The sequence below is a fragment of the Oryx dammah genome, unplaced genomic scaffold, assembly GCF_014754425.2.
Source record: "Oryx dammah isolate SB20612 unplaced genomic scaffold, SCBI_Odam_1.1 HiC_scaffold_2, whole genome shotgun sequence".
NCBI classification, from domain to species: Eukaryota; Metazoa; Chordata; class Mammalia; order Artiodactyla; family Bovidae; genus Oryx; species Oryx dammah.
In genome coordinates, this window is record NW_024070186.1 from 60,605,889 (window position 1) to 60,677,977 (window position 72,089).

The following is a 72,089-nucleotide window of genomic DNA, read 5'->3' on the forward strand; positions in this document are numbered from 1 at the left end:
AGGAGCTCAATTAAATATTTACTAAATTGAAGTATTTCTATTTTCATCAAAGGGAGTCCTTCATTCCTCTTCAACTGTTCTTACCTAGCCTACCGGTTAGTTTTCCCTACTAAACTGATAATCAAAACAACTGCTTGATGGAAATAATATTTGGATTTAAAATTCAACTCACATATTATCTTTAGTATGAGAACAGGAAAAGCATTGTGAGAAGGAAATGATTATATATAGTAAACCAATACCAATTTTCTTAAATGTGGTTATTTTCTACATAAAATAAAGTAACACAATAACTAGAAATATATTTATTGACATAAAACTGCAGTGTATACACACTCTTTACTAAACCAGTGCATTTTCATGATTCTTTCTAACGTGTACCCAATCGGAAAGCAGTAAAAACAGCAGCAGATGGCTCAAGAGTGGTTGGCAATAAACCCTTTCTCCTCAGATCACTAATACACAACTGTAATGAGAAATTATATTTTTGCATACTTTACTCAGCACCTTTGCTTAGGACACTGTAAGCACAAGATAATGCCTAACATTGCTTTGCTATGTATACAATAATAAGCTAGCAAGAAATATTCATGTACACTAGTTTATACACTTTTGTAATTATTTTTATACCTTTTTAGGTAATCTAATATTTTAAATGTTTTTAATTTTATTTCCGTATTTATTTGACTATGCCAGATCTTCACTATAGCACACAAGATCTTCGATCTTCATTGTGGCACACAGAATCTTTTAGTTTCGGCATGTGGAATCTAGTTCCCCCACCAGGGTTGGAACCTAGGCCTCTGTACTGGGAGCACAGAGTCAGCCCCTGGACCACCAGAGAAGTCCTCATTTTTGCATCTTATCAAGAAGGCTTGGCCTTGTCCTGTGATTTAATCCTGTTGTTACATTTATATATGATACATAGCATTTTATTTTGTACTTAGCATTATCCAAAGAAATAATACTACATATAGACCTCTTAAAAATAACTTAGGCAGAAGCAAATTTAAAAAATACAAGAAAAACTCTTATACCCTACTTAGAAATATCAAGTATGGGTTTAAGTATTAGACAGCTTAATATTCCCTCTAATTCTTACAGTTCCCTTGTCATTGTGGGATTGTTGCTGGAAGTAAGAAAATATTATATTGCGTTTATAAAACATTTTTTTTTTCAAAAGAAAAAAATTGGAACTATCTTATATGTGATAGCTCTGTGTCCTAACAGTATTGTCATGAATACTAACTTTAGGTAACATTTATTGAGTGCCCTCTCTGTACCAGGCACTCTGCTTAGCACTTTATGTTTAATCTTCACAGCTCTCTGAGGTAGGTATATTACTGAGTGCATTTTATTTACAAAGTGCTCTACACTGAGGTGACGGAAGGCAAGAAATGCAGGTGATCTTCCTGAACTCCTCAATAGACTGAGCTCCTTGATGTGAGGCATTCTCTTACTGTGTCTCAGAGTGCATGACAGTGCTGATCCTGTAGAAGGGAGCGGGGAAGAGGAAGTGAGAGGAAATCCCTGCACTGGTGTCAGGACAGTGGACAATACTAGATGTAGCTGATGAACGACCGGATCATGCTCCGAGCAAGTTAAGAGAAGATCACATTTGTGAGGATGTTTGACTATGCAGAAATGATAGTGTATTATGAAAATTAACCACTCAAACTCACATCTAATTTCCCTGGGATTAAATCTAACTAATTAGTGTCAATCTTATTATATATTATGGTGAATATTGCTGAGAACCTAGGAGTTTTTATTACGTTAAGCTAGTTCCTTTCTGTTAGTATGAAGCTTTAACCGCTTATTTCATCTGAATGTTTCTTTTCAACTCACTAGTATCTTTCCAAGGAAAAAATTATGAAAGGGAAACAATACATGCTATTTACATTTCTCTGAGGCAGAAAACTTCAGGGTCTAAATTTTGAGAATTTGTGCTCAATCAGAAAAATTAATCAAAACTTAAAAGGGGTCTTGTGGGTTCTTTATTTAAACTCTTGTTGTTCAGTCACTAAGTCGTGTCTGACTCTTTGTGATCCCACGGACTATAGCCAACCAGTCACCTCTGTCCATGGGGTTCTCTAGGCAAGAATACTGGAGGGGTAGCTATTTCTTTCTCTAGGGGATCTTCCTGACTCAGGGATTGAACCAGCATCTCCTGCTTTGGCAGGCAGATTCTTTACCACTGAGTCATCGGGGAAGTCCTAAACACTTACTACTTTATTCTAAATGAGATCAGGAATAGTGATTTGAATAAATCACATTCATCACCTATAAATAGGTTAAATTTCTTTACTGGTGCAACTTCGGGCTTCTCAAAGGCCACCAGCATCCTGAAGAAGACAGGAGCCACAGGATGGACCATTTTCCTGCTTCTGCCCGACTCCACGTCCCTACTTTTCCTTTTTTTTTAAACTGAGTTCACAGTTTAGAAAAAAAGGTCTACCAAACTATTTAAGCTCACTTGGTGTCCTAGAACAGCTAAGGGAACATAGATAATCCCAAACTGGCCAAAAAAAAACAAAAATCAAAGTGAGAAAAAATAATTTCATGTTGCTTGGAATGTCAAATTATATAAAGGTAAACAACCTTGGTCAAAGAAAAAAAAAGAAAAAAAAACAAACCCCCTCAAGTGTTCAGTATTTTTTTCCCACTCTTAAAAAGAACTTTTAAAAAGAGACTCTTCCATACATTAAAGCAAATGTAAAAAGGATTGATTCAGTTCTCCACTTTGTGAGGAAAAGAGCCTGGAGATATTTCAGCTCCCTGCTAAGCCTTTGGTATCCTTCAGAACTCTATTTCCATAGTTGCAAAATTGACTGAGTGAAAGTCTGTTTAATCATCTGTGTATTTCCAATTTGTCTACATAGGTAAAAGCACTTAGTGCTTGGCACATAAGTAGTATACAGTAAATGTTAGCAATAGTAATAGAACAGCTTAGATAGCTCCATATACTGCCAAGGCAAAAAAGGAAACACCAAAAAGAATGATTGCTTTGTCTTTGGGAACTCAGTCTTTCCAGGAAAATTAAATAAGGATTTTGATCAAGGCTGAAATTCAATGTTTTTGAATTTTGGGGAAGTCACCCTCAGGATCTTCCAATCCTACCTTTTCAACCTATTTTAAAACATAATAGTTCAGAAAATATTTTTTAACAAACAGAGCAATCTTTTGCTTCTAATTTCTAGCATTAGACTGCTGTATTTTCACTGTTTGAGTGTATTTTATAAGACAACTCAGAAAACCAGGCTGTGGTCAATAAAAAAGCAAATCAAAATATAGCTCAAGGGATTGAGCCAGCAAGGAATTAGCACAAGTTTATGATAGTTGTTATTATTAACTGATAACCCATGCTAAATGACCAAGCCATTTAGTGTTTGATTTTATAAAAACCATTTGGTCATCAAAGTAACAAAAAAAAATTTTTTTTGGTACTAAATGTATTTGCCAGTTAGTGTAACAAAATGAGCTAGATTTTTTGGTTTTCTTATAGTCTTACCACCCAACATAGATTCTCTAAGTTAAAAGAAAAAATACTTTTTAGTAATATTTGATGATACTTCTGATCAGAGCCTATAAAGTCTCTATAAAAAATAAAACAATACTTCAAGATACAGATATAAAATTCTCAAAAAAGTGTCATTAAAAAAACACTGCTTTCCTCCTGTTATTGTTCATGTCAAAAAGCAGGTTATCTCTACACAGTTTCTGTAGGTCCAAGGAATTCCATTTCTACAGCAGCTTTTGGCGTTTCAGCTGAACCCCTCTTCTTTCGGAACTCTGCTGCAATTTCCTCAAAGGATTTTCCTTTGGTTTCTGGAACTTTAAAAAATGTGAATAGAGTAAAGGCCAAGACCACACCAGCAAAAAGGAAAAATACATAAGGTCCGCAGAAGTCCTGCAGAGAAGAAACAGAGTTCCAATTAGCAGCTGTTAAACCTTATCTTCTGTTCAGTAAGTTTGCACAGAACTAGGCTGCTTACCGCAATGTACTGGAAACACAGAGCTATAATGAAATTGCCTGTCCAGTTGCTGAATGCAGCTATTGCTAAAGCAGCAGGGCGTGGTCCTTGACTGAAAAACTCAGCCACCATGAACCAGGGGATGGGGCCTGGTCCAATTTCAAAAAAACAGACAAAGAGGAAGATGGATGTCATGCTCACGTAACTCATCCAAGGCAATTTATTCTGAGGAGAAAAATAATAATAATAATAATAAAAGTGGAACTGGGATCACTGACTGCTTCTTCCTGTAGCTAAGTCCTTGTTGAGTTCAGAGGGGACATAGCACTCTTCCTGATGTGCTTATGTTCAATTAAGTGTAAGTTATTCTAGTTGTTCAGTTCAGTCGCTCAGTCGCGTCCGACTCTTTGCGACCCCATGAATCGCAGCACGCCAGGCCTCCCTGTCCATCACCAACTCCCGGAGTTCACCCAAACTCATGTCCATCAAGTCAATGATGCCATCCAGCCATCTCATCCTCGGTCATCCCCTTCTCCTCCTGCCCCCAATCCCTCCCAGCATCAGGGTCTTTTCCAATGAGTCATAGATGAGTTGTTTTTTTTTTTTTCCCTTTTCCTAGTCTGAGTCATCCTTAAATCTTTTGAGCTATAAGAAATCCTCTGGATTTGGATTTTCTCTGCCTCCTAGTCACTCTTTTTCTGTGGAAGAAGCAAAGCAAGGATCCAGTGACCTCTGCTTCTAGTCATACCAAGGTCAGTAGACAGGATGCGCGACACCCTGTAAAGTGGTGGAACGGTCTAGGTACTTGTTCAAGGTCACACAAGCAGCCAAGTGGCAGAGCCAGGGTTGAAACCTGGTTATTATTATACACCCTTCCTCTCCCCGGTGACAAGCACCATTTACTTGCTGATGTTCAGTCTTTAAACCCTGAAGCTAATTCTCTTTTTCTTTACATTTCTCTTTTGCTTTATATGCTGTTTCTCTTGCTTTATTTTGTTAAGTAAGTCTCAGATGTTTAACTTGGGGCTCAGAAGTGCTATCATTGGGTAACCAAAAATCTGAGTGCAGGCACCAGACTCACCAGGAGCACAAGTCCCACCGACATGAAGATGGCACAAACAAACATTCCACTCATTCCAATTAGGAACAGAGAGCGTCGCCCTGCCTTCTCCACGAGGAACACCTAGGGAAGTTTCAAAACATAGTGGCTTTATACTTAAATAGTTTATACTGCCAGAGAGATCTTTTCAATTTATACAGCTGAGAAGAAGCCATTCTATTATCCCATTTTGCAGCTGTGGAATTAAGGAGGGGAGTGACTCTTGCCCAGAAAGGTAGAACTGGTCTCAGTGACCAGAGATGATTAACAGATGCTGTCTTCCTTTTGCCATGTTGATTTGAACAGGTCATCTAGAGAAAGAACCATAGCATTATCACCACCTGATGTTTATCACTTTGGGTGCAATAGTTAGAGACTGAACATCTTGGATGTCCAGTATTTCTTCTACCCTTAAAATATGAAAGTGAAAAGTGAAGTCACTCAGTCGTGTCCGACTCTTTGCGACCCGTGGACTGTAGCCCACCAAGCTCTTCGTCCATGGGATTCTCCAGGCAAGAATACTGGAGTGGGTTGCCATTGCCTTCTCTAAAAATAAAATATGAAGGGTCTACATAAACATGACATTAATTTCCCTTATGATAATTATCCTAAGTTATAATTAAAAGCGTTTGAGCACTGCAGACTTCTGAAACAGTGCAATTATTGACGTGTCAACTATCATCATCCAACTTCCTTACTGCAAACAAAGTCAAATTGTGACCGCTCAGGGGGAAAATACAGAACTTGATCATCTTACCAAAGAGTCAGGTCTGTATTTTTTTTGGTGAGCCTGAAAGTACTTGGTCTTGGTAATGAACTATCCACTTGAAAAGATAAGACTTTAAAGCAAAAGGTTAAAGTGCTTTTTTATCCTATTTTAGGAGACTTGGCATCAATTCCTTTGGGTCGGGATCTTTGCACTAATGTTTAAGATTTACAGTTAGCGAGGACCAGAGTTTGCTGAATAGACTCTGGCTTGATCCTTGGAATACTGCCAAGGTTGGTGAGTCAAACACACACAAAAATTACCTGTCATAATTTCTCACTTGGCTGTTCTCATAAATCTATCAGTAAATCAACAGCAATCCAATACTCTTAGTGCAGTGAGCTTTGGCTCTGAAAATATCTGAGAAACATTTCTTTTCACTTACAGTGAAAACCCCTTTTTCTCAGGCTTTCAGATCACTCCAGAGTGGTAAGCAAGGAACCCATATTTAATTGTTGAGAATGAAGTGGGAAAAACAAACCTTCCTCTAGTTCATAAAATTTCTCTCTATATTTTGACTGTTTCTATATTATGACTTTTAAAGTTGATTTGATGACACCATGTCAAACTGCCGAGGAAACTGGAGCATTTCTTCAGCAAAAGGGGCTTTTACTACATCTGTTTCTTCTATTTCTGAACAAGTATTACTGATAGGATTATAAATTCTAAAACTACATGCCTTGAAAATTGAGTCAGTCTCACTTGGGGCCAGGTGAGCACTGCCACAGGGTGAGACTTGGTCAGGTCGTAGAGACCTGGATGCCTGACCTTAACTTCCATTTTCCCCACAGACAGTGTGCAGCACTCAGATCCTCGATGCCTACTTGGAGGTGCTCTTTCTCCTCTAGACCCATGCTGTCTTTCAGTTTGCTTCATATTTCTTTCTGTTTTGTTTTCTCACTCAAGATTACAGGTTTCCATCTATTGGATCATTAGTGTAAAAGAAAATACAAAATATGGAACATCATTCAGCATCAAGTTTCGAAAGTCTCTCCAAATACTCATTCAGGGAAAAAAAAAAAAAGGATTATATTCCCTCCAGATTGTTGAAACATTACTATGTTATCAGTACATATTTCTATTTGCACATCTTTATTTGAATGGATACACGGAATTCGGAAACATTGGCTGGTTTTGGCAAGAGGTCTGGATGATTGAGAGGTTATCCTTTTGGTATTTCTTTGAACTTTAAAACTTTTCAAAAATAAATATAATTAAAAGTGTTAAATATTACTTGTAGTCCTGAAGGGTTCATTAGATGGCTGATTAGAGTTGACTTTTTAAAATTATGTCACTCCTGCAAAAATGTTCACCGAATAAAAGGATGAGTTCTCAAAAGGTATATTCAAAATAATCAGGACACTATTTTCAGAACAACTCCTCCCACTCCGTGGAGTTGGTGGGGTTGGATGGGTGAACAACAATGGAATTTTACAGTAGTTTTCTTTTTAGGCATTCTTAGAGTTTGGATTGCCCTGATCTTGGTAACTTGATTCTTCACATAGCAAATCCCGTTACACATAAAATATTTTAATCACAATCTCTATATGAGAAAAATATGTTGAAGTGAAATTTGCAAAAATATTATCTCAGGGGACAAAAGAATGCAAATAGTTGCTAGGATTCCATCCCAGTACCAATCCTTTATTGATTTTAGAGTGGCCTTTTGGATTGAACAAGCATTAACTCTAAGGGCATAAGCACTGGTGTTCCCTTATTATCTGTTCTTCCTTCTCTTTCCAAGGTCCAGTTCTGTTTACTGTGGTCTGGACAAACTTGCCTTTTGATCTAGGTAGCAAGGCTGTAATTATTGACCACTCTAGGTAATAGTTAAAAGTCCACGTGCAGAAAATGAAAAATAAGTGATCCCATGAACTGTAGCCTGCCAGGCTCTTCTATCCATGGGATTCTCCAGGCAAGAATACTAGAGCAGGTTGCCATTTCCTTCTCCAGGGAAACTTCCTGATCCAGGAATTGAACCCAGATCTCCTGCACTGCAGGCAGATGCTTTTCCAACTGAGCTACATGTGAAACCTCAGAGCTGCCTGGAAGTTCTGCCCAATGACCTAACATCATAAGAATCTGCTCAATCAGTTTAATTTTGCTAGAGGCTTAGCTATCTAATTGAGAGAACAATGTTTATTTTTAAAATATTTTTCCCCCCTAAGATATCAGGATAAAAAATTTCAACCATGGATAGGAATCAAGGTGGAAGACCCAGTACTGACTGAAATGACAAGCTGTTTGCTAATATCAGGGGCTTCCCAGGTGGTGCTTCCCAGGGTGTTTCTCTGCTTCCCTGGTGGCTCAGACAGTAAAGAATCTGCCCTGGATCCAGAAGACCCCCTAGAGAAGGGAATGGCAATTTGCTCCAGTATTCTTGCCTGGAGAATCCCATGGACAACAGTACATGGGGTCGCAAAGAGTCGGATATGACTGAATGACTAACAGTTTCACACTTTCTTTCCCAAGTGGTGCAGTGGTAAAGAATCTGCTGCCAATGCAGGAGATGCAAGAGGGTTCGATCCCTGAGTTGGGAAGATTCCCTGGAATAGGAAGTGGCAACCCACTCCAGTATTCATGCCTGGAAAATCCCAGAGGAGCCTGGTGGGCTACAGTCTATGGGGTTGCAAAGAGTCAGACACAACTGAGGATGCACACACACATTTGCTAATATTAAGGGACTTAAGTACAGAACAAAGGAGAAAAAGCCTAGGTATTTACACAAAAACACCAAGTGTCTTGTCCCCAGGTGAGTTCCTGATTCACAAGTGAGTGACAAATGACATCTTTGGGAGACAGGGATGCCTAATCAGTTATGCCTAATCTCACTACAATGGTTGGTTATTCACATCTGGGACTCTTCTTGTGACTCACATGGTTCTATCTACATATCCAGTACATGCGGACAATAAATCACAGGTTGCTTTTATGTTACAAGGGTTTTTTTCACTCCTATTTCTGGACTGAGGAACAAGCAGAATATTTATCTAGAGTATTTCACTTACAGAGACAGCAGTGAAAACTGTGTTGACAGCACCAACTCCAATGGTTGCATAAACAGGTTGGCTGATTCCAGCTGTTTGAAAAATGCTGGTTGAGTAGTAAAATATCTGAAAGATGAGAATAGTCTAGCTTTAATCAAGAAGCCTAGTGCTAAGGCGTTAATGCAAGAATTATTTCAGGTTGTTTATTTTCTGAGTGTTTCAGTGGAACCAGAGTTCTGAGGGATCCCAAAAGGTTTTATCATCTCTCTTCTTCCAGAAAAGGAGAAATCACAATCTTCCTTTAGTGTGCAAAACTTCCAATCATTGAAAATATCTTATATGCAGCTGAAAACTCTACATCTGCATCTAACTTTTTTCAGTTTTAAAACTTTTTCTTAAAGTTAAAATACATGCAAAAAGGTACATATATCCTTTAAGTGTACAGCTCAATTAATTTTCACAAACTAAACACACCTGTGTCAGTTCAGTTCAGTTCAGTCGCTCAGTTGTGTCCGACTCTTTGTAACCCCATGAACTGCAGCACGCCAGGCCTCCCTGTCCATCACCAACTCCTGCAGTCCACCCAAACCTATGTCCGTTGTGTCAGTGATGCCATCCAACCATCTCATCCTCTGTCGTCCCCTTCTCCTCCTGCCCCCAATCTTTCCCAGCATCAGGGCCTTTTCAAATGAGTCAGCTCTCCGCATCAGGTGGCCAAAGTATTGGAGTTCCAACATCAGTCCCTCCACACCTGGGATTGATCTCCTTTTGATGGCCTGGTTGGATCCTTGCAGTCCAAGGGACTCTCAAGAGTCTTCTCCAATACCCCTGTATAATCTAGGTAAAAAATAAATCATTTCCTGCCTTCTGGAAGCCCCCTAAATGTCACCTTTTTTTTCAAAGGAAACTCTTTCAACTTCAACCATTATAGATAAATTTTGCCTAGTCTTGTACTTGATATAAGTGGAATTGCTTGATGTATATTTTATATCTGGCATCAACATTACCTTTGTGAGAATCATCCACATTGTTGCGTTGGCAGGCTGTTTATTATCACTGCTATTTAGCGTATTATTGTAGTAATATACCGCAATTTAGTTACCCATTCTACTATTTAGTCACGCATTCTACTATTTAGTCACCCATTCTACTGTTGATGGTTATTTAGGCAGTTATCATTAGAGTGATTATGAATAGTGCTTCTATGAACATTCTATTCTAGTACAAGCCTTTTGGTAAAATATGTACACATTTACACCTAGGAATAGAATTGTTGGATCACGGTGTATGTGTGTTCTCAGCTTTGATTGATACTACCAAATAGTTTTCCAAAGAAGTTGTGTCAATTTGCACACTTACCAGTGAAAAGGCAGAGGAACGAGAGCTCAAGTCACCGAACATCCACTGGATCATCAAAAAAGCAAGAGAGCTCCAGAAAAAACATCTACTTCTGCTTTATTGACTATGCCAAAGCCTTTGACTGTGTGGATCACAATAAACTGTGGAAAATTCTTAAAGAGATGGGAATACCATATCACCTGACCTGCCTCCTGAGAAATGTTTAAGCAGGTCAAGAAGCAACAGTTAGAACTGGACATGGAACAACAGATTGGTTCCAAATTGGGAAAGGAGTACATCAAGCCTGTATATTGTCACCCTGCTTATTTAATTTATATGCAGAGCACACCATGAGAAATGCTTGGGTGGATAAATCACAAGCTGGAATCAAGGTTGCTGGGGGAAATATCAATAACCTCAGATATGCAGATGACACAACACTTATGGCAGAAAGTGAAGAAGAACTAAAGAGCCTCTTCACTAAATTGAAAGAAGAGAGTGAAAAAGTTGGCTTAAAACTCAACATTCAGAAAACAAAGATCATGGCATCTGGTCCCATCACTTCATGGGAAATAGATGGGGAAACAGTGACAGACTATTTTTTTGGGCTTCAAAATCATTGCAGATGGTGATTGCAGCCATGAAATTAAAAGACGGAAAGGACGGAAGGAAAGTTATGACCAACCTAGACAGCATATTAAAAAGCAGAGATGTTACTTTGCCAACAAAGGTCCGTCTAGTCAAAGGTATGGTTTTTCCAGTAGTCATGTATGGACGTGAGAGTTGGACTATAAAGAAAGCTGAGCCCAGAAGAATTGATGTTTTTGAACTGTGATGTTGGAGAAAACTCTTGAGAATCTCTTGGGCAGCAAGGAGATCCAACCAGTCCATCCTAAAGGAAATCAGTCCTGAATATTCATTGGAAGGACTGATGCTGAAGATGAAACTCCAATACTTTGGCCATCTGAAGAACCGACTCATTTGAAAAGACCCTGATGCTGGGAAAGATTGAAGGTGGGGAGGAGAAGGGGACAACAGAGGATGAGATGGTTGGATGGCATCACCGACTCAATGGACATGAGTTTGAGTAAGCTCTGGGAGTTGGTGATGAACAGGGAGGCCTGGTGTGTTGCAGTCCGTGAGGTCGCAAAGAGTCGGACACGACTGAGCAACTTTGAACTGAACTGAACCAGTGTGTATAAGAATTTTGGTTTCATTGCACTTAATCCAAAATTTTCCACTCATGTCAGTACAAATGGAGAAATCTGATTCACAGCCTCCTTAAAAGCCTTTATTATTAGTTACGTCTTTATGTATATAACAGTCATTTTCTTTGGTTGTGTCATCCTCTGTCATTCCTTTCCTACAGCCTCATCCTGCAGACAGGGCTGATGCAGAAGGACTGTTCAGACTGCATTCAGTGAGGAATGGATTACTCACTGCACACTATCCTACCCAAAAGCCTCTGGTTCAGCATTACCTGGATGCCTCTAAGCCAGGCACTGGGATGGAAGCTAAAGCAGGGGCACTCAGAGAGATTAAGTGTTGTGCTCTTGGATACACACGCAGAGCTGAGAGAGAGCTCAGAGAGATTTGGTCTCTGAGACCCAAAGTTATAAAGAATTAAGAGATTAAAAAATCAACATCAAGGACCCTTAAAGGAGGATAGAGGCCAGAGCAGAGCATTCAGCTTGTGAAATGAGGCTCAGGTCTCCTTTTGCTTCACCTCGGGGGAAATACTTTCTTTGCTTCCTGTAAGTCTCTGCCCATCCATCAGTCACCCCCACAGTGTCTGTGAATCTGGGGTTGACTCACTGTAGAAGCCCAAATCACATTTTTAACAGCATTGAATGGGGATAAGTGGTTTTTAAAATCTAGTTTCTTAACCAATGCTTAATTTTTTTCTTCTAGCAGCTAACTGTCAGTAAGACAATTTTAGTCTGCATAATACAAAGATTTCGAAACCTAAAAGCTAGCTAGTTTAGTATTCAGGATGTTCTTCAGTCATGTCTTTTCTATTACCCTCACTCACCAATGTCATATCAGTTCCTTCTGTTGTTTATTTTGTGTTCTGTCTCCCCAAACAGAGAAAATTTCTTGGATGACAGGACACTGTGCACTAGGCTATCTGCTACACTTTATTTAAATAGATACAGGAACCGTGAGTCCTTCTGCCTAGGTTATCTGAAATCCTAAATGTGATACTCAACTCTAGAAGCCCCTGGTAATTCAGTCTTCTTGGTATATTTATTCTCCTTTGCCCTCTTTTGTATTTATTATGACTTGCCTTTTAATCTTCATCTTAATTGACATGCAGACCACTGATCACTGACATCTTTTAAAAATTGTAAGGTAATTTTAGAAAGCAGACGAGGCAAGATAAAATTACTGCTCATTCAAGACATCTGTGATGTCAGCATTTTAACATGTCCTTTAGTTACTTAAACTCCTGTCCTCATCTGTCTTAATTCACTTTGCTCTTAAGACTGAGGGAGGGTGTTCTTAAACTTACCCCATTGATTCCAGAAAATTGCTGAGCCGCATGCAGCATCAATGCCACTAGAATAGGCTGTCGGTAGCTGGCATTGGTGAAGAGCTGAATTATGGAGACTTTCTTTTCATTTGATGCTTCTTCCCTCTCTTTTCTCATCTCAGTGATGTCTTTGGTGACATCATCACTTCCTCTGAGTCTTTTCAAGCCTGTCCCCCAAAATGATCAGGTTGACACAACTCAGGTCAAAACAAAAATAAATTTATTTTTGTTATGCTAATGAAAGAACTACAGTTCTGCATAGCCCATTCTATTACCTAATAGAATGGGTGTTGGAAATCCTTTCTTGTTAAATCCTGTCTTTGTATTTTTTAAGAAAGCAAAACATTTGGCTTCATCTTATTCCTCATTATCATAGATGTATAATGTAGGGAAGATCTGTTAGAAGTCTCTGAGTTCAATACACTGCATGTGGATTTTCTATTTGGGCTTGTGTGAACGTTTATGGTTGCAAAATGACATGTACCAGTCATATTAAGTGATCGTGCATATTCTTACATATAATCACTGACTTCATTTGAAAAGCATTGGTACCAATTTCATGAGTATCCATTCATGTGCAGTGTTTCTCATTAACTGATAATTCCAAAACAATAGGAAGAAAGGAAAACCACCATAGACTTACTTTTCTTTGCCTTGGCTTCCTCATCCAGCTTGATGTAAAGGTATCTGGGGCTTTCTGGACAGAAGAAGAGCAGCAGACATTGGAGAATGGCTGGCACAGCAGACAAACCAAGCAGGATGTGCCATAGCTCGTGATTGCCCAGGATAAAGTCAAGGCCGACGATCTGAAAAGGCAGGGAGGAAGCATATCAACTACACATCACTTTGGATCTGCCTTCTGAAAGAATTTGTTGAAAAAGCACATTGGCTACTTGATAGTAATTCCTGACAACTTTGATTCAAGTATGCACAAGTATGCTTAACTAGTATGTCTCTCCTTAACTGAATTAGGGACTCTGTTTTACAAAGAGTTCACCTAGATTTGTTTTCATTAACTCCTATGGGACATTTAGGATAGAAATTGACCAAACTTTTAAGCACACATTTGATATCTAAAACAACAGCAAAAATCATGCCTAACTTTGGACAATTACCCAGAACTTAAATAGAATGGGTTACATAGATAAAGCAATTACTCTGAGAGAACTAGTTTTGTGATCCCTATTGCAAAGTAGTTTATCCTCTGGATAGTCATAAAGTTTGAGGTTCTGAGGACTCCCTCTGAGAACACAGGAGAGAAGGAAAGAATAAGGTAACTGAACAAGAGCTGCTACTGCAATCCCTTGCATTTTAAATCTGAGCAGGAAAGATGCTCAGGAAAAAGGAAACCCAGGCAGCCAAAATTTTGAAATTTTTTCCCCTTGAAATCTAAATGGAATAATTTAATTCTGGAATAGCTCCAGTAGTTAAGACTTGGCTTACCAGGTCACCTTCAGTGCCAACTCCACCACAACTTCCAGAGGAAAAGTAAGGCATGGATTAGTAATATTTTAACTTTGAGCTAAAAAGCCTATGTCTCTGTACTGCCACCTCCAAGACCACTTGTGGAACTGTCTTTTCCTCTGTGTTGTTTTACAGTAAGAGTGGAGAGAGGGGGAGAGAAGCTGGGTAAAGTACAGGATGGGTGAGGGAGGGGATGGGAGTTTTTACCTGACTAATAAGAATGCCAGTGACAACGGCCAGCTGATGAAGAGCACCAATTGCACCCCTGAATGTGGTTGGAGCAATTTCACCAATGTACATTGGAACCAAGCCTGAAATTAGCCCTGAGTGAAACATGAACATACACGTCAAAGTGTAATCAGGATGACATCAACAACAGCAACCTTGTTTTAAGTACAGTCAGTATTCTTTCTGTGTTTATCGAAAGGAAGAGCCCTTGTCACCAACTGCAGACACGATTTATGCAAAGAATGTTTGTTGATGAGACTCCAAATGAAATTGTAGTTGGAGATATAAATAGAAGGAGATAGTTAGTCATTCATCTGGCAATTATTCATAGCATTGTCTTTATTTAGTTAAAAAATTCATGTTAATATTGAGTTTGTATCATGATGCTTTAGGTTATCTTCAGAAAAGAGATTGAAGAATGCTTTAACAATATTCTTAAAAATACAGTAATATTCTTACTCTAAAATCATGGGATTAAAGGAAATTAGAACAAATCTATGCCAACCTCTTTACTTGATAAAGGTGAGAAATGACTTACCCAAGATCACAGTGCAATAGAGTGTTAGCAGAAGAACTACAAGCCCTTCTTGAGTTTCCACAATGTGGAGGGTGTAAACTTAAGAGTTGAGGGGCGGGGTGTGTAGAGAGGTGTTAGGGGTTAAGGGACTCAGGGGCTCTTCCCCCAATTACTCCAACCAGAGCAACCTAGCTTCTTTATTCTCTCTAAATAATGGGCTTCAGAAAAGATTTTATTTGAATAAGGACTTCTGATTCTTGCGTGTGTGCTAAGTTGTTTCAGTTGCGTCTGACTCTTTGTGATCCTATGGACTGTAGCCTGCAAGGCTCCTCTGTCCATGGGATTCTCCAGGCAAGAATACTGGAGCAGGTTGCCATGTCCTCCTCCAGGGCATCTTCCCAACCCAGGGATTGAACCCACATTTCTTATGTCTCCTGCACTGACAAGTGGGTTCTTTACCACTAGGGCCACCTGGGAAGCCCTCTGATGCTTAAAAGAAAACAAAATTTTGAAAAGCTCTAGGCCATTTTGTCTTCTGTAGTTTTCCTAGATGCAGATGTAACCAGTCATGTTGAAAATGGTTGAGAATCTAGCCATTTGCTAAGAGCATAAAAAGGTCAGAGACTAGTCAATGAGCAAAACTGAATGCAATGTTTGGCATTTTCTGAAGATAAGATTTGTCAGAGCCTTCCTCTTAGATATACTGTGAGCCTATCAAATGGAAATGTATGGTCTTTGTATAAAAGATGCTTTTGATAATTGTTTCAATATTTTTTTAATGCTTCAAATTGTTCTTAATATCCCATGAACATTTGCATGGCTGATACAGCATCTAAATTTCTGCTTTTACATGCAACTCTACTGTGTGGTCTGTTGATCTTAAAGAAGCAGGGGGAAAAAAATAAAAAATAAACTTTGTTTGGTCCTATTCTGGGCTATAGTATTTTTGTTAAGGCCAAACGTACCTCAAGAACAAAAAATGCAGATAAGCTCACAGGTCTGAAGTCTTCAGTCTAACACTCTCTCCAACTGAGCTATTTTGGCCACCTGGTCTGAAGTCTTATGAACTCGAAATCAAATTGTATTTTCTATTAATTTTTATTAATTTATTTTAATTAATTTTTAGCTATTTGAATGTTCATAATAGGATCAGACATAATTTTAGAAGGTGCTTGGAGAGTACAAGTTACTTAGTTATGCTAGTAATAGGTTGCTACACACTGTATACAACATTTATTTTCAATTTTACTAAAAATCTTTTATAATTTTTTTTCTTATTGTATTTCAAAAAGTAGAGAGAAAATAAAGAAGAATCTTGATTTGGATCTCTTTGATGGTGTTATTAGTTGCATTTTACAGTCAAGTGAAACTGAATTTGAGTCGTCAAAACTGTAAGAAAACAAATTTGTGTTGTCTTAAGTCACTAAGTTTGAAGTAATTCATTAGAGCAGTAAGGGGGAACTAATACCGAGGAGGAAATTGAGCCTTCTATTCAATTACTAAGGCCAGACTAAGACAGTGCCAGAATTGATGCATTCTGAATCCAAAGCTCTTCCCATAAGTGAGTTGCCTCTTTACCTTGATCAAGCTATCATTTCAGTTATTTGTATTAACATTGAAAATAACAAAAAGAGCCATTTAATTAAATAATCTTAGATTTTTATTTTGAGCCTCCCTGGTAGTTCAGCTGGTAAAGAATCTGCCTGCAATACAGAAGACCAGACTTTTGATTCAACCAATCATTGAAGATGCACAGAATTGTAGTCTTTCCTCTTTTTCAGGTAAAAGTGTTAAAAATATTTCATACAGCATTTTGTGCCCTCACCTTCCCTCTCTCACCCGCAATGGTTATTATTAGTGGCTGTGATTTGGGACAATGGATATTACTGGGATTGAGGAGCAAAATATTTGACTATTTTAGAGAATGAACTATCCTCCCTTTCTTCAGGCCGCTGCTGCTAAATTGCTTCAGGAAGATTGAAGAACACTTTCTAAGAAATAGTGATTCAGATATTTAGATGGGAAAAGCAGCTTTCCTCCTTTCTGAACTCCTCTATCAGCTGCTTCTGCCTGGGCCTCTCTCCCTATGGCCACCTTCACTTTAACACATGGACCAGCCAAGTGTGAAAGCAGATAGGGTAAGGGAATGTGGCCTGAGAGATGGGCCAGAACATCAAGGTCTTTCCAGACAGGAGAGACAGAGACATCAGTAGCCAGGCAGGCCATAAGGGTAGAGTTAGGGGTTCTGGGCATAGCAGTCTTCCAGTGTCTACTGAACAACATAAGTAATAATAACATCTAGCTGTAGTCAGATTCTATGCTGAATATTTTACACATATTCTCACAAGCGCCCCCACGAGGTAGATATTATTATCCTTCTCATTTAATGGATAAGAAAACCAAGAGTTAACTAATTTGTCTTGGAGCATATGACTAGAAATGATGTCATTGCTTTGGATAAGAACATCTCATTACAACTCCACTTACTGGTCCCAAACCTCCCTGACTCAGAACTGAAACTTTGTGCTATTTGCCTTTCCTTTTTGTGATGTCACCGAATGCTCAAAAAATTCCCTACATGTAACCACATCTACCTTGAGAATAATTTTCAGATGTACTTATGTGTTTGTGTGGAAGGGTGTGTGTGTGTGTGTGCACGACTTACCACAGTAGAGTCCTGATATGCCTCTTCCTGAAATTATAAGAATGTGAGATGGTCCCAATTTCGAAAACCCCATCAAGAGAGCTCCAACTAATGAAAGAATGTTTGCTACCAACAGGGCTTTGATTCTGAAAATTTGAAAAGCAAGGATTATAAATTTAGCATTGAAACTTGATAAAAAGGATTTGCTTTCAGAGCATGCTGAGATTTTTACCAAAGAGTGATTATTTTAATTTTGTTGATAGAGCTAGTTGGGGAATCTTAAACCATGATTGCTACTTTGATTTGTCTATGTGTTAAAGCATTAACAACACATAATATTTATAATGAGAGAATTTGGGTTGCATGTACCTAATCTCCACATTTTGATAGAGATGATTCAAATGTGATGATGACTAGTTTGCTTTAAGATAACACTTCTGAGACCTTTTAAAATAGTTAACAATTAGTTTTCTACATGCTGACTGTTTTGAAGAATAAACGCCTGGTGATAGCTAAATTTAACTCTGTAGCTGTAACCTACGACACTGACATTTTTTTTTTTCTTTTAATGGTACAAGGTTTTAGCTGCTACAGATCATGAAAGAACTTTAAAAGTTAAGTTTTCTTTAGCATAAATTATTTGGAAGTAGATTAAAATCTGCTTTTACTTTAAGCCTTATCAGAGAACTATAATTATTCTTATTTTATCATTATATGCCAGCATATTTCCAGAGTCTATGAATCAATGTCAACCAATGCAAAATACATAGTAAAGATGATAATAGCAAAAAAAACACCATTTTCAAAATTGATCATACAAATATTGACGTTTGCAGGTATCTGATACTCTTCTTCCTGTTAAATGGGAAAGTGATGTACACAAAAACCTTCTTCAAATTTCAGTCAATGATGATAAGGCCAATAAAAGAACCTGAGTGAATAAATGTGAAAATTTGTCCCACAAAGAAATGTAAGTATCTTGTTACATTCTGTTTCAGTGTTTCAAACTTTAATAGGTGAGCTTTTCTTAAACAAGTATCTTAAACACCAAGCAGATTGTTTTTTTCTGGAAGAATAAAACTATATAATCTCATGCTCATTTTCCCAATAAACCATGTGATGAGCTGGATAATATCCCACAATAGCTAATATCTTAATCTTCAGATCCTGGGAATATATCACTTTATATGGTAAAGGGATTTTGCAGATATGATTAAGGATTAAATTGGATAATCTCTTCATCTCAAAATTGGGCCCAATGACTACCTATATTAAAAAGGCAGAAGAGAAGGTGATGAGATGGAAGAAATAAAGCTTTGTAATGATGTGCTTTGAACATGGAGGAAGAAGCCACAGACAAGGACAGAGCTGGCCACCAGAAGCTGGGGAAGGGTAAGGAAATGGACCCTTCCTTAGAACCTCCAGAAGGAAAGGCCCTGCTGACACCTTGACTTCTGCCAATGAAACTGAATTAGGTTCTCTAGAACTGTAAGGAAACAAACTTGTGTTGTTTTAAGCCACTAAGTTTGTAATAATTCATTAGGGCAGTAACGGGAAACCAGTATATGGAAATTATCAACACCCCAGAGGCAGACAAATAGAGTGATTTAGAGCTAACCAGCTTCAGAGCTGGAGAGTAGACAAACATAGGGGTGTTTCTCTGTGAAGTTTTTTCTCTACACAAGGACAGAGGGTAGGCAAATTCAGTAATTTATCTTAGGAAATTGTTACTAGCTAGCTGATAATATATTCTAGTAGAGGAAAAAAGAGAAAAAGTCATACCGGAGACAGATAGCCTGAAAGTATTTTTGATACCAGATTGCTCTCAAGTCCCTCTTCCTTAGCACCGGTGGTTGCTGGAGCATTCTATACAACTTAAAGGATTTTTACTTCTACTCAGATGTGAGACAGAGCCAAGAATAAATAATCTAAAAATACACGAAATGGTTGAATCAGGGAGAAAGAAATATAGGTCTGTTTCTTTAAATCGTGCTCTGAATGCTTCTGTTGGCACAAGTTTCTTCTTCACTATCATCTACATTTGCTCCCTGCTCACTTGGTGGCAGGCAGTGTACTAAACCTTTTATATTCATTTTCATTTAATCCTCACAATTATGCCACAAAAGGAGGTGTTTTTTTTCCCCCCACATAGCAGATGCAAGGAAATGTCTTAGAGAACCTAGGTAACTTGCTCATTAAGTTACAGAGCTGGGACTTGATCTCTGTGAAACCAAAGGTTAATGCTTTATTTTGGTCAGTTCCATTTTTGTTTCAAAGGGAAGAACACATTCAAAGGCAACAAGCTATGTATATCTTCCTTCACTCATGGTAATGTAGGTTGTCCAGATCATGGTCTCCCCCACCTTACCCTGGTCCTTAAATTTTAAGTAAAATTTGACCTTGAGAACCCAAATCTTTACCAAATTTGACCTTGAGAACCCAAATAGTGGCCACAGATACCTATTAACACAATTATAAGCAAAGGTTTGTTTAAAAGCAGTAATGGAATAGTACAGTTTTATTTGTTTACTTTTAATGAGTGGAGCAATGATCATGTCATTTCTCAGTGACTTTTCCTAGGAAAAATAGTTTTTTTATAGAGTCTCAACTGTTTTGTGTTAATTTTGAAGTTAAAATGATTAGTTTCAGGGCTGTTCTCAAGGAAGCGAACATTTTTCATTTTTCTACTGAAAGCTAGAAGAAACTTTGCTTTTAATCCACCATAAATAATTTAATAAATCATAATTTGACATTGTTTTGGGGTATGACTGTTGTCAACGCTAGATCCTAAGACTTGAGAAGACATGCATTCTGTTTTCATCAGCAGGACACTAAATGTAGAGTGAGTCACTGAATTGTTAGAATCTTATCTCTAAATGAGGGACAAGGGCTTACATTTTTTTTCTTCAGTGATGAGAAGTATAAAACATCAATAACTGCTAAAAGAACTGGTCTGTCCATGTTTAAAAATTTAATTTAGTTTTGTTTAATTTTATTTATTTTAGAGATAAGTAATCTAGAAACATTTCCAATTACTGCTTAAACTTGGTTCAAACTGAAATAATTTTAAAAAATTTAAAATAACTAAAGCCAGTTAATGACCTGCATAATTTATGAATACTGATTCAACTAAGGGGCTAAGTTCAGCTAAGGGGCTTCCCTGGTGGCTCAGTGGTAAAGAATCTGCTTGCCAGTGCAGGAGACATAGGTTCGATCCCTGGTCTGGGAGAATCCCACGTGCCTGGGAACATCTAAGCCCCTGAGCACAACTATTGATTCTGGGTTCTAGACCCCGGGAGCCACAACTGCTGAGTCCATGCACTGCAGTTACTGAAGCCCTCGCATCCTAGAGCCCATGCTCCACAAGAGGAGAAGCCACCGCGATAAGCAGCCCGCACACTGCAGCTACAGAGTAGCCCCTGCTCACCACAACTGAAAAACAGCCTTCACCACAGTGAAGACCTAGCATAGCCAACAATAGAGAAAATTATTTTAAAAAAACAGCTCAGCTAAACACCAGTAATTTGATAAAATTTGAAGAACTGACCATTTTCTTTTATGGTAGAGGGAAGTCCCTTTCAAATAAGAATAAGAATAAAACTTGTGTTTCCGTGCTACCTATTACTTTAGAAAAATTCTTACAGTCTTATTAAAAGCTCCAGTACAAAAGGAAGAAATTCCAAAGAATAGCAAGAAGAGATAAGAAAGCCTTCTTCAGGAATCAATGTAAAGAAATAGAGGAAAAGAACAGAATGGGAAAGACTAGAGATCTCTTCAAGAAAATCAGAGATACCAAGGGAACATTTCATGCAAAGATGGGCTCGATAAAGGACAGAAATGGCATGGAGCTAACAGAAGCAGAAGATATTAAGAAGAGGTGGCAAGAATACACAGAAGAACTGTACAAAAAAGCTCTTCACAACCGGATAATCACGATGGTGTGATCACTCATCTAGAGCCAGACATCCTGGAATGTGAAGTCAAGCTGGCCTTAGAAAGCATCACTACGAACAAAGCTAGTGGCTGCTGCTGCTGCTGAGTCGCTTCAGTTGTGTCCCACTCTGTGTGACCCCATAGACGGTAGCCCACCAGGCTCCCCTGTCCCTGGGATTCTCCAGGCAAGAACACTGGAGTGGGTTGCCATTTCCCTCTCCATTGCATGAAAGTGAAAATTGAAAGTGAAGTCGCTCAGTCGTGTCCAACTCTTAGCGACCCCATGGACTAGCCTATCAGGCTCCTCCGTCCACAGAATTTTCCAGGCAAAGGTACTGGAGTGGGTTGCCATTAGAGGTGATGGAATTCCAGTTGAGCTATTTCAAATCCTGAAAGATGATGCTGTGAAAGTGCTGCACTCAACATGCCAGCAAATTTGGAAAACTCAGCAGTGGCCACAGGACTGGAAAAGATCAGTTTGCATTCCAATCCCAAAGAAAGGCAATGCAAAAGAATGCTCAAACTACCGCACAATTGCACTCATCTCACATGCTAGTAAAGTCATGCTCAAAATTCTCCAAGCCAGGCTTCAGCAATATGTGAACCGTGAACTTCCAGATGTTCAAGCTGGTTTTAGAAAAGGCAGAGGAACCAGAGATCAAATTGCCAACATCCACTGGATCATGGAAAAAGCAAGAGAGTTCCAGAAAAACATCTACTTCTGCTTTATTGACTATGCCAAAGCCTTTGACTGTGTGGATCACAATAAACTGTGGAAAATTCTGAAAGAGATGGGAATACCAGACCACCTGACCTGCCTCTTGAGAAATCTGTATGCAGGTCAGGGAGCGACAGTTAGAACTGGACATGGAACAGACTGGTTCCAAATAGGAAAAGGAGTCCGTCAAGGCTGTCTATTGTCCCCCTGCTTATTTAACTTCTATGCAGAGTACATCATGAGAAACTCTGGGCTGAAAGAAGCACAAGCTGGAATCAAGATTGCCAGGAGAAATATCAATAACCTCAGATATGCAGATGACACCACCCTTATGGCAGAAAGTCAAGAGGAAAAAAAAGCCTCTTGATGAAAGTGAAAGAGGAGAGTGAAAAAGTTGGCTTAAAGCTCAACATTCAGAAAACGAATGCCATTCATGGCATCCGGTTGCATCACTTCATGGGAAATAGATGGGGAAACAGTGGAAACAGTGTCAGACTTTATTTTTTTGGGCTCCAAAATCACTGCAGATGGTGACTGCAGCCATGAAATCAAAAGACGCTTACTCCTTGGAAGAAAAGTTATGATCAACCTAGATAGCATATTCAAAAGCAGAGACATTACTTTGCCGACTAAGGTCTGTCTAGTCAAGGCTATGGTTTTTCCTGTGGTCATGTATGGATGTGAGAGTTGGACTGTGAATAAGGCTGAGCGCCGAAGAATTGATGCTTTTGAACTGTGGTGTTGGAGAAGACTCTTGAGAGTCCCTTGGACTGCAAGGAGATCCAACCAGTCCATTCTGAAGGAGATCAGCCTTGGGATTTCTTTGGAAGGACTGATGCTAAAGCTGAAACTCCAATACTTTGGCCACCTCATGCGAAGAGTTGACTCATTGGAAAAGACTCTGATGCTGGGAGGGATTGGGGGCAGGAGGAGAAGGGGACGATAGAGGATGAGATGGCTGCATGGCATCACTGACTCGATGGACATGAATCTGAGTGAACTCCGGGAGTTGGTGATGGACAGGGAGGCCTGGCCTGCTGCAATTCATGGGGTTGCAAAGAGTCAGACATGACTGAGTGACTGAACTGAACTGAACTGAATAACCAAAGAGGGAAAACTATAATTTAAAGTAGGAATTTTAATAATTGAATGAATTGTAACCCAGTACACCAATGCAGGAGAAGTAAGAGATGCGGGTTCAATCCCTGGGTTGGGAAAATCCTGGGGAGAAGGGCATGGCAACCCACTTCACTATTCTTGCCTGGCGAATCCCATGGACAGAGGAGCCTGGTGGGCTACAAGAGTAGAGTCATGAAGAGTTGGACACTACTGAGTACACACATTACTAAATCATTTAGATCTTTACAAGTTTTTGCATTTTCTAATTTTTCCATATTTGCATATTTTTATCATCAGAAAAAAGTGCTAAAGAAAAAAGTGGATGCAAAGACCAGAAAATAAATATAAAGTTGATTTTCTATTTTATTTCCTATCAATAACTTCAGATATGCAGATAACACCCTTACGGCAGAAAGTAAAGGGGAACTAGAGCCTCCTGATGAAAGTGAAAGAGGAGAGTGAAAAAACTGGCTTAAAACTCAGCATTCAAGAAACTAAGATCATGGCATTGGGTCCCATCACTTCATGGCAAATTGAATGGGTGGGGAAACAATGGAAACAGTGACAGACTTTATTTTCTTTGGCTTCTAAATCACTGCAGATGGTGACTACAGCCATGAAATTAAAAGACGCTTGCTCCTTGGAAGAAAAGCTATGACAAACCTAGACAGCATATTAAAAAGCAGAGATATTACTTTACCGACAAAGATCCATATAGTCAAAGCTATGGTTTTTCCAGTAGTCATGTATGGATGTGAGAGTTGGACCATAAAGAAGGCTGAGCACCCAAGAATTGATGCTTTTGCACTGTGGTGTTGGCGAAGACTCTTGAAAGTCCCTTGGGCTGCTAGAAGATCAAACCAGTGCATCCTAAAGGAAATCAGTTCTGAATATTCACTGAAAAGACTGATGCTGAAGTTGAGGCGCCAATACTTTGGCCACCTGATGTGAAGAATAGACTCATTGGAAAAGACCCTGATGCTGGGAAAGATTGAAGGCAGGAGAACAAATGGACAACAGAGGATGAGATGGTTGGATGGTATCACCAACTCAATGGACATGAATTTGAGCAAGCTCCGGGAACTGGTGATGGACAGGAAAGCCTGGTGTGCTGCAGTCCATGAGGTTGCAAACAGATGGACACAACTGAGCAACTGGACTGAGTTGATGGGGGTGGGGGAACTCTAAGAGCTTTAGTATTTCACATGACTAAATGAAATTTGGATGTAAAGGAGTTCTACTGATGTTTTTAATCCAAAATAGGAAGCTTCAATCCAAAACAGAAAGTTGAGGAATTTGCTTCATTTGTGGTTGGGTTTTGAGACAGCAGTAGCAGCAGCTAGAAACCCCCTATCAAGTACACTGGGCAACTGGGAGTTGGTGATATTGACTTAACCTTATGATTTGACTGATCCAGATGTCAAGTTCTAATCTGAAAAGGAAAAACTGGGTGTCTGAGAAATGGAGCAATTTGGTAAAGCCAACAATAGATTTAAAAATTCCACACCTGACTCTTCCCTTGAGTTCGTGACTAAACCACATGGGCTGTGGTTTCTTAATACATTTTATAAGTTATAAAGTCAGAGAATCAAAGTGATTATCTAGAAATACACACCAAATTCACTTTTTCTGTAAATATCTTCACAATCAAGTAGTTTACTGCAACAGCTTTCTCTATTATTTGGTCCAGAAAGTAAAAGTGTTAATCACTTGGTCGTGTCCAACTCTTTGTGACCCCATGGAGTGTAGCCCACCAGGCTCCTCTGTCCATGGAATTCTCCAGGAAAGAATACTGGAGTGGGTTGCTATTTCTTTTCCCAAGGGAACTTCCTGACCCAGGGATCAAACCTGGGTCTCCTGCATTGTATTCAGATTTTTTACCATCTAAGACACCAGGGAAGCCCTTATTTGGTCCAATACCAACCTAACTCATAAGGTCATGAGTTGAAAAAAACAACTCTAAAACTATCCCACAAAATGGAAGATTATTTCTTTCTAAACAAATTCTGAAACCCCAAATAGTGACTTTTCTGTGTGTATGCTTATTTATGAAATTTGCCTACCTTCCAAGCTTGTCCCCAAGCAACCCTCCAAAGAACGATGCAATCATTCCACCAACTGCAAAGCTGGACACAGACAGGGACCAGAACATGGTGATGAGGCTCGCTGATGTCATAGTCTCTTCCTCAGCCCAAGAGACTGGTGTTGGATCTCCTGGGCTTGTGGGCAATTCCTCTGTACTGTTGAGAGCATAGTTGTTGATAGCTATTCCGTCATCCAGTGAAACACCCAGAACATGTCTATAGTGGGTTATAATTACCTAAGGAGATAAAATAAACAGCTGAAATATTTCAAACATTCTATATATTTTTGGTTTGTTTTTCCTTGAAACTATTTGTTAGGTGTTCAAGCAGGATTATTTCAATGATGTGTGTTATGCACCATACTAATGCATATAGATTGCTTACAGTTGACCACGTCCGATAAAACAGAGGTCACAAATTCCATTGCCAACAGGAACCGGGCAGGAACAAACAAGTAAAGGAAGCAAGAAGAAGCTTGATAACTTGAGGGCTGAAATATAGTCTATACTATTGAGAATATGGGCTCCAGTGGTAAAGAATCTGCTTGCTAATGTAGGAGACATGGGTTCAATCCCTGAGTTAGGAAGATCCCTGGAGAAGGGAATGGCAACCCATGCCAGTATTCTTGCCTGGGAAATCCCATGGACAGAGGAGCCTGGTGGGCTACAGTCTATGGAGTCACAAAGAATCTGACATGACTCAGTGGCTAAACAACAACTATTGGGAATAGAATACTGAGTGGGCAGGATTTATTTGTCCCATCTGAAGGAGGAAGCTGCAATTTGAGACTAGCATTACATGGCCTTTAATTTTTAAAGAGAAGCCAGACGTGTATTTTTATGTAAAATTCTTCAAGTTTTAAAGATTGGCAACTGTCCATATTGAAACTATCCTGCAAGCTGAAAAGATAAATTTCCATGCCACTGTTAGCCCTGCATAGCAGGATTTAAATTGGCTACTGTAAATATTTTAACAGAAACAAAAAAGTGGATATAAGAAAAAAGTTTGAGAAAGTTGAGGCCAAAAATAAAGTTACAAAATTCAAACACCAGGTGCTCTATTCTTGCTTTAGGTGAGCTACAAATTTATTAATAAGTTTCCCAGCAGCTGGTGAAAAGAGAGGAAAACAATCATGTATATTGGTGAATTCTGAAGATCAAAACCAACTCAGAAGTCCCTGCGAAGGTATGGGGACCTAAAGGAAGGGTCTTGCATGGGTCCTCACTGAATGCAGTAGGTAACAGAGTAAACAGTGTTCAAAACTAGATTTCACATAGCCATACTTTATAATGTTTCAGTAGAGGCAAACTCAAACAAAAGTATAATTGAGAAAAGGCACATCCTTCCGGCTCTTCTTCCACGCCATTCCTCCGGATGATTTGGTCACCACTTGGCAGCAGTGGGCTGGGAGGACCTCTAACAGTGACCTGGAATGCAGCTGTCCTAGGCTGCCAGACCTGGGCAAAGTCCTATGTGGTAAAGTCAGCTGATGAAGGAGAGAACTTACATCCTCTTATGATAAAAGAACTCCAATCCAGACCTTTGCCTCATGGGAAGGTCACTCTATATGGATAATATACACAGAAGAAAGGCTGAAAGGAAATAGCCCAGATGTTTTCAGCAGTTTGTCCTACATGAATAATCATTAATGGTTTTCTTTCTGAAACTTTCTGCAACAGGTATACATAATATTCACAGTCATAAAAAGTGTGATTTTAAAAATACCCTAAAATAATCCCAAATGTCATTCTGCTAATAAAAAACAAATTCTTCTTACATAATGGTATTTGAACAGCTCTTTAAATACAGGTGGAAGGGGCTATAGAGGGGGCACTAATCCTGATGCTGGAGAGGGATGACCTCTGTTGTCAGGTCTGGCTCTAGGACTTGGATTAGAGGAGGGGAACCTTAGATTAATTTTTACGTCCAACACTGAAGAGGGTGGTTTAAATAAGGATTTGAAAAGTTCTCCAAGAAGAGAAAAGTTTCTACCAATGCCAAATTTCAGGAATCCTGCTACATTGGCACATGTTATCCACCACAGAAAAAAAGATATGACCCCCTAGAGTGATTCCTTAAATCTCTCAGCCTCGGCAAGACCTGCCACATTCATGATGCTATGTGGTGCCTAACCAGAGAGCATCTTTTGGTCCAAGGAGCAACCCTTTTCAACAGACGGACTTGGCAAGTACACATTTCACAATTCACACCCTGTAGTCTCTTACATCTTCCTTAGAGTCCACTATGTTAAGAGAAGCAGACGAAATATGATGGGTTCACAGAGAACACCCAACAGAAGCTTGTATTGTCACCTTATGCCATCCGTTTCCCCAGCTTCTCCTCTCTGTCTCTCTCCCTCTTCTTCATGCACTAAATGCTTTATGTTTATATCAATCACTGTGCTTGGCACTGGTGTTAAGAAGAGGAACACGATATCAATCCCACCCTAAATGACCTGATGGTCTGAGTTAGGGCAGAGGGAATGAAGTCCTGATTTCCCCCACTTACAGGCTGTGGGATCTGAGACAAATGACATCTCTCTCCTGTGTATTTCCTGGAAACCAGAGTAGGGATGCATATGGTAAAAGTGAAAAATGATAGAAAGTATCCAATATTAAAAATACCCAAAGAGTCAACGTGGAGAAAACCCAATCTTTGTTGGACTTCTTGACTTATTTAAAAGGTTTATATTATTTTACTTTGGATCATACATGGGAGACCAACGTAGAGGGAAGGACTAGAATCTTTCCAGTGTTAGGCTCCTACAGAGTTTCTCCTTTGCTTGTCTTTTTTTTCTTGTGATGAGAACTCTTAGGATTTACCTTCTTAACAACTTTCATATATAACACACAGCTGTATTAGTTATATTTAATTACATTTGTCATGTTGAACATCACATCCCTAGTACTTACTTATCTTATGGTTAAAAGTTTGTACCTTTTAACTACCTTTATCTGATTCCACCCCCTCCCCACCCAAGGCTCCAAAATGCTTTGATCTGGACAAAAAATGGGCATAACCAGGTTGTTGGGCGAATCAGCAGGGGAGAGCCTGTGTTGGTTCCTGACACACAGTGAGTTGGTGCTTAGTACATGTTTCTGCACTGAGAAAAACCTATACTTCCATTGTTTCTTCTTACACCCTGGCATTTCTATCCATTTTTGGATAAGAGCTCTGAATATTTGCTGCAATAAGCTGTTAAGCCTTTTTTTTTTTTTTTTAATCCTTTTGGCACGTGGTATTCTGGCTGAAGTTTTCTGTGAGCTCAGCGAACAGCAGAATCAGAGATCAAGAATTATTCATTACTCTTTCTTTTTCTATGAGGGTTATTAAGTGAGGAGTAAAGGTCAAGTTATCAGCATTGGAATCACACACGTGGTACCTGACAGAAGGCCCGATTACCACGTGTTCCCCACGTGGGCACACTTTATCTCTCTGGATGAGGAGCTGATATCTTACTGCCACTGACAGAAATTGCCAAAAAGAGAACTTGTATGTTTCACTTGCCTGTTGAGGTGCATTGATCACACCAATGTCATATCCAAACTGGAAGGAACTCAGCACAGCAGTGAAGACAGCCAAAACCAAGGTCCCGGTGACCTGCAGGGAACGAAACCCAGGGCTGGGAAACACCAGGCAATTTCAGTTACCCACCATCCATCAGTCTGCAGCATGGGCTTCTGACAGGTTCCATGGGCTGGTTCTTGCCACTTGATACTCATTCATCATATACCCCTATGTTCCTGGCAGGGCTCATTCATATGGGACTGTGGGTGTCTTTCATTTCTCCTATACTGCCAAAGCAGCAAAAAGTCTGGGACAGCTTCCTCCAGGGAAGGAACCAAACATCCTTCTCCACATGTGTATGTGCTAAGTCGCTTCAGTTGTGTCCGACTCTACAACCTCATGGACGATAGCCTGTCAGGCTCCATGGGATTCTCCAGGTAAGAATACTGGAGTGGGTTGCCATGCCCTTCTCCAGGGGATCTTCCCAACCTGCATTGCAGGCGAATTCTTTACTGTCTGAGTTACCTGGGAAGTTCAAGAATACTGAAGTGGGTAGCCAATGCCTTCTCCAGGCTTCTCCTGCATTGCAGCTGGATTCTTTACTGAGCTACAAGGGAATCTGAGTTCTTTATATGAATAGGCAGGGTTTTCAGAAAGGAGATAAGAGAGGTTCCTTGTGTCAGACTCGGCATGTACTGGGAAGCATGAAAATTTTTTTAGTTAACACAAAACCCTAAGTGATGGGATCGGGGCATATATGTTTAAAGAAGCACCCACAGGACACGATACTAAATTGTCTCCGAGAACTGCTTTACAAATGAAGTCACTTACTTTGCATCTTGACATGGAAGCATGATGCTGTATGTGCAGAGTTGTAAGTAGCACCTGGAAACTTGAACTTGAGAACCAAACCAGAAATGCAACCAAGAGGGCTGGGCATGGAGCTTACAGAACGCAGGAGAGCAGCAAGGCAGGAGGCACAGAAGCCGCTGGCTGGAGACCACCTCTCCCCGCAGCGCTCAGCTCTGCACTTGGCAGGCTGATGTTTTCTCCTGAAAGACTGTTGTGCACCTGCTCTCTGTCATACATGGTTCTACCTTCTCATCTTTGTCACTAAATCTCCTCTCCTATAAGATAAGGGGCTTCTTAGGTGGTGCTGGTGGTGGAGAGCCCGCCTGCCATTGCAGGAGACAGATGCAGGTTCGATCCCTGGGTCGGGAAGATCCCCTGGAGGAGGAAATGGCAACCCACTCCTGTATTCTTGCCTGGAGAATCCCTTGGACAGAGGAGCCTGGCGGGCTACAGACCATGGGGAAGGACAGTCAGACATGACTCAAGTGATTTAGTATCACTTCACACATACTTCGTGTGTGTGTGTGTAATAGTTTTCTCTTGTTGCTATTACAAAAAAATCAACAAACTAGTGGCTTAGGTAACACTAATGTATTACTTCACAGTTCTTGTAGGTCAGAAGTCTGATACTAGTCTCACTAGACTATAATTAAGGTGTTGGCAAGCTATGTTCCTCTCTGGAGGATGTAGGGGAAAATTTGAGTTGATAGAATTTTGCTCCTTCTTGTTGAAGGACCAGAGTCTGTGCTGGCTGTAAAGCAAGGGCCATTCCCAGCTCTGAAGGCCACAACATCCCTTGATTAGTTGTGCCCTTCCTTCATCTTCATAACAGAATCTCCCTATCTCAAGGTCCATAACAGTAAAGATGTTTGGAAAGCCCTTTTTTCTGTGTGAGGTAACAGATTCACGGGACAAAGGACACAACCAGGGACAGTTAAGGGTATCTTTTGAGGGCCCTTATTCTGCCAACAGCACGCCTCAAAACAGTACCATTAGCATCCCTATTTTACAGATAACTAGGCTAGGTTATGGCACTCCACTCCAGTACTCTTCCCTGGAAAATCCCATGGGCGGAGGAGCCTGGTAGGCTGTAGTCCATGGGGTTGCTAAGAGTCAGACACGACTGAGTGATTTCACTTTCACCTTTCACTTTCACGCATTGGAGAAGGAAATGGCAGCCCACTCCAGTGTTCTTGCCTGGAGAATCCCAGGGACGGAGGGGCCTGGTAGGCTGCCGTCTATGGGGTCGCACAGAGTCGGACACGACTGAAGCAACTTAGCAGCAGCAGCAGCAGACTAGGTTAAGTTCTTACAGCCAGTAAGTTGTAGAATATTGATTTGGATCTAGAACCTATGCTTTTAATTGCTTGGTTATTTTGAATTTCTCATGAATCAGAAACAGACATTCAAAAGCCAAACATATCTGAAAATCTAGGATCCTAATCTTCCTAAATTGGAAAAAATTTCCAAGAGTGCACATATTCATAAATTTGCCAATTTTGATCCTGAAGCCAAATGACCAAACACCCACAAATTCCAAGTGCATTTTCCTACCACTCACCACACAAATGCCTGCCATCCTCACACACCCACAGAAGGACTTTTGTGAAGTTTTTGGCAAAAATTGAAAAGACAAACAAAGGCTACTCAGCTGCTCCTCTGTAGCTCAGCTGAAGAACCTCAGGTTCTACCCAACACCAAGCCCAGGACCACAATATACTCTCCCAGTTTCCTCCCCACATCCCCTGTCCCTCCGGCGGCAGGGTTTCCCAGCACCCAGTGTCTTAGTGACGCCCCTCCCACCCCAGGCTTCTGCTCTCTGCTGGCTCTCTGGTTCCTTTCTTCTTATTTTGAGTACAACCAGGGACCATGGCAGTGGTGAGCAGGAATGGAAGTTGGGGGTGAAGGTAGTGGCTGCAGCAGGTTTGGTCTGCTGCACCCAGGTGGTGCAGTGGTAAAGAATCCACCTGCCAATGCAAGAGACCCAAGAGATGAGGGTTTGATCCCTGGGTCAAGAAGATTCCCTGCAGGAGGAAATGGCAACCTGCTCCAGTATTCTTGCCTCGAAAATTCCACAGACAGAGGAGTCTGGCAGGCTACAGTCTGTGCATGCTGCATTAGGAAGACCATAGTGTGTGTCTTATTCAGTCTTTATAATAAGTCTATGCATAACTGCTGCTGCTGCTGCTGAGTCGCTTCAGTCGTGTCCAACTCTTTGTGACCCTATGGACTGTAACCTGCCTGGCTCCTCCATCCATGGGGATTCTCCAGGTCAGAATACTGAAGCGGGTTTTCCCTTCTCCAGAGTCTCTCCCGACCCAGGGATTGAATCCGCGCCTCTTACGTCTCTTGCATCAGCAAGTGGGTTCTCTACACTAGCACCCTGGGAAGTCCAGAGGGTTTCAAAGAGTGAATACGACTGAGTGCATGTGCTTGCATATGCACAAACACACGAACACACACTCCATCAGCCTTCCTCTGACACTCCAGATGAGTCTCAGTCACAACAGTGTTAGCTGTTCCTACATTTCTTTGACAAAAATAAAAGTTAATTTTTAAAGATAGAACTTCCATTTCATTACCTCCCAATTGAATTATTCTAAGTCACTGCTGTAGGAATACTGGAGTTGCCCCTAAGATCACTTTCTTCCACTTAAAGATAACAAAAAATACCACTGAGAAGGAGACAGGAGGGAGAGGTCTTTAAATTTATTTTTTAATTGTAAGAGAATTGCTTTAAAATGTTGTTTTGGTTTCTGTCATACAACAACTTGAATAAGCCATAATTATATGTATGTATATATATGTATATATACATATATATATGTATCAACAAAGGTCCATCTAGTCAAAGCTTTGGTTTTTCCAGTTGCTGCTGCTGCTGCTGCTAAGTCACTTCAGTCGTGTCCGACTCATAGCGACCCCATGGACTGCAGCCTACCAGGCTTCTCCATCCATGGGATTTTCCAGTAGTCATGTATGGATGTGAGAGTTGGACTATAAAAAAAGCTGAGCCCAGAGGAATTGATGCTTTTGAACTGTGGTGTTGGAGAAGACTTGAGAGTCCCTTGGACAGCATGGAGATCCAACCAGTCCATCCTAAGGGAGATCAGTCCTGAATATTCATTGGAAGGACCTATGCTACAGATGAAACTCCAATACTTTGGCCACCTGATTCGAGGAACTAACTCATTTGGAAAGACCCTGATGCTGGGAATGATTGAAGGCGGGAGGAGAAGGGGACAACAGAGGATGAGATGGTTGGATGGCATCACTGACTCAATGGGCATAAGTTTGAGTAAACTCCAGGAGTTGGTGATGGACAGGGAAGCCTACCATCCTGTAGTCCATGGGGTCGCAAAGAGTCAGAAAGGAATGAACAACTGAACCGGAACTGGAACTGGAGCTCCTCCCTCCTGAGCCTCCATCCCCTCCTCCCTGCCCACCCCTCTAGGTCATCACAGAGCACCAGGCTGGGCTCCCTGTGTTGTATAGCAACTTCCCACCTGCCACCTATTTCACACATGATAGTGTATATATGTCGATGCTACTTTCTTCACTCGTCCCACTCAGGAGAGGTTTTAAATGTTTAGAAATCGTAGGATATTCTTAAAGTCTTTGTCCTCTGGTCTTCCTGGCTTCTTTTCTTTAGTGAAGGCTCTGGTCCTGCCACCCTATGGCCTGTAGTTCCCCACTTTAACTCCTCGAGAGAGAAATTTTTGGTCAGATAAGGAGCAATCTCATTTATTTTAAGCGGGTCATTTGAATTCCCAGCTGAAGCGATCATTCCAAGTATCGAAGTCTCTGGAACTGTTTGATTGCACTTTCTTTTTTTGTTTTGTATCTCTTACTTTCAGGCTTGATTTCCCTCTCTGAACTCCATTCTGAACTGGCTCTTTGCGTCCCACCTTTTTCTTTTCTATTGTCAAATAAAAAGAGGTAACATTTGTAGTCAACCCTCTATGTGGTTAGATTTGGTCAGAGAAAGTTCTGTTTATGAGAGGGAGAATTTCTGAAAACTACAACATTTGAATTATCCCATTAACCCTAATTCATTCAATCTATCATCCAAGAGATTGACCCACAAATAAGTACATAGGACCTAGTGAAAACTTAGCTGGGAGCTCACTCTGTCCAGGCTCTGTGATCTAACTGGTTTGCCTTTTCTCTCAATAACCTTGTAGGTTGGAATTCTACCATTTTACATATGGGAAAACTGATACAGCAAGGGTAAGGAACTTGTCTGAAGGCCTGTAACCACCAAGTGGTAGAAGATATTCAAGTCTTTTCTCAACCTTTTCATAGGCTGCTGCTGCTGCTAAGTCGCTTCAGTCATGTCCGACTCTGTGCAAACCCATAGACAGCAGCCCACCAGGCTCCCCCGTCCCTGGAATTCTCCAGGCAAGAACACTGGAGTGGGTTGCCGTTTCCTTCTCCAATGATGAAAGTGAAAAGTGAAAGCGAAGCCGCTCAGTCGTATCCGACTCGCAGCAACCCCAGGGACTGCAGCACCAGGCTCCTCCGTCCATGGGATTTTCCAGGCAAGAATACTGGAGTGGGGTGCCATTGCCTTCTTCGTTTTCATAGGCAGCAAAGTATTAAGTCTGCACTTTTTGAAAGACATTTGGAGCTTAATAATTTTAAGTTAAAGAAAGCTATGTTCTATATCCAATTTAAAATATGCTGCTGGATAAATGTAGAAGAAAAGAATGTGGGCAAATAGGGTAAACCTTAACACAGAACAAAATGTGGTGTTTATTTTGTGACTTAGAGGTCAGATGGAGTCCATCAGGAAAAACAAAACTTGGGAGTCAGAAAACCTATGAGTCCCATCCAGGCCCTTAACATCCCCAAGTGTCAGTTTCTTTGCCCCCAAAATGGGTATAATAGTTATGCATAGCGGAGAAGGCAATGGCACCCCACTCCAGTACTCTTGCCTGGAAAATCCCATGGATGGAGGAGCCTGGTGGGCTGCAGACCATGGGGTCACTAAGAGTTGGACACGACTGAGTGACTTCACTTTCGCTTTTCACTTTCATGCATTGGAGAGGGAAATGGCAACCCACTCCAGTGTTCTTGCCTGGAGAATCCCAGGGACAGAGGAGCCTGGTGGGAGGCCATCTGTGGGGCCGCAAAGAGTCGGACATGACTGAAGCGACTCAGCAGCAGCAGCAGCAGTTATGCATAGACTTATTATAAAGACTGAATAAGACACACACTATGGTCTTCCTATAAATAGTAAAAGGGCTATAAAACAACTGATTTTTAATCACATCATTATCAATCTTGTCCATCACTCTTGCCAAAAAAATCACCTGTCAGTTTTTCAAACATATAGTTTTCACAACACTACTATAAAATATCCCCATTTTGCAGGTGAGGAAACCAGGGCTCAGAGACTAAGTGGTATTCCCAACACACATAGCTGGTAAATAACAGATACTCTTTTATTGGAACCCAAAGCTCATCTTAAACTCCCACTGCTAAACAAAATGATTTTCAGATTTTCAGCAGCTATTGATTGACTAGGCCGGGAGGAGAAGCTTGTACTGTTTCCTCTACAAAATACCACAAACATCAAGTCAAAGGCGATCTTGCACTCAACTTTGGAAAAGTCCAGGAGTTTCTCAAGCTATAGAATTTTCAAGTTTCAAGGGACCTTTGAGAGCAATGGATTCTAGTCTAATCCTTCTTTTTTCAGTTGGAGAATCGAAGTCCTTTAAGTTATACAACGCATTACTGGCTATATCCAGAGTGAGAATCCAGGGCTCCTACCCCTCAGTCTCCTGCTTAGCTCCTTTCAACCTGGGTGAATTTACAAAGGTGACAGAGTGCTTTACATTAGTTCTCATTCTTTCTGGGTTCCCTTTTTAGCTAATTCTTTAATTCTCAAGAGAAGTGCTATAGCACAATTTCTAGGGCTCCTAAGGGAAGGTAATAATCACTTTAAATGAAACTTGAGTATCTTCTCTGTGCCAGGCACTGTGGAGAAGCACCTTCTGTTTTGCAGTATCTACCAAACTTCAGTTGTTTGAACACTACCTTCACGATTTTTTTTTTTGCCAAATCTACATATCATCTGTATAGTTATTAACTCAATATTTATCTTCATATTGCTTTTAAAGTTTTATCTACTTCAGCTGTATCCTGGGCTGTAATAGGAAATCATGAAATCCTAGTTAGTATTCTTTAAATATACATTATACAAACACACAGCTATTGATAGTAAACTGTTTGTCATCTGAGTTTCTCTAATATTATCTCATTTAATTACTCCCATACAGTAAAAAGAAAGAAAGAAAGAAAGTAAAGTCACTCAGTCTGACTCTTTGCGACCCCATGGACTGTAGCCTACTAGGCTCCTCCATCCGTGGGATTTTCTAGGCAAGGGTACTGGAGTGGGTTGCCATTTCCTTCTCCAGGGGATCTTCCCAATCCAGGTATCGAACCCAGGTGTCCCGCATTGTAGGCAGACACTTTACTGTCTGAGCTACTAGGGAAGCCCCACACAGTAAAGAACTATTATAATCCCTATCTCCCATACTATATCCTTATGTTCGATTCCAATGTGTTTTCAATTTGTTGCAAGACAGAAAAACCATTTGAGAAAACATTACACAGACTAGTCAGAAAACAGAGCAAATATTCTTAAAATCTCAATTGGTAGATAGGCCAATTAAAAAACTTAACCCTCATATCACAGCAGGTAGGCAACATTAGCACACTCCCAATCTAGGATCATGACCACAAAGCCTGTGCTCCTAGCCTTGTCACTTACTGACACGAAGGAAGGCTCGGCAGAGTAAGTTACACCAGATCAGAACTCAGAGGTCCCTCCTCGAACACCCATTTACCTACTTGTATGATTGTGATTTGGTTGGGGGACACTTATAAGGGAGCAATAGCACTATACCCTTTCTCTTTTCAAGTTTTTGTTTTGAAAAGTATTTTTCTACAGAGAAATTGAAAGAGTAGTGCAGTGAACACGCCATAACCGTCACCTGTGTTCACCAGTGGTTAGCCTTTACATTTGTTTCATTCTCATTGTGTGTGTTATTTTGGCAAATCATTCAAAAATAAGTATCAGATGTTTATGTCACTTTACTCTTAAATCCTTCAGCATGAACTCACTAAGAAAAAGACATTCTCCTACTCCTATTATAATTATAATACTATTATCATATCCAAGAATGTAGTAGTTATAAAATATTATCTAATATACCCACAATTTCTATCCCCATATTGTCTCTTGCAGCTGTTTTCTTCTTCCTTCCACAATCTAAGCTCACTGGTTACATTTGGCTGTCAGTTCTTCTTTGTCTCTTTTAATCTAGAATAGTCCTTTTTAGTCTTCTTTAATCTAGGACAGTCATTCTCATATATTGATATTTTTGAAGATTTCAGATCAGTTTCATGATTAGTTAGATTTGGGTTAAAGTGCCCTTTTTTGCACATTACTTCAGTAATATGGTTATGCCGTACCACTCGAGAAAACATTACACAGGCTAGTCAGAAAACAGAGCAAATATTCTTAAACTTCCAATTACTGAAAAAAAATATGATTTTTTAGCAGCTAAATTAACTATCAATTGGCCAAGAGAAGAAGGGTTCATCTGTAGTAGCTACACCCAACACTCCCCAAATCTTCAATATACTCCTACAGAATCCTCAATATGCTCACTGACTTGAACAGATTTCCCTATTCATGTCCTCAAATGGACATAATACAACCGTACCTTGTCTTCTGTCATTTTATGGGCCGGAGTCCTCCTCTTAATTCCAGGTCTAGAGTGGCAGATGCAGTGGCCAGCTTCTGACTGTCCTTCTCCAGCTTTCTGAGACTAGTTATACATTAGAATAGGAGGGGCCAGGCTAGGAGGCATGAGGCCAAGTCTAATCTTGGGCAGAGGTGAATATTGATGAGAATCTAATCAATAAATGCTTTGCCTCTGTTACCTGTGGCTTCAATGTCTTTGTTCCACCAGGAAAGAAAATGGGAGCAGGTTTCTTCTGTGTAAGTTACAAACCAGAGATGGTTGTGTTTTAAGGCACGTGCTAAGTGTGGCAGTAACCAGGGGCAAGTGAAAAAGAAAGCTTATAGAGTCTTTTATAGAAAATGAGATATGCTGGGCTGCCCTGTTCTGTTGTGGCGACAAGAAAGACAGGCACACAGGAGGCACATGCCCTGCAGAGAACCAGTGCTGGGGTGCTTCTGCTTCAGAGCCAGACTGTGTGGTCAGGGGTCACTGTAGGCTTGAGTGGCTACCTGAATGAACTTGGACAGTCATGAACTTGGGTTTGAATCTCACCATTTTTCTAGTGGTGTGACCTTAAGCATGAGACTTTTCTGTGCCTTAGTGTTTTCACATGACAAAAGAACAGAATATACACTTTTATTGATTGGGTTAAATGTGGTAATATATGAAAGAATAAGTGCTCAGCAAATGTTGGTTGCTGTTGTTTTTGCTATTACTGTTATTGGTTCAGTGTATGTCAGGAAGTACCTGTCAGGGGCAGTAGTGGAGAGGTCTCAAATAAACCTGCTCACAGGGCTTGGGCTTGTGCCCTTCTGTGTATCCTCTGTGAGGTCCAGTCCTTGTGGGGAGACAGGTGGGGGCCAGCGTGAGGAACTCCGCCCATGGCACAGGTGACATCTCATTTGGTTGAGCTTGAACTGTGTCTAGCAGAGAGTGTTACTGGTTCCACTGAGGCTCAACTGGAACCAGTGTCCAACAAAGAAAATGTAACAAACAGCCCCTAAATGAGGGGTGTTACAAAGAAACAGAGGGTGAGGATGTAAAGGAAACTCAGACTTCATTTGTCTTTTATTTCTCCCCCCTCTTTCCATTTCTGTCACTTCTACCAGATAATCCAAGTGAGTCAGTAATTCATTTCAACTCACAGTCCCAGGCTCTGAGATGCATGATATAAAAAGACACTTCAGAGCTCATAATACATAAGGAGAGATAAATGTAACTATAGACAACAATACAGTAATTTCTTGGTGGAAAGGCATGAACGAGTATTATTAGCAAAGATAGTTAATCTTTATGAGTTCTTGCTTGGTGCCAGGTGCTGGTCTCAGCACTTTACATGCATTAACCGGTTCAGTCACAACAGAAGTCACTCTCCGTTGCACAGCCATGCTTTAGGGAGCAGTTTTGAAATCAGACTTTGAAGACCCCAGGTAGCTACACGCCTCTTCGTGCATAGCCTGGCTCCTGGCTTTCTGCTCTAGTTTCAGCTGGTGATGCCTACAACCATTGTCAGAGCGTCTTAAATCAGGAGAGGACTCCCTAGCAATCATTTTCCAGTGACATGATATTCTGCTAGAAAGTCTTTGTGCTGCTGTCAAAAATAATAGTCCCCTCTGTTTACCAACCTTTGTTTTTGGAATTTACCTTTTAAGAGATGGCCTTGAGTGCGGCGTGAGGTCAGGAAACCTTTAACTTTTACTAGGTTGGAGCCACCCAGCGCACGCAGGGTAGCTGTTCTCTCCATTGGAAGTGTGCTCTGCTATTCGTTAACCCGGGATGCGGGACCTTAAGCCACCCAGACCAGTTTCCTCTGGTTTAGCCCAGACCTCTCCTGTTCTGCTCTTACTCAGAAATAAGTAATCTCTGCACCTTTTAGGGATGGGCTGGAACTTTATCTCCAGTTGTAGGGTGGAGGAATTGTTAACAGTGACTGCACTGGCATTTAGCTCTCGGAGAACTGATAATGTATTTCAGCCTCTCAGGAGAGTCTGCCTTAGCACCCACCCGAGGAGCGGCGGGTCCGGTTGCCTGGAGTTGTCTCCACGTTTCCCTGGTTGTGAGATAAAGTCAGCCTTTTCTCGCTTTGCTGGCGGGATGGGGGCTACCCAATGAGGTGCACCAGTGCCTAGAATCACCCAGAGATGCCCTGCGGGTGGTGTAAAACCAGCTCTGTGTGGTGGTTGTTTTTTTTTGGTTTTTTTTTTTTTTTAGGATTCACTTTTTAAACACTTCAAGTCATATTCTGATTACTTCTTGTTAATTTAATCTTCATAGTAGACACCAGCGGCTCTAACTGGAGAGAGTTTGTCAAGGATGGAAAAGAGCTTCCTCTCCTTTTTTCTGTATTATCTTTGCCTGCCCAGTTGCTCAGTCCTGTCCAACTCTTTGTGACCCCATGGACTGTAGCTTGCCAGGCTCCTCTGTCCATGGGGATTCTCCCGGCAAGAAGACTGGGGTGGGCTGCCATGCCCTTCTCCAGAGGCTCTTCCCCACCCAGGGATCAAATCCACTTCTGCTTCTTCCGCACTGGCAGGAGGGTTCTTTACAGGCTGAGCCACCTGGGAAACCCCATGATATCTTTACTTTGAGTGAAATGAGAGTTTATAGATGGAAAAAAGACAACTCACTCTCTTAGCATGCTGCGTCCCTCTCTGATAGGCTCAGGTATGGAGAAGTGCAAAGGCATCTCTGGGGAACCAAATAAAATGGGTTCAAACTGGGCCAGCCGAGGAGTGCGGGAAGAATATTGGGAGGTCCTGGATTCTGAAGAAAGCCAGTGTATTTTAAGATTTCTGAGTCAAGTTTGTCCTTATTGTAGCCTGCCTCTTCTCACCCTCTCCACAGAGCCCACTCTGATCCATCCCACCAGTATCTCTCCTGAATGTGACTGCCCAGCCTGGCTTCCCTGCCCCCAGTCTCATCCTACAGTCTCTTTTTGACAGATAAGCCAATGGTGATTTTAAAAGTAAACTAGACAGTAAGGCATGCATGCTAAGTCGCTTCAGTGGTATCTGACTCTTGGTGGCCCCATGGACTCCTCTGTCCATGGGATTCTCCAGGCAAGAATACTGGAGTGAGTTGCCATGCCCTTCTCCAGGGATCTCTTCCTGATCCAGGATCAAACCCACAGCTCTTATGGCTCATGCACCAGAAAGTAATACCCCTTGCTTAAAAGTCTCCAAAGACTTCCCTGTCACCCTTAGAAGGAAACCCACATTGGTCAGCACAGCCTGAGAGGCTGATTTGATATAACCTTCCCTGACACTGACCTAGCCTTTTACTGCTCTCCTTCTCTGGGCTTAGCCACACTGCCCTCAGACTTGATTAACATGTTCCAGTCTCAGCACCTTTGTACTTGATGTTGCTCTGCCTATAGCACTCCACCCCAGGCTTGTCTGAGGTTGGCTCCTTTACGTTCCCTTGAGGATTCAACAAGGGTCTCCAAGCAGGCTTCTTAAGGTGGGCACAACCTACCCCCCAACTCATTCTCAGGCCTGTTACTTCACTTTATTTTCTTCATAGATCTATGCTTGAAATCTGATTTACCATTATTTATTAAAAATTAAACATTTAATAAATTGAAATGTCTAGTCAAAATATCTGATTATTAAAATATCAAATATTGAAATTATTTTGTTATTTAAATTTATTATTTGTTCCTATTTTATTATTTGGACTTCCCTGGTGGCTCAGATGATTAAGCGTCTGCCTACAATGCAGGAGACCTGGGTTCAATCCCTGAGTCGGGAAAATCCTCCAGAGGAGGAAATGGCAACCCACTCCAGTACTCTTGCCTGGAAAATCCTATGGACAGAGGAGCATGATAGGCTACAGTCTATCATGGTCCACTTTCCTCACCACATTTAAGTTCCATGAATGTGGAGGAGATCTTGCCCTTCTTGTTATCTGCAGTGGCTTGAGAGTGCCTGGTACATAGTAGGCACTCAATATTTGTTTAACAAATGAAAGAAGTTCAAAAAGAGTTACTTTCTTGCAATAGTCTGAGGCTGGCATTGGGACATTTATTGATTTAACGTTCAATAAATGCAGTATTTACTGAACATCTTTGTAGGCACTAGTCACAACAATGAACAAAACAGAGTATCTGCTCATGTGGGGTTTACTTTCCATGAAAGAAACTAAACAGGTGCTTAGGAAGAGAAAGCAGGGACAGTCACTTTGAAAAGGAGTCGGACATGACTTTGCAACTAAAGACCAACAGTAATCTGTCAAAGAAGTTGAGAGAGTCACAGCCCCAGTGACCAGGGATACTTCCACTTCCCTGCACCTGGGGGCCACAGGTTTGCCTTTGGGAGGGGGTCAAGAGGTCCCCAGGGCCCTGTGTGCATTTGGGTTTATCATCTGAGAGTGTCTCAGTGTTGCTAGATGATCACTGAGCTAGCCAGAAGAATCTACTAATCCCTTTTTATGTGTGTTAGGCCCTTAGCTGTGTCTGACTCAGGGACCCCATGGACTGTAGCCCGCCAGATTCTTCTGTCCATGGCCTTCTCCAGGCATGAATACTAGAGTGGGTTGCCATTTCCTTCTCCAGGGAATCTTCCCGACTCAGGGATTGAACCCAGGCCTCCTGCATTGATTCTTTACCATCTGAGCCACCAGGCAAGCACCAGTTCCTCCTAACCCACCTAAAGATTAGTCATTGAATTCACTCAATAGTGGGCGAGCTTAAAAGAAAGAAAAGGAATGAAGGAAATAGGCTAATTTATTGGCTGCCACAGACAGAACTGGTACAAACAACATGCCCCATGTCCTTCCCTCTTAGCCTCAGCACAGGACAATCTTCTTAATGTCCTCAAAGGTTACATGCTGTGATGATTAATGTGATGTCTCAACTTGGTAGGCCACAGTGCCCAGACATTTGATTAAACAGTAATCTGGATATTTCTGTGACAGGTTTGGATGAGGTTTGTATTAAAATCAGTAGACACTAAATAAAGTGGGTTGCCTTCCAGAATGTGAGTGGGTCTCATCCAATCCGTTGAAAGTCTGATAGAACAAAAAGCTGATGTCTCCTGAGCAAGAGGGAATTCTCAGGCTTTGGACTCAAACTCTAACTCCTTCCTGACTTCCCAGCTTGCTGGCCTCCCTCATCATATTCTGGACTCACCAAGCATCCACAACCACGTGAGACAATTCCTCAAAATCTCTCTCTCTCTCTCCCTGGGGGACCTCTTGACCCCCCTCCCAAAGGAAAACCTATGGCCCCCAGGTGCAGGGAAGAGGAAATAGCCCTGGTCACTGGGGCTGTGACTATCTTGACTTCTTGGACAGATTGTTGTTGTTTAGTCACTAAGCTATGTCTGACTCTTTGCGACTCCACAGACTGTAGCCTGCCAGGCTTCTCTGTCCATGAGATTTCCCAGGCAAGAATACTGGAGTGGTTTGCCATTTCCTTCTCCAGAGGATCTTCCTGACCCAGGGATTAAAACTTATATCTCCTTATATCTCTCTTGTATTTCCTGCATTGGCAGGTGGGTTCTTTACTGCTGAGCCACCAGGGAAGCCCCTTTTGGACTGATATAGTGACCTTAATATCCGTTCAGTGACTCACACTGGGAGTCTCAGGTACCAGTTGAAAAGCTACCCAATAGCTGTACAAGTCTAGACACTGCCCTCACCTTTCATTTATTTGTTTTTCTCCTTTCAAAAATACTTACTTCATTTTAATAGCAAATTAAATATAAATACATGAGACTATTGTCACCGAGAACATTTTGTAGGCTACACAGAAAGCTGGAATGACCCTCTACCACCCCTTTCAGCCACAACAGTTGGTTAGCAATGTCTCTGTTTTCAGTTTAGTAGGTATCTTTCCAATTCACCAGCCCCTTTGAACCTCTTACTTTTGTTTCTATCACTTTGCCTCCTCTCCAGATTTGTCCTGTCTGCCATGTTAGGATGAGGTCTTAGTTTAACTCCTCCTCCTCGAGAAGCTTCCTCTTAGTTTGCTTTCCTAGCGTGGCTCAGAAGCTGTTCACAAGTGATGCCCAGTTCCTCAGGTGTCCCGATAGCCCTTTCCAGCACCCCAGGCCTCTGGTGGTCTGAGAGAGAACATGAGGAGAAGGAGAGCAGCTGTGTCTCTACTTCTGGCCAGTCCAGATGACACCTGGCTGACCCCTTTAGCCTACTGGCCATCAATTACTCTGGACATGATGGAAAGTTTCCCCTTCTTGGAATGGTTTTATGTCTCTTCTGAACTCAGTAAACCTTGTAAAATGAATTCTTGCCACCCTCTTACAAGGGTTTGGAGCCCTGGATCGGGGTCAAGAGATGTCCTTTGGGTTTGCCCTCCCCAAAGGGTTAGCTCTTTGACTATGGGCAAGTCTTGCTCAACTCCTCTAGGTTTCATCTGTAGAACAAACTGGATAATCTCTGTCTCGTCACATGAAAGATGAAGACTGGGTCAGTCTCTAGGGATTGTTGTGAGGGTTAAATAAGATAGTATGGTACAGTGCTTAGAATAAAGCCCAGAACGTCGTCAGCTCTCAGTACATGTCAGCTCTTAGTATTTTTCTGCTCTCAGTTTCCATGATTCTTTGTTCCTAACATCCTCTCCAAAAGTTAGTATAGAGTCCCATGACCCCCAAGGTTGACTAGCTACGTGAGTTCTGTTCCTTCTTTTAGCCTGGGGTTTGTGTTATTTGTCCTTGAGGTCATTGAAGGCTCATGAAAAGAACAAGGGGCCACCTAATGAGTGGATTTGTGTCATTTGTATCAGGGAGGTTTGACAATCTGTGACAAATTCCTTTGACAGATGTGCATCTATGGCAATTTATCAGTGAGCACTGTCTCAAATTAGTTAATCACTGGGCCATTCAGTCTAAATTGAATGGTGCTGCTGCATGCAGAAAGTTTTTGTTTGCAATTCTTGAGTCATCTCAGTTTAAATTAAGTCAATTAAAATTCCCTGTTCCTAACCATTTTTATATCAAGTGTGCCTAAATGCCCACAATACTCTGCAGGGCATCTTTCTATTTATGAGTTTGTGTCTCTTTAATGTCTGTGAGTTAATCATTTTCCGACACTGTGCTATTTTCTTTCACTGCCTTCTGTACCATTTGCTGCTAATTTTCAGGGTGCTAAGGGAGGTTGATATATAAATTGGGAGTGAAGATCATGAGGTCATCATTGAGGTTTAGCAAACAATGTTGCTCAGTGCTATTGACCAATAGGTCACCAGTAAAAGAAGCAGTGTCAGGGAGAAATGGTTCTCGTGACAGCTGTTTACCAGACAGAGAAGAGTTCCAGGAATGTACTGTAACAGGCAGATGGTGCAACTCAGTGGTGGGCGAGTTGTTGACCAGGTGCTTTTTTGTCTTGTAGAACTTGAAGAGACACACTCAGCTATATTTGTTAATCCCATTCTCCTCAGAAAGGGCTTCCCTGGTGGCTCAAACAGTAAAGAATTTGCCTGCAATGTGGAAGACCTGGGTTTGATCCCTGGATTGGGAAGATCCCTTGAAGGAGGGCATGGCAACCCACCCCAGTATTCTTGCCAGAATAACTCCATGGACAGAGGTGCCTGGCGGGCTACATTCCATGAGGTTGCAAAGAGTTGGACAGACTGAGCAAGTAACACTAACTCTCCTCAGAAAATCCTCACTGTTTACAAACAGCCAATGTGGGCTCTGGCATCTCTTCAGAGACTTGGAGCGTCAGTGGCAAGACAGGTAAAAATAAACCCAAATGGAATATCTCTCCCTTACATCTTGAAATCACCTTCCCTCTTTGAATAGGGCAAGTGGGTTTGGGGAAGCACTTTGTGGTGGTTGGTGGGAAGAGGAAGTGGTTTTCAAATGAATACATCAAAAATTGAAGCTCAAGGGTCTTCCTTGGTAGTCCAGCGGTTGAGAATCTGCCTTCTGGTGCAGGGGACACTGGTTCGATCTATGGTCGGTGAGCTAAGAGTCTACATGTCAAGGAGCAGCTAAGCCTGCGTACTACAACTAGAGAGGCATGTGCACTCTGGAGCCTTGGTGCCACAACCTGCTGAGCCCACTTGCTCTAGAACCAATGCTCTGCATCAAGAGAAGCCCTAGCTTGCCATGACCAAATAAAGTCCGAGCACCATAAGAAAGACCCAAGGCAGCCAAAAAAAACAGGAAAAAAATTTGTAAATGAAGCTCAGTGCCTCCGTGTCTCCACATCATAGATAGCACAGTGTCCACGGTCCTAGGAGCAACCCACTGGGCCTCTAGGGATGTCCGAGACTGCTGTAGGATGGAGCCTTCTTTGTGGTGGCCAGTCTCCTCTCATAAGAGGAGTCTTCCCTAAGGTTGTGCCCTGCCTGTCTTCTCGCTTCCAGTCACTCCTCTTTGTTCTCTTTCTAAGGTCTCCCCAGGTGGCCTATGCTGAGCTGAAGGCGGAAATTGCTCTGCTCTGCTACAGCAAGAACACAGGTCTACCCTGACAAATGTAAGACTGCAGGTCAAATGTGTATTGGTTTATCTAAAAAGGGAAAGAATAAGGTGCTGTGCTACTCTCGATACTCCAAATCATATCCTCCCCTTCTTTTCTTCTTTTTTATAAATCAGATTAGCTTTTATTGACTTTCTATTGTTTGATGCACATTTCCATCCAGAGCTCTTGGGTTTATAGTCCTATGCTATATGCCTGCTTCATTCCTCAAGTTCTGATGGATTTTTAAAAATGAATATAACACTACCTTAAAGAAAAATACATTTGGTCAACGTTGTAAGACCAAACGTTGTGGGTGGGCTCTGTTGCCTCTGTTTTGTCATTGATGGGTACGGGGTGAAGAGAGTCAGAAACGTGGGGAGGAAAGAATGTCGTCCTAGAAACCTTCTTGCTCCACTGCTGATGCAGGCTTCCAGGCCACCTTGAGTCACTCAGGGACTTGAGGGTCTCTGAGGGGAAGTTGTGAGTTCTAAGTGAAGAACTTCTAACTGAAGTTCTAAGTTCCTTGCAATTTTGTCCTTCCAAGACATGTAAGATCAGAGTAAGGCGTGTGAGATCACATGTAAGATCACAGTGAGGGATAGGTTTCTTGCCTATGGCTTCATACTAAAGGGCAAGAAGATGGTCAGGTGCTCCCACACGTAAGTGTCCTGAGTGACAATTCTATTCTAGTTCTTTTCTGGTGATTGTAGTACTGGCTGGGAGGTACCTCCAGGTCTAGAATGTTCCTGATCCATTGTCCTCATCAGTAACACCTGACCTAACTCATCCATTGCTCTTACTCCCACATTGCTCACCAGTGAGAATTCACTCAGCATTTTAATCCATTAATTTGCTGCTGCAGAGCCAGTTCTGCCTCGGAGATAACCACCCCAGATGCCAAGGCCCTGAAAGATTGTTGTCTGAAAAGTTTATTGGATAATGAAATTTAAAAATCGTCTCGAATACCAGATGTGCAAGGTAATGCTTGTTCTCACTGTTACTGTCAACTTCCACAAAGATTGTAGTGGGACGTTGGTGGGAATGTAGAAGCAAGAAATAGGTCAGGGAGGAAACCACAAGTTTGCTGCAGAAGTCATTGCTTGATTGGTAAGATCAAACTTGAGTCTAAAGACAGAGTTTCTTATAAAGTATTTTTCTTTAAGGTATTGTTATATTCATTTTTAAAAATCCATCAGAACTTGAGGAATGAAGCAGGCATATAACACAGGACTATAAACCCAAGAGCACTGGATGGAACTGTGCATCAAACAATAGAAAGTCAATAAAAGCTATTTTATAAATAGCTGATTTATAAAAAAAGAAAAAAGAAGGAGAGAATATGATTTGGAGTATTTAGAGTAGCACAACATCTTATTCTTTCCCTTTTTAGATAAACCGATATACATACCAATATTTAAAAAGTAAAAGTGGTGTTCTTTATAATATAGTTATTCCTCTAATATTTCTCTTGAATTTTATAGGCATTATAAGAACAACTAGGCACAAAGTTTACAAAGAACTTTTCTGTTGGTGCTCTGATCTGATCAACATAACAAAAATGTGAGTAGGCAGGAATAGCCAGATGATTCCATTTTAGGAACAAGAAAACAGAGGCTTGGAGTTGTGTGTTTGCTTAGAGTGTTTGCACATTGTGTTCTGACTTCACACCCTGTTTTTCTGTGTATTTTACAAATAAAGTCAATTCTTGGCTTTCCCTTTTTCACATTATTTCCACATGTTTTTTTAGTGAAAGGTCAAGAAAAACCTTCTCCCAGGGTGATCACTGACACTGAATCACAGTCTTGACTCTAAGTCTTGGAAACCTAATGCTCTTAAATGAGGTGCTACCCAGGCTTTCTTTATTTTATTGTATTTTATTTTCCTATTTTTTTGGCTGTGCCATAAGGCATGTGGGTTCCCTGACCAGGGATCGAACCCACCTCCTCCACCCCCGCCCTCGCCCTCCCTTCCCCCCTCCCCCCCTCCCCAACAGAGGAAGCACGATGTCTTAACACTGGACCTCCAAGGAAGTCCCTGGAATTCTTTATTTTAAAGAAAATGGGTACTCTTTGCACATGTGTGCATGCTAAGTTGCTTCAGTCATGTCTGACTCTTTGTGACCCATGGACTGTAGCCCACCAGGTTCCTCTGTCCATGGGATTCTCCAGGCAAGAACACTGGAGTGGGTTGCCGTTTCCTCCTTCAGGGAATCTTCCTGACTGAGGGGTTGAACAGAGTCTCCTGCACCTCCTGCTTTGCAAGCAGATTCTTTACGATCTGAGCCACCAGGTAGCCGTGCTCTTTGCACAGTCATTGTTATTGGAGTGGTTTGCTTGAAAAGCACCAGACTGGTCCCCAATAGAGCCAGCTTCTTATTTAGGTTCCATCATTGCCCATCTTAAGATCTTGAGCAAGTTTTTTCTAACTCTGCATCTCAGCAACACCATTCACAAAATGAGAGGATTAAGCATAAAACTCTAAATTAGAATTAGGGAAATTTTAAAAAAATATGATGGAAAAAATTAAAATGTATAAGGAAAAATAATTAGAACATATAAAAAATAGGCAAGACTAATGAAACAACCAAGAGACTAAGGAATTAAGAGTAAAGAAATTATAAGTGTAGATTAAAGCATAAAATGTAAATAAAAAGAGGGAAAGGGTTGAAAGCAAATAACACAAGGTAAATGGAGATATTTAAGCATAGAAATATTCAAAGAAGGAGAAAATCAAAGTTAAGAAGAATTTTAAGTTGCAAAGAAGCAGAGATCAAGACAGTTGCCAAATAAAAGGAAGAGGTTAAACAGAACAAAAAATATATATATAGCTAAGTAAGAGAAATTAGAAGTTGAGTATAAAAAGACAGGGCTTCCCTGGTGGCTCAATGGTAAAGAATCTGCTTGCCAGTGCAGGAAATGCGGGTTCCATCCTTGGGTAGGGAGATCCCTTGCAGAAGGAAATGGTTGCCTACTCCAATATTCTTGCCTGAAGAATCCCATGGACAGAGGAGGCTGGCAGTCTACAGTCCATGGGGTCTCAAAAAAGACAGGACTTAGCAACTAAACAACCATGACATAAAATGACAAGTATTAAGCAAGTAGCAATAAAAAATTTTAATCTCAACCTAATTATAAGAGACAATAAAAAGGATGTAAAAATAAATGGAGGTTTAAAATCTTGAGACAGAAAGAGGGTCAGCGTGAAAAAAGAAAGGAAGTTCAAAGTCATATAAATAAGAATAGCAAAGTACAGGCAAATAGGCGAAAGTAACTTCCCTGGTAGCTCAGAAGGTAAAGAATCTGCCTGGGTCAGGAAGATCCCCTGGAGGAGGGCATGACAACCCACTCCAATATTCTTGCCTGGAGAATCCCATGGACAGAGGAGCATGGCAAGCTACAGTCCATGGGATCATCAAAGAATTGGACAAGACTAAAGCAACATACACACACATCCACACACACATAAGCAATAGAATGTGCTTTTCAAAGGGTATATTTTAAAAGTAAAAGGTATTATTAAATTAACTTCAAGAAAACAAGGAGAAAATGTCCTGTGTAGGAGAGCAGGTAGGTGTCCGGTGTCTTCAGCAAAGCCTCTGAGCCGAGGCCACATGCTGCAATGTTGTGTCTCCAGGTAGGAGGCTCAGGCCCTGTGGGCAGCAAAGCTCCCGGCTGTTAGAAGAATGCCCCATTGATGAAGGGAAGCAGCAGAGAAGATGAGAAGGGTCGGTGGCCTAGGTGGCCTGACCCATTTGGCTGGTTATAGCAGCTTCTGGGTAAGTCTTCTCCAATCCCTACTTGGGAAATGGTACCAACATGCCTGCACAACATGAGAAAGGGTGGTTGTTTGGACATACTTTTGGTGTCTAGACACACTGGAAATATGCTGAATCATTGAAAGGGGAATAAAGGAAAACTCTAGAAGTGTAGCATTTCTCAAAGTATGAGTTGTTGTTTATAGTTGTTTAAGACCATGGCACCCAAATTACAGACTGCTGTTCACAGCTGGGTGGGGGTATTCCAGAAGCTTATCTTAGTAACAAGCACCTGGGTGATTCTTAGGATCAGGGGAGTTAGGGCAAGTAGGGCCCAGGACAGCTTCATGCTTCAAAGCTGGGGTTCAATAAAGAAATTTGGTGACTTGCTGCTAGAGACAGCAAATGAAAGAATGCTGGGAATAACATGCCCAAAATGCTCCATTCTCACGGGTTTCCACCACCAACACAGAGAATTAACCACGTTCCTTACTGATGGTATGATTCATTCAGCAGACATTGCCCATGGAGGCCAGGCAGACAGCTGAATCAGGATTTTGAACTCCTGGGGCCTATGTTAGAGTATGGAGTGTAAAGAATACGCTCACCATCTAAGTAGGCATGTGATTGATTTTCCTGCTCCATCAGCACTTTCTCTAGTCCTGCTGAATTCCTTGCCTGTTTCAGGGCCTACATACTCTTCATTCCTTTCTGCCTTTGTTCCAGCCGCTCCCACTCAATGGAATGTCTCTCTCCCTTTTTTTCCTGTCCCATAATCTGGTGAAGACCACCTCTTCTTGGAAGCCTTCCATAAACATTCCAGGCAGAGGGCCTTTCTCTTCAGTCCCAGAGCAGTCCCTGCCTTCCTCTGGCAAATGCTGGGCTCTCCTTTTGGTGTCATCTCTGTGCCTGTTGGTGTTCTTCCCTTGCCTTCCCCACCTGCCCTTTAGCAAAAGGAGACTGCAGCTCCTTGGAGGCAGGGATCATTTCTTCATCAGCTTTCTGCCTCAGCATCCAGTGTGAGGACTGCTATGTAATGTGTATGTATGCTAAGTTGCTTCAGTCATGTCCAACTCTGCAAAACCAAGGACTGTAGCCTGCCCAACTCTTCAGTCCATGGAATTCCCCAGGCAAGAATAATGGAGTGGGTAGCCATTCTGTTTTCCAGGGAATCTTCCCGACCCACAGACTGAACCTGTGTCTCTTCTGTCTCCTGCATTGCCAGGTGGGTTCTTTACCAGCAATGCCACCTAGGAAGCGCCCCTGCTACGTCATATGTGCCCTGTGTGCCAAGTTGCTTCAGTCGTGTCTGACTCTTTGTGACCCTGTGGACTATAGCCTGCCAGGCTTCTCTGTCCTAGGTAGCTGGTAAATAAATCATTGCTTGGTTTTTCTCTACATAGGTGGGTTTGTGTGTGGTTTGTCGAAAGTCAGATTGTGGCTATCTCCAACACTTCTAAAAGAAACAAGATGGCATATACTTCCCTGGTGCCTCAGTTGGTAAAGAATCCGCCTGCAATGTGGGACACCTGGCTTTGATCCCTAGGTTGAGAAGATCCCCTGGAGGAGGGCATGGCAACCCACTCCAGTATTCTTGCCTGGAGAATCCCTATGGACAGAGGAGCCTGGTGGGCTACAGTCCATGGGATTGCAAAGAGTCCAACATGACTGAGTGGCTAAGCACAGCACAGCACAGAAGCAGGCAAAAAATAAAAATACTTTTTTTTTTTTTTGAGCTCTCTGATACTTGAAGATGATAAGGCAGCTTTGTTAAGATGAACTGAACCAATGACCATTAATATATCCACATTAAAGGCTGCCATAAGACACAACAAATATACAAAAGAAGGTTCTGGGACTTCTCTGGTAGACCAGTAGTTAAGACTCCATGCTTTCAATGCAGTGGCAGGGTTTGATGCTGCATGCTGCAGAAGGCAGCCAGAAGCAAGCCAAACAAATAAAGGTCTTTAGGGAAGATGCAAACACTTACGAGTTCCAAATTATGGACCAAGGACTTCAGCAGGGCTGGGGGTATGGATCCATAACAAAGGGTCCAGTACCCAAGTATATACTGAGCATTGTTTGTAGACTAAATGACTCACACGTACAAGGAATTTTTTCAAATGATGTGGCTTATAAAATGCAGTTATATTTAGAAGCATTAGTGAACTTTTTGTGCTTTTTAGCTTCTTAGGTGATTATGGGAAATCATCATATTTTAAATGATTGGGAAACTCAGGCTTATAAGGTGACTGGGATCCAGTTAGCTGACGCAGTGGCTTCTGTCTTATGGCATGTCCACTCTGTGCTGGTACTTTGGCCTGTAGAAGTGCTTTGAATTCTGCCTAAGATTAACCACCAATTACCTGGGTAAAGCTAGCAACAGAAATCTAAATATGGACACCAAGTGGGCCATCTGCTTTGAGCCTGATGCTGGGTGATGCTCTCCCTCTTTCTTCCCCTTCTATATTTATCCCATCAATTTTTGAGATGGGCAATACATTCCTGTACTTAAAAAAAAAATGATCTGTACTTTCATAAGTTCTCTAGAGCAGTTATTGGGCTTCCCTGGTGGCTCAGTGGTAAAGAATTTGCCTGCCAAGCAGAAGATGCAGGTTCGATCCCTGGGTCAGGAAGATCCCCTGGAGGAAGGCACGACAACCCCCTCCAGTATTCTTGCCTGGGAAATCCTATGGACAGAGGAGCTTGGCAGGTTAGAGTCCATGGGGTCACAAAGAGTCAGACATGACTTAGTGACTAAACAACAACAATGAACAATTATTACCACATCAAAAAAATTTCCACTAAGCAGGGAAATTTCAAAAACAAAATGAAAGTGTTCCCTATGCTACCCCAAATCTTGTGGGGACCAACAAAAAGGCTGCCAATTAAATTTACCAAACTAGAACATTCAATGAAATGAATGTATACATATTATTATCAGACTCTTAAATACATCTTCTTCATTATATGAGAGCATGCCACCTGCAAAAAGACTGTCTTTAAATGAGCTTTATGGAAAAGTCACTCTGTTGTCCTTGGTCTTGGACCGGTGATAACTTTGGCCTGTCAGACTGATGGGCCTCCAATTATTAATGGCTGTCCTAGTGAGGAGGAAGGATGAGATGAGGGGAAAGCATCAGATTATCCTGAAGGCTATACTATTTCTTTCTGCTCCAGTGATGCCTCCTAGCCCTAAATTCCTCAATCTTAACTGGCATCTCTTTTACAAAATGAGCTTAGTAATACAGGATAACCTGAGATCCTGCAGCATGGGCATAGGGCTAGAACATTCTGTCAGACCATAATGCTGCTGGTCTGTGTCATCCTGACATTATCTGGTAAAGTAACTTTGAACTTTGGAATTTAAGATGACTATTTTTTGGCTGGAGGTGACGCTTTTAAAATTGTTGTTGTCATGGAACATGAACTTAGTTGCTTACAGAAATATATAAACACATATTCAAGCTGATGCTATTCAATTTTAAAAAAACCAACACTCTAAAATATTGTCACATAAATTATTGAGAACTTATTTTAGAATCATTTATGGTGTCTTTTACAACTGCAATTTGTGATGCTTAGATCATCTGCAATGACTGATACCTCAGGCATTACTTAGCACCTGTTTCACATTCTTCATCTATAACGGAAACCAATACTCTCTATCTTCTGTAAAGGACTCCAAGAATCTACAGCATTTTTGGAATCCAAAAATGACTTTGGTACTAGAAAAGGTTGATTAAGACCATCACCCTTGCTATTTAACATGAATTACACATTATCCTGCATCTCAACAGGTTTGTGAAAAGACATGAAAAGTAATAAGCAAAACAATTCTTTTACTGTTATATTGCTTTATATTATATCACTTCATTATTTTCTTCTTTTATTTATTTTTAATATTTCTTTTATTAAGTGAGCAGGAAAATACATGGTTGAACAAATTGAAACTACAAGTTGTGCCCTTTACAAGACTAAGTGAAACAAAGATTCATCAGAAGGCATGTGTCAATTTCCTACAACAAAACTTCATGCAACAACATTCAATGGAGCTGAATATATACAGATGTTACAGGCCACCCAGGGAAGCCTCATAACTATTGTCACTGGGAAGAATGATAAAACCAAAATGTCATTAGGCTTTCATTAGGCTTTCTTGAAGGTGCATTTGGCAGGAGATACCTTTAATGTTGTTTATTTCTTGTTTTAGAAAAAAAAAAAAAAAGAATTGTTGTTATCATGTTTAAACATTTAGACCAAAAAACAAAATTGAGAATCCTCTTCCCACTTCTAGCAACTCTGCACTTACTGCAATGCAGGTAGCTTAAAATGGATCATTATCTGTATAAATGTAAGAATCTTGAAATACTATTTTTCTCAAGGTTCTATATGGCAGCCTCTCTTCCAACCCTGCAGGGCTTCAACCCTTGACCTGTTAAGCTGATTCATGGAGCCAGAAAGTACAGCCAGGTGCTTTCCATCCACAGAAGCCTCCCAGGAAAGAAAATCCACTGAGGGTTTCATTTTCTACATGGAAGCAGACCTATGCTTTTATAATATAGAATTTGGACACAGCTTTTTGTTTTGACTGAAATGAAAATGGTCTTATAGGCTTATACCTTAATAAAAGAATTCCAAAACTCTGTTATTATTTCATTCATTTTTTTCATCCAATAAGTACTTACTGATTCCTATTTCCCAGGCATTCTTGTAAGTACAGGAGATAGGCCAGTGAACAAACTAGATGTTGATAAGCTCTATGAAAGGCAATAAAGTGGAGACTAAATGGGGAATTGGGAATTATCTTATATAGGTCTCTGATAGGATAGGAATATTTGTGCAGAGACCCAAAGGTGGGGGAGAGCACATTTTACAGACATCTGAATGGAGGGCTTTCTAGACAGAGGAGACAGCCAGGTCAAAGACCTCAGACAGGCGGATGCTTTGAGTGTTTCCTGGATAAAGCAAGGAGGGCAGTGTGGCTGAGCAAAGTGAACTAAGGAAAAAGTAGATGAAGTCAGAGAAGTGGTAGCGGTGGTTGGGGATGGAGCAAAACGTAGGTCAGATTTATGAGGGCCTTATAGGCCACTGTAAGGACACTGATGTTCTGAATAAGATGGGAAGACCTTGAGCACTTGAGCAGAAAAGTGGCATAACCTGTATATTAGTCGATGTTTTAAAAGTGTCATCTTGGACTTCCCTGGTGGTCCAATGGTTAAGAATCTGCCTGCCAATGCAGGGCACACAGGCTCCATCCCTGGTCTGGGAAGATCCCATGTGTCACGGAGCAACTAAGCCTGTGTGCCACAGCTACTGAGCTTGAGTGCTGGAACTACCGAGGCTGGCATATCTAGAGCCCATGCTCCACAACGGGAGAAGTCACCTCAATGAAGGAAGTAGCTCCCACTTGCCTCAACTAGAGAAAGCCCTTGGGCAGCAGCAAAGACCCAGCACAGCCAGAAAAAAAGGACACTAGAATATTTTCTGGTCTGGAGGAGAAAAATTGCCATTTACTGACAGAGAATACTGTAATGCTGGGGGAAGATCGAAGGCAGGAGGAGAAGGGGACAACAGAGGATGAGATGGCTGGATGGCATCACTGACTCAATAAACATGAGTCTGAGTGAACTCCGGGAGCTGGTGATGGACAGGGAGGCCTGGTGTGCTGCAGTCCATGGGGTTGCAAAGAGTCGGACATGACTGAACGACTGAACTGAACTGAACTGAATACTGTAATGGGAGTAGATTGGTAGGTGGAGTACAAATAAGTTTGGTTTTAAACATGTTGAATTTGAGATGTCAATTGCACATCCAATGAAGATGTCAAGTAAATAGTTAGATGTATAAATCTGGTTTTCAGAAAAGAGGTTAGGGCTGGCAATAAAAATACAAGTATTGTCTCTATATAGTTGGTTTTTCAAGTCCTAAGACTGGAAGGGATCACTTAAAAGAGAGGATATCCAGTGCTGGGCACTCTAAGAATTCAGCAAAGGAGACCCAGAAGGAATGGCCAGAGGGGTGAAAGAACATGAGGGGTGTCCCCAAACTGAGAAACTTCTTCAAGGAGGAAGGAGTTATTACCTGTGTTAAATCAAAAAGCATGAAGTCAGAGATCTGGCTACTGCATTTGACATCATGAGTGTAACTGGTGCCCTCAGCAACAGCTGCTTGTGGTGGGGATAAAAGCCTGATCTGAGGTTTTCTTGTGTGTGAAAGGGAGAAGATAAGATAGCAATTAAGGAGGATAATGGGGCTGAGAGTGTTTATAACACAAGAGATTGCAGCATGAACGTAATGAAACTCTCCAATAGAATGGGTAAAGCTGGTGATGCAGAAGAGGGCGGGGGAATTCTTGGGGTGATGACCTTTATTTGGTGATGATGGATAGACAGGTCCACCTAGAGCAAATGAAGATTGACTGCTACCAGCTTAGGAGGTGGTGAGGTAATCGGTAATCCTTAAACTGGTCAAGATCAGGAAACTGAGAAGCCAGGGTATTTAGAGGATTATCTAAGTGGTTACTGAGATCACAAGAACTAATCAAGGGTGGTGTTGGAGATAGTGAGAAGGAGCTAAGAGCCAAGATACTGAAACAATGCCGGGGAGTGGCTGAAGATAACTGGAGACTTCATAGGCATAGCTTCAAAGCATTCCAGTGTTTGGGAGGAAGAAGGGATAATAGTTTGGGTATGGACCTGAGAGAAGCAGAAGATATTAAGAAAAAGTGGCAAGAATACACAGAAGAACTGTACAAAAAAGATCTTCACAACCAAGATAATCACGATGGTGTGATCACTCAACTAGAGCCAGACATCCTGGAATGTGAAGTCAAGCGGGCCTTAGAAAGCATTACTACAAACAAAGCTAGTGGAGGTGATGGAATTCCAGTGGAGCTATTTCAAATCCTGAAAGATGATGCTGTGAAAGTGCTGCACTCAATATGCCAGCAAATTGGGAAAACTCAGCAGTGGCCACAGGACTGGAAAAGGTCAGTTTGCATTCCAATCCCAAAGAAAGGCAATGCCAAAGAATGCTCAAACTACTGCACAATTGCACTCATCTCACATGCTAGTAAAGTCATGCTCAAAATTCTCCAAGCCAGGCTTCAGCAATACATGAACTGTGAACTTCCAGATGTTCAAGCTGGTTTTAGAAAAGGCAGAGGAACCAGAGATCAAATTGCCAACATCCGCTGGATCATGGAGAAAGCAAGATCTATTTCCGCTTTATTGACTATGCCAAAGCCGTTGACTGTGTGGATCACAATAAACTGTGGAAAATTCTGAAAGAGATGGGACTACCAGGTCACCTGACCTGCCTCTTGAGAAGCCTATATGCAGGTCAGGAAGCAACAGTTTGAACTGGACATGGAACAACAGACTGGTTCCAAATAGGAAAAGGAGTACGTTAAGGCTGTATACTGTCACCCTGCTTATTTAACTTCTATGCAGAGTACATCAGGAGAAATGCTGGACTGGAAGAAGCACAAGCTGGAATCAAGCTTGCCGGGAGAAATATCAATAACCTCAGATATGCAGATGACACCACCCTTATGTCAGAAAGTGAAGAGGAACTCAAAAGCCTCTTGATGAAAGTGAAAGAGGAGAGTGAAAAAGTTGGCTTAAAGCTCAACATTCAGAAAATGAAGATCATGGCATCTGGTCCCATCACTTCATGGGAAATAGATGGGGAAATAGTGGCAACAGTATCAGACTTTATTTTGAGGGACTCCAAAATCACTGCAGATGGTGATTGCAGCCATGAAATTAAAAGACACTTAATCCTTGGAAGAAAAGTTATGACCAACCTAGATAGCATATTCAAAAGCAGAGACATTACTTTGCCAACAAAGGTCTGTCTAGTCAAGGCTATGGTTTTTCCAGTGGTCATGTATGGATGTGAGAGTTGGACTGTGAAGAAAACTGAGCACCAAACAATTGATGCTTTTGAACTGTGGTGTTGGAGAAGACTCTTGAGAGTCCCTTGGACTGCAAGGAGATCCAACCAGTCCATTCTGAACGAGATCAGCCCTGGGTGTTCTTTGGAAGGACTGATGCTAAAGCTGAAGCTCCAGTACTTTGGCCACCTCATGCGAAGAGCTGACTCATTGGAAAAGACTCTGATGCTGGGAGGGATTGGGGGCAGGAGGAGAAGGGGACAACCGAGGATGAGATGGCTGGATGGCATCACGGACTCGATGGACATGAGTCTGAGTGAAGTCTGGGAGTTGGTGATGGACAGGGAGGCCTGGCGTGCTGCGATTCGTGGGGTCACAGAGAGTCGGACACGACTGAGTGACTGAACTGGACTGAATGAGAACAAGCAGGCGTCTCACTACTATCGATATTTTATTATTCACATTTTGATAGAGAAAACATAAAATAGTATATTCCATAGTACGGCAGTCACAGTCAAGGAAAACCTTGGCTTAGAACCTACCAAATCATTTCTAACTACTGCTTGAACAACCTTAGACAACAACTGAAGGCTTTGTGAATGCAGGGAAAAAATACCTGAAAGTAACCAAAAGGTTCAGACTAGAAAATATGCCAAGATTTTCTTTCTTTATACCACTACACAGGTGAGAATGATCCAGTTTCAGCATATTTTTGACAGTTTAGAACACTTTAGAAAACTGGAGATTTAAACAGCATAAACACTCTTAGGCATAGCAAAATGATAGTTTTCCCTTCCAATATTATAAATTTGGCATTTCTACAGTTACGTTAACATTGTTAAAAAACAAAAAAAAAAGACAGCTAAATGCACAAAGACAGTTTCACAACATCCAATTTGAAACTTCACCTAAGCTGTCATCCTTTTTTTCCCCCCTGCTACAGATTTATTTCTTGCTGTCACCTAACATTTGAAATTCTGATTCAGGTGATGTCTGAGGTTTTTAAATAAACCATAATACAAAATTACTATTTCTTAACACTAACCCCAGAGGGAGAAATACGAGGAAGAGACAACTGGGGCATGGATGTTTGCTAGGGATGAGCAATGATCCATTGCTGGAAATGAAAACTTACCTTTCCTCCAGCCCCAACTGTGCAGTGCAACTTGTTGTGATAAAAACCAACTATCAAAACCAAACCCTATCACGCAAGGAATTGAGTTTGTTTGAAGATATCTACACAAACCCCCCAAATCTGGAAACTTTAGGACATTTCTATTTTAAACTGTATTTTCTAGTCTTTCTCCAAATGTTTGGCATCATGGACACAGAGTCCAAGATTTTGATGTGAATTTAGAATATCTCAAAACTTATTCCGAGATTTTTGTTTTAAAAATGCTTTTATGAAGATTTTTATTTTGGTGCATTCTGGCATTTTCTGGGATGACAGCCTTAGAAGAATAATTTTCAAAGCAGAGAGTTATGGTCTCATACTGTTTAATGTTATGCAAAATTTTGAATATCCTAAGTATCTACAGAAAATCCCCCAAATCCCAATGACAGTTTGTAAATCAAGAAATACTAGAAAATGTTTGGTAGACATATGTAAATGGTCAGTTTTTTTCCAGCTGTGCCATGCAGGGTAAGGGATCTTCGTTCTCTGACCAGAGATGGAACCGGTACCCCCTGCAGTGGAACCGCAGAGTCTCAACAACTAGACCACCAGGTAAGTCCCTCAATGGTCAGTTTTAAACTTGCAAATTCTCAAGAGGTTTTCTTTTTAGCTGGGGCTTCTGAAAGAAGATCAGTTTATATCCATTTTGAGACCCATACAAGGACAGAACATTTTAAGATTCTTGATATTGTGACCCTGATCAAGGCCAAAATGTAATGGTATTTATGAGGAATATTGACAGGCAAATGAAATCAAATTTAGATTTTTGGATTTTATGTTGTAACTATATAGTCTCAGTTAAGTCAGTTTTGGGTTTGTTATTTTTTTGATTTGTTTAGATTTAAGGTTAAGAGGAATGAACGAAAAAGTGACTAATAATTCACCGAAACTGTTGAGATGGTTAGAGCAGAGAATCATGGGAGCACGACAGAGTCATTCAGAATTGCCACCAGCATGTTGCGGATATCCTATTTTCCTCCAGAAGTTTAAAAAATTTTGACCAATAACGGCATGTTCTTTCTTAAAAATGTGGCACATCTTGTATCTTAAAGCAATCAGCATGAATGAAAGTGATGCCTGTTCAAGCAGACTTTCAAAGACGACACACACTATTAACACAAAGAGCTCTTCAACATTTCAAGAATACAGTGACAGGAATTAGGACACATACTAGTAGGGAAAACTTTTTTTTTTTTTTAGCTTATGGAATGTGAGGTTAGACTTCAGCTGCTTCCTTGTCTGGGCAACGGACAAAACCCAAATGGCTCCAGCCTGAATTTTTCACATCTTTCTAATCTACTGCACAGGAGGGACCAGAGACACCACTTACCAATAAGTCACAAGAGCAGACAGAAAACTGTTAGTAGGTCTTGACAACCAGGAATTAACAGGCTTTAAAAAAACGTGTACTTGATGTGATGTACGTAAGAAGTATGTCTTAGAAACCAATGTTAAAGTGTGAGAAAAATGGAATACCTGTTTGAGTGGCCTCGTGGGATGTCATCTGTATCTTAATCTACACTGTTGAAATAGCCCTTGGTCTTCTTGAGGCTCTGTTAGAAAGTCTTCAAGAAAAATGAGCTCTATTTAAATAGTCATTAGATTTTGGGTGGCACATAGTGCAAGATATCTTCCCTTAGCTTGTGTGCAAGGACAACGATCTGAATGCAACTGGCATGGGGAGAACTCTCCTCATCTTAAAGTACCTTGTAGGTCATCTGCTCCCACCATGCACTGCGTGGAGGAATCCTCGCTAATGTCCCAGACCTGCACCCAGCAATGACAGCCACCTGCCAGACCCTGGCCCGCGACCGTGGTGTAGGCAGCCACAGTGGATTCCATTGCATGAGCATCAATATTGAGTAGCAGGGAATGAAACGATCTAGTGGAACTAGAAAATGGCACCCCACTCCAGCACTCTTGCCTGGAAAATCCCATGGACAGAGGAGCCTGGGAGGCTGCAGTCCATGAGGTCGCTAAGAGTCAGACATGACTGAGCAACTTCACTTTCATTTTTCACTTTCACGCACTGGAGAAGGAAATGGCAACCCACTCCAGTGTTCTTGCCTGGAGAGTCCCAGGGACTGGGGAGCCTGGGAGGAGGCCGTCTATGGGGTCACACACAGACACAACTGAAGCGACTTAGCAGCACCAGCAGCAGTGAAACTCTGGGGGAGGGAGGGTTCCACTTCTCTTTGTATACAAATCTTGATAAAAACTTTTTTAAGCTTTGAAACTAGTTTCAGTTTTACTTTTCTCACAGGTGAATTTTTTATCTCTAAAACTGGCTCATTTTAAAGATGATATTAAGAGGGATGAAAAGCACAACCACCCCTTTGCTTCTGCCAAAAAAAAAAAAAAGATTTAAGGCAAACTGAAATGTTGGTAATTGTTATGAGCCACAAGAACAGTTATTCTGAAATATTCTGCATGACCTAGGCCTCCAGTATTTCAGGGCTAGGGCCTGTCCTTATGGAGGAAAATGTATTTTTGGAAATAAAAGCTTAAGAATTCTTTAGAAATCTTTCAAGGAGCACAGATTTGTGGGGGGCTGTTTTAAATTTCATTTTGCTTTGTACTCTGTGTAAAATATTTGTACAAAAATATAAAAAGCATGGCTTGATGGTTAACGTTTGTGTTTTATTTTTCTTGGCACCAGAAAAGCTCATGGTCTATGTCATGTCAGTGTACATACTGTAAACAAGACTGTAATATTGTTTTCTTATGATTTTTTGTTTCAATGAATCTAGATTTTAAAAAATACATTCACAAACTACCTTATGTTTAAACACAATGATTCCCTTTTATTTCTTTACTGTACCCCAAATCCCACAATAAAAAAAATCAGTTAAAGCTGTGTGATCCGAACTTATCACTTAGAAATCAAAACGGAACAAAACATAAAACAAAGATCAGTTTGCAACATAATTTAAAGAAGCTTCTGGTTCAAAATACCACAGCAGCAATATAAAGAGCTGGTGGCAATCACATGCGGAGATGAGACCCAAATCAATGTGTCTTGTCCATGTCAGCATTCAATGACAGTAGTTGCTATTCAATCCCAAACATTGCTGAATTTGTGGCATGGAATTTGCGAAGATCCTATTGTTCAGCAGCAGAACCTTAGCAGTAAAAATGAGAACGGGAGGATTTCATTGCTTTTGAGTGCTAAAGGGACCACAATGAGGACATCTTGGTGATCGCCTGAAGATATTCCTCAATTCCATTTGTGTGTTACCTGCTTTAAATAAATGCAAATGACAACCACCTTTACAGGAGGGAGGGGCAGAATCAGCCACTTCAAAAACTAGAGTAGTTCCCCTTCCGTGTACCCCCCTTGCCCAAGCCACCAGATTGAAATGGCGCTGTTTTCCTAATGTGTATTTCGTTCTCATTAATAGTACATCAGCTGCTCATGTATTTAGGCAAAATCAGTAGGCTCATATTTTTGGTTTTGGATCTGTTTACAATAATTGTTTTCTCCAGAAACGAGCCACATTAGTTTTGTTGCTGTTGGATTTTTTTTTTTTCCAATTTTTCAAGAACAATTTGGTCAACTACTGTTTTGCTTTTTTTTTTAAATGTGAAATACACCTGAGATTGCCAGTTGAGCTCTCTATATGTCTCCTGGAGATAACACTGCTGTGATGAACAGTGAAACGAAACAAACGAAACGAGGTAGGTTAAAACAGGAAGCGCAACACAGATACTGTTTTGCAACACCTTGATACCACAGGCGGCCATGCTCGGAGCTTTGGGAAAAAAAATCCCAGACAGTCACGCAAAAGTTCAGATCACTCGTGGAAGAGTTTATAAGGGCACAAGTCAACCTGAACGAAATACATACATATCTCTGCACAAACGTTGTTTACCGGATGTTGGGTAATTTGGAGGAAGGTAAAATGATTAGGGTCTCAGAATTTTGGCCAAAGCCTTGCTTTCAAGTTCTATAAAATCTGAACCAATGATGCCTGCTGGGTCCCAGGCAGGCTTAGTAGTCTAGTCCCTTCTCTCACCAACCCAGAGAGAACACAGGCAGCTCAGAAACATTTATTATTATTATTTTTTCAGTCACAGTTTTCATCTTGAGACAGTGGCACCTCAGGAGGAAGCTGGGAGTAACTAGAGCCTGGATGTCATCGATTCTCCAATTCCCAGAAAGAACAAGGTCTTAACTCCTAACGAAGCCCAAACAAGAGTGACTTCCTAGCTGGGAAGTTTTGTGCATTTGAAAAAAAAATGTGTGTGTGTATATATATACATTTTTAGCTTGTTTCCAGAAGCTCTTTCCATCTGACCCCCTCTGTCATCCCATCTTTTGCCCTGATCTGCTGCAGTAATCATTGAGGCAACGTTGTATATAGAGTCCCTCATTCACCAGAGCCAGCTTAACTCAATGGCACTACTATCCCATGAGACACACTCTGTTCTGTACAGGGCCCTATAAAATAGGGCCTGCCAGACTCACAAAAATGGTAGTTGATTTTATTAGTCTAAGGCTAGTAGTTTAGCCATTTAAAATCTATTTCCCAAAAGAGGGGAATACTAGTATTTTTCTTCTCTTTTAAAAATTCATTAGCAGTTGCTATCAAAAAGCAACCTCTTGGGTTGGTGAAGGCAAAAGAGTTCTAAAATTACCTCACTGTGTAGTTATGGCCTTCAGTGTAAAGAGATAAGGTACATTTATTGTGCTGTCTCTCACCATTTGAAGTTGGAGATCTTAACATATCATATACTTAAAGCTAGCAGGCAGACAGAATTAAAAACAGATACTTTCTCAGTATGCATTCTCTCCCCATTCTTACAAAGTAAGGGGGTAAAGAAAAAAAAAGGTAAAAAACAAAACAAAACTCAAAAATCCACCGTAACACAGCTTAATCATAAAAGCACACAATATTTGTTTCTATCCCTAACTCCGAAGGGCACATGGTCCATCTCTGTCCATAGACAACGCAGCATTCTTGGGGATCTCCTGGAAATTCCTGCCACCTTTTTCTCTCCTTCTCAACCAGGCTGCAACATTGAAAGATGGACTGTGTCGGGACGGGTGGAGGGAGAGGAAAAGGGGAAAGCAGTATGTTCAACCAAGCCTTCTGATTCTGCCTCTAGACTGGCATTAAGTCCACATGAGTTATGTTCTTTTAAATTAGAAATAACGCCATGAAGATAAGTGCCAAGTGCTCTTCTGTTACCAGTTCATCATGGAATTTCTGTTGAGGGTCATGAAAAACACTTGGCTACTTCCTCCAGATCGCACGGATGCAAAAAATACCTGTTTGAAATTAAAAAGAAGTTAGTTCAACTGCATGGTTTCTCTCCCTCTTTTCTTCAACCGTCCATCCACTTTCCTCTCACATGTCCTATGCTTGCCATGTGTCAGCTCTTAAGACTCAATGGCTGGTGTTTTTAAAGCATCTTTTAACACACCGCATCCTCTGCAGGCATTCCTGCCTTTATTCCTGTAAGGTTACTATTACTTATCATGGTATTGGCCTTCAGGGACCCAGAAGGGACTACATCTTGATTTGCAACAACCCTTTGGGTGCTCACTTTTTACAAGGGAGTTTCATGCTAGGATAATATGCTGGATTTCTGGTCAAGAACACAACAGGTCCTTTGTTAATTTCTGGAAAGTCACAAGGGCTCCCCTCATCTGTCTCCTAATGACAAGAGGGCAGACTTTGGGAATGAAAGTCAAGAGAGAATCTGAGGCCTACTGCCTACTATAGAGCTTCATTTTTCAATTAAAAAACCAAACAAACAAGTGGCTCTAGTTGGATAGGATAAGGTGTTTAATGCCTATTCACTTTGGCATTTCAAGAGTTAACACTTGGCTTCTCTGCTGATGTGATGATGAAGGCATATCCTAGGCTGAAGGGGATCATGGCATTCATAAGGAGAACCACAGTCCATTAGGTCTGGGTCTGCTAAATCATTTTATCCAACAACTGAGAGAAGGGAGCAAGATTTGGGGTACTGCTTGCCTGAGCCGAACATCCATGAACCGCTGCCTAGGAAAATAATATTATGTGCTTTGGCCGAGTCCTTTAAGAATCAGCCGACACCACACTTTGGTCCAAGGCGTTTACTTTGTCACTAGTATAAAGTCTCTGCTACTTCATTTCCACAACTTCTTTAGAACATTGCTGTCTCTCCCAACAGCTTCTTAGGAAGCTCTGTGGAAACGTGTGTCATTCAGCTAATGCTACATATGTTAGTAAAGCTACTGTGGGGTTAGTGATCACGGGGGGAAGCACAGAGGACCTGTGGAAACACAACAAGGGGAGGAAAGGGTTGCTGTTCTCCAGGTTCTGTGTGCCCTGGCTCTCAGCCTCAGCGCCCTGACAGTGGTGTGGTCTCAGCCTGTTCCTGAGGGTGTGGACAGGGCTTGCAGCAAGGGCTTCTAGAGTTTGGGGGTCCATGCCTAGATCAGTCCTGGCCTTAGGATCCCCGGAGACTAGGTGGGGGCTGGAATTTTACTTGAGGTCAGGTCTGTTTTCTGGCATATTCTGATGAGGCCTTGGAAACCATTCTTGCCCCTCCCAACTGTTGTCCACCCAGACCACACCACGTCAGATTAACTGGCTGCTCCAGGGTCATACTAAGACCAGCCTGGCTTCTAGGGAATGGGAGAGAGCCAAGAGACGTAGGTCTGTTCAACCCATCACACTCTTTTCTATAAATGTTTACGTTGGCTGATTTGGGGGACAGCATTTCTAAATTGACCATAGTCACAAAGGATGAATTCACAAATACAGTATAGCTTAGCTACTGAGAACTCTGGGTGAGTCTACAGGGAGGGCAAGGGGAAGAATACCCTTCTGGGCGACTGTTCATGCCAGACGAACACCGCCAATTTCACTGGAAAACAGTCCCCCTATGACACTTCAGAAGAAACACGGCTGGAATGACACAGGACATGGCACTAGTTGAGTTTGTGACTGTGCATTCCTCAAGGAATGGGTGGCACTTCTCAAAATCTTTATATTTCTACATGTCACAGGTTTTACATTTGAAGCTGAATATAATGTGATGGGTTATGCCCCAGTAGTGATTCTGTGAAAAGTCTAAACGTGGAGTATAAGGTTGACCCTCTGTGAAATGAGTAATGATGGGCCAACTCTACTAAGTGTTTAGGAGAATTTGGGGTATTTGCTGAGTCATCTTAAGGCCTGCAGGCCATACGAGTTACTAAGAGTTTACAAGAAACTTTTAGATGTTTTCATGTCTTTTTTTGATGTGTGAATAGTATATTTTGAGGGTTCACATGAGTCAAACCAAATAATGCCATTTCAAGATAATATTGATTGTTTAACACAGATGTGATTCAAATCAGTATAAAGGAAAATGAAGATTTCACAGGTACCTGGTGGTCTCTTAAAATGCAAACACTAATGCAAATGTTGAAACGGATTTACCTTATCATTTCTTTCACATAGAAACTTTAACCTTTGAGCTCGCTTATGCATAAATACTCCATCCAAATGTCCTGTTTCCACTGACCGGATCTCAATAGCTTTCTCGCCCCAGCCCATTATCTGATTGGAATGAATGTAGGCTGTCAAAAGGAATTTCCAAAACTGCATTAAAAACATTAGATGGGCAATAACTCACAGCATCTGTTCACATCTTAACCACAAAAATGACAAACGACTTGAGATAAACAGACAAAGCAAGTCTTACAAGTTATTCACAGACTTTTTTTTTTTTTTTTTGGTGAAATCAAATGGTTGTTTCACATTTCTTGACTTTCGTTTCATTTGGGGGGTGTAACTGCTGAAGGAGATAAGGAATGGTTAACCTACCCACAGACGTGGGCATTTCTCCCCATTGGAGCACCACATCCTTAGTTATCCGGCCGTAGGTGTTTACATACACCCCCTCATCCTCATAGCAAACAAGCATTTCCATTCCATCTGTCTTAGGCAAGATGACAATGGCATGAGGAGTGATATTGCCCTGAATCTAGAAGACAAAGAAAGGCCAGGCATTATTCTTTTTCAAAATAAGACAGTATCTTAACTATTAACTTCTAAGAATTGAAAAAAACAAGTTCTTTCATTTCTCTTTTTCATTTGTACTCTAGAGACTGATGTTTTGCTTTGCTTAATTTAACTACTGACCTGCCAAATACGCTGGTAAATACAAACTTTGGGATGAAGTCAAGAATCCAATTCACCTGTTCCTAAAAGCAACAACTACAACGTTGGAGCACTTGCCCTGTGCCAAGCATGGGCTCTTTACATACATAACTTCTGGGCCTTAGAACAGCTCCGCACGGTAGGTGTTTCTGTCTACAGGCGAAGTGACTGCATCTCAGAGGGGTTATGTAACTTGACCAAAGCTGTACTAGCATGTGGTGGTAAAATTGGGATTTGCGCACATTCTCATGAACATTGAAAAAAATCTCGTGTTTTCTGTCTACTTTTAAAAAAGATGAGGAAAAGAGCAAACCAGTTGAATATGCTGGAAACAGCCTACATGGGACCAAAAGTTGGGACCAAAATAGGCTATGAAAATTCCATACAGATTGTTTATCTGGGTGACCAAATAAAATAATAATCCAAATTAATGGCTTGTTGAGAAAAAAATTTTAAATTACCATTCATTAAAAAGACTCATACTATTCAAATAAGCGTAGACTGACATGTATGAAGACAGACATGGGACTGCTGTGATCCCCCTGGTGGAGAGTGTCATGGCCGTCCAGTAGGTGCAGGGTGGACATGACCGAGGAGCTGGACAACGATCATGGGGTGGCTTGGTCCCCTCATAAAAGAGCATGGGTTGCGAGTCCGTGTGCATGTACACACACGTGAGGGAAAGCTGCAATGTGGGAACAAATGATGTGCGTGTGTCATGCACTAAAGTAACTTTTTTCAATTGTTGTGCTTCCGTGGAGTAAAGTCTTTAAACTCTTTAAAAAGCAACAGACTGAATCTCAGACTTTGTTGATGACTAGTTTCTACTGTATGTTAGCCTCGGGACTATATACATATTGGAGACACAATTTACATTGCACTTCTACTATGTGAAACCATGGGCAGCATTTCCCTTAAAAAGTCGTGTTTTAGGCAATGTGTCAGGATAGTAATATTAATACTGCAAATTGTAGGACCCTGTGCCATGTTTCCGATGCATCATCTCATTTAATGCCAGTGATAACTCTACGTGATAGGTCCTCTTAGCCCATTTTACAGATGTGAAAGCTGAGGGCCGAAGAGGCTGCCCATTATTTGTCCATTATTGCAAAGTGAATCCATGCTAGAGCCAGAGCATGTGCTTGGGGGTGTCTGATTTTACCACATGATATTGCCTTCCACTTGAAGAGAGGAATGAGAGCAGAAAAAGGACCACTGGCCTTCTTCCACATAAAATGAACCAATCTCCTTCACAAAGTAAAAACAGAAGCTCATTTTTACTCCTCCTCTTGCTTTTAAAAAAAGAATTTGTGCCCTTGAATGAAAACATCATATGTATTTTAATATAAAATCCAAGGAAACATGTCCAGTAAATAGCAAATAATTGCTATTACATGTTACTCAGTTTCAAGCAGCTGTAAAAATTAGTTAAATTTACATGTTTTATGTATGAAAGTATAATCTATTTGGTGAAGGCTAAAAGTCCATCTGCTTTACTGATTAGTAAAAGTTAGCATGACTTTCACTACAAATGTACAAAACCAAATCTCTACACGCAGACTGTCAAACAGAGTCTTGACAATCTGCTTTTGGGAACTTACATGAGATGGTATGTAGATATCATAAGAGTTTCCTGAATCAACATCAATTACATGGAAACCAGTGTGTGAACCAAAAATAACCTTTAATCTTTGACCTTCTTCTACTGTGAGATCAACAAGCAGTGGCTTGTGCTGGAGATCTGCAAAAGACTTTAAAAATCACCCTGTGAGAGTCCACATCATGCAAAGACATTATCTTAATGGATTTCTCCTTTAGCTATTTCCTGTGGAAGTTCACGTCTGACTTTTCTTAAATCAAAAAGCTAGGAAATCTTTCCTTCAATTTTAGAGCTAGTCATATTCTGGTTCTAGGAGGAAGAGTCTAGCATCCATTCATGCCCCTTGCTCTCCCCTTGTCCTCCAGGGAAGAGAAGTTGGTTTACAGTTGTCAATTTTGATAGTGTTATCATATACTAAACATATGGTGCCCAGATACTGCTGTTCTTTCCTGTTTATTTCTGGCCTTTTCCCCAAGAAGGTCCAGTCACCTCTCTGGCCCCTCTCCTTCCTGAGTGACAGCCAGGCCCATGCATGGTTACTACCTGTTTAGGGACAGCCTGAGGAGGGGGGCAGCTGGGGCCAGTTCTGTGCTAAATAAGCCTGTTCTGAGTTATCATGCCTGCTCTGGTTCTGATTGTCCTGGTGAGTGAGTGCCCATCAGATCAGCACCTTCTCCAAATTTAATGCAGAGATCTGAGACTTGGGTTTGACCAACAGAGAGGGAAGGTTGAGGTGGTACATCTCAAGACTTGTGGCTTACATTGGCTAGCTGGGTTTACCTAGAAAGAAAACAAAGAGCTCCAGCCACAGCTATCAAAGTTCTGTGTGTGAGACTCTGGAGTCTAAGCCCCAGGTAACTGTTCAGTCTCCCCTCCTTTTCCTCTGCCAATATTTTAGCACCACTCTACCTGTACTGGCCTGGAAATCTGGGAGAGAATCTGTGAAACCACAAGTGCCTTGGTCGCTTAACAGACTCCTCTTTCCTTTTTCACTAACATCATTTTCATGTATGGGAGGTCTGAGCCAAATCCTCTTGTCCCATAGGAGGGCTCAACCTCCTGCCAGCTCTAGACTTTTCCTATTCAAGTCCTTGCCTTTGCTCATCCTCCTTCCAGGCTGGGCATGGTTTGCTGAACAAAGCATTCTGCCATCAGTTCTGCACTTTGGCTTGTACACTGACGGCACTAACTTCAGAACTGGAACAGGTCTCGATGGAAAAGCTTTTGCAGAGAGAGATTTTGGCAGAACAGCGGCGCCACTGTAGCTTTCAGGAGTCATCCCAAGTGTTATTACTAACCTAAGGCAGCCCCCAAAATTCTTCTCCATAAACGTGGGGTTATGGAGGGGTACCCATTTCCATTGATGAACCCACCTTCCTGAGCACATCACAAATGAACTCCTTGTGCTGCTAAGAGAATAAGACAGAACTGGGGTGATTCTGCCCTGAAGAGGGGCTCATAATGTTCCCAGGGCAGCTTCTGCCCTCACATAGCTTAGGTGGCAAGAAATAATGCATAAAGGGTCAAAGAAAGATGAGAGTTGTAAAGGTGGGGAGAAAAGTGAGAGCCAAGGAGATATAAAGAGAGAGATGTAGGCAAAGAGAAAGAATGAACAGAAGATAAGTTAACACTGGCTATGGGTAGACTGTGTATCTCTGAAAACATCAGACTGCCTGTAAGTCCTGGTCCTTTTGGCATTTGGGGGTCAGCTTTCATGAGCTGGAGTCAATGGGACCAGCATCACTCCCTACTACTTCTGTTGATTCTCATGAGTGATCAAGCCAACCACAATGAGTACCGACTTAGACAAGATGAAAAAATGAAAAAGCAATGAAAATTGCAGGATGCAGAGAATCTAGGCCATTTCCACATGTGACTCTATTCAGTATTCACTTCATTGAAGTCCAACAGCAATGGGGATATATGACCATCAAGTGAGTTTTAGGGACTTTAAACCAAAACGGCTTAAGAGGATTGTAAGATTAACAGACTCAGTTCAAACCTGAGATACAGTGCTGCTGTTGGTCTGCCTTTTTCAGATGAAATATCAGAGTTAGGTGGGGGTATAATGAATCTCATTGTCTAACATTACAATGAATGCTTTGCCCAGTAACCATTCCCCATTAAATGCCACTTAGACGTGATGGTGCATAGACCTGAAATGGAGGAGGAAGGTATACCCAAATTTTAATTTGATTAATTTAATAGCATTTGATAATACCCAGTCTTTACTTCTAGAATAACAAACAAGAGTTCATACACTTTTAGAAGAGAATTATTCTATATAGAAAACTTGGTACAAGTCTCTGTGTAAGATAGAGCAGTGTTACCTGGTGGAAACCTACAGAAACAAGCCCTTCTTAGGTAATCACATGTCTACTTACCTTAAATGCCATGAACTTATGATATGGTTTAGGAGCCCAAGCATATATCTCCACAGCATTCTTTAAGGCAATCACCAAGAATTTGATCCTTTCATATTTAACTGCAACAAAAACATTACGAGTTAAGTTTATTAATTTAATCCAGTTTCTGTGTTGATGAATGGTTCCCGGTGCCTCAGTGGTAAAGAACCCGCCTGCCAATGCAGGAGATGCAAGAGATGAGGATTCGATACCTAGGTCTGGAGGATCTGCTGAAGAAGGAAATGGCGACCCACTCCAGTATTCTTGCCTGGAGAATCCCATGCACAGAGGAGCCTGGTGGGCTACAGTCCATGGGGTCACAAAGAGTCGGACACAGCTGAGCAGGCACGCATGCAAACACACACATCACTATATATCACCCTAACTGAGAGTAGTGCTCTGGTGTGGGATGTTCTTGACAGTGAAAGTCGTTCAGTCATGTCCGACTCTTTGCTTCCCCATGGACTATACAGTCCACAGAATTCTCTAGGCCAGAATATTGGCGTGGGTAGCCTTTCCCTTCTCCAGGGGATCTTCCCAACCCAGGGACTGAACCCAGGTCTCCTGCATTGCAGCTCTCCGGTGTGGGATATTCTTACAGGTATGGATTTAACTTCTTTTAGTAAACTTGTCTGCAGAATACCTGGGACCTTTTGTTTCCTCCTGAAAGCTCTATCTAAAGATGTAACTGGTTAGGACTGTCTCTCTTACCACCAAGTCTAGATGTGAATTACTTATTGTAAGAAGAATCTGTATAAAAATCCTTCATGTTTCCTTGCTCGGCTTTTATGTTCCCTCACATGTAAGCAGCTGAGAGCTGGTATAAGATGGCAGAAGAATCAACAAGTGGGTAGAGATAGAATGTCTGCCGTTTGCTTATTATTCAAACTTGGATTCCAGTTATTGAAAATTTAAAAGGGACTAGTGCCCTTAACAAGAGACCCCAGAGAGATATCGCTCCCTTCCTACTATGTGAGGCTGTAACAAAAAGACAGCTTTCTATGACCCAGAAAGCAGGCCCTCACCAGACACTGAATCTGACAGCACTTTGATCTTGAGCTTTTCAGCCTCTAGAGCTTTGAGAAAGAAACTCCTGTTGTTCATAAACCACCCAGCCTGTGATATTCTGTTATAGCATCTTGAACAGACTAAGACAATACACATGGAATTGCTT

The 72,089-nt window shown here is 41.3% G+C and overlaps 2 protein-coding genes across 11 annotated transcripts in view; both read right to left on the minus strand.

Moving 5' to 3' along the window:
- Nucleotides 1–290: 290 nt before the first annotated feature.
- On the minus strand, nucleotides 291–37,562 carry SLC2A2 (solute carrier family 2 member 2). Its single transcript, XM_040249038.1, has 11 exons — nucleotides 37,500–37,562; nucleotides 28,912–29,004; nucleotides 25,384–25,640; nucleotides 17,572–17,696; nucleotides 14,369–14,484; nucleotides 13,341–13,503; nucleotides 12,677–12,864; nucleotides 8,848–8,952; nucleotides 5,056–5,157; nucleotides 3,996–4,199; nucleotides 291–3,910 (listed from the first exon to the last, which is right to left on the minus strand). Exons 1-11 carry the CDS (start codon nucleotides 37,512–37,514, stop codon nucleotides 3,710–3,712), a joined length of 1,569 nt encoding a protein of 522 aa, XP_040104972.1. The 5' UTR covers nucleotides 37,515–37,562; the 3' UTR covers nucleotides 291–3,709.
- A 20,855-nt stretch (nucleotides 37,563–58,417) lies between these two features.
- Nucleotides 58,418–72,089, minus strand: part of TNIK (TRAF2 and NCK interacting kinase) — a 400,746-nt gene continuing 387,074 nt past the window's right edge. For 9 of the 10 annotated variants that reach the window (XM_040248755.1, XM_040248731.1, XM_040248749.1 and 6 more), the window contains 5 exons: nucleotides 70,895–70,995; nucleotides 68,512–68,661; nucleotides 66,575–66,734; nucleotides 66,188–66,327; nucleotides 58,418–64,041 (listed from right to left, as the gene is read on the minus strand). In XM_040248755.1, coding sequence (XP_040104689.1) covers nucleotides 63,958–64,041; nucleotides 66,188–66,327; nucleotides 66,575–66,734; nucleotides 68,512–68,661; nucleotides 70,895–70,995 — 635 coding nt within the window. In that variant the 3' untranslated portion in view covers nucleotides 58,418–63,957. Of the gene's footprint in view, nucleotides 64,042–66,187; nucleotides 66,328–66,461; nucleotides 66,735–68,511; nucleotides 68,662–70,894; nucleotides 70,996–72,089 lie in introns of those variants that run through there. The other variant, XM_040248737.1, reaches the window with a different exon arrangement.

Coding starts and splice junctions, on each gene's coding strand:
- SLC2A2 (XM_040249038.1), bottom strand. Junction 17,697..25,383: donor CTTGGGGACAAGCTTGGAAG/GTAGGCAAATTT, acceptor TCAAATTTTCAG/AATCAAAGCCCTGTTGGTAG. Junction 13,504..14,368: donor CTGGCATTCTTATTAGTCAG/GTAAAAACTCCC, acceptor CTGCCTTTTCAG/ATCGTCGGCCTTGACTTTAT.